Raw genomic sequence first — 72,089 nt, forward strand, 5'->3', positions numbered from 1 at the left:
CTGGAAGGGAAGGACTATATACAGACCCCATATCTCTCAAGGCATACCCCATTTTTTCTCAAGGCAGACCCCAAATACAGAAATATGCAACGTACTTAAGTCCTATTAACACTTGTATCAACATAGAATTTTTTTTCACAGATGTATCAATGTACTATGCCCGATTTAACAAAAATAGCAATCCGTTAAGTTCCGTCAGTTAAGTGATGATGTGTCATTATTTTTTCAATTTCGTTTTATTTGTATTTTCCACTTGGCATGCCACATCAGCATTTTCTACCAACTCAGCATTTCCACCTCAGCATTGCCAACTCAGCACTGCCAACTCAGCATTTTCATTTTTTTTAAGTGACTGAAAAATAAATTAAAATTTTTTGAATTAATAAATAAATATATATATATATATATATAAATAAATTAATAATTATATAATAATAATAAAATAATTATATAAAAAATAAAGAAATATATAAATAATATATTATTTTATTTATTATATATATTTGAAAATTATAAAAAAACTATAAATAATAAAAATATATTATAATATAAAATATATATTAATTTCTAATAAAATAATATATTATTTTATTTATTATATATATTTGAAAATTACAAAAAAAAAACTATAAATTATAAAAAAATGTTATAATATATAAAAAAGAAATAAAAAAATATAAATAAAGAAATATATAAATAATATTTTTATTATATATATTATATATATATAATATTTTTTTTATTCTTTATAGTTTTTTTAATTTTCAAATATATATAATAAATAAAATAATATATTATTTATATATTTCTTTACTTTTATATATATATATATATATATATATATATATATATATATATATATATATATATATTTTTTTATAATTTTTTTTTTTTATAGTTTTTTTATAATTTTCAAATATATATAATAAATAAAATAAAATAATATATTATTTATATATTTCTTTATTTTTTATATAATTATTTTATTATTATTATATAATTATTAATTTCTTTTTATATATATATTTATTAATTCAAAAAAAAATTAATTTATTTTTCAGTCACTTAAAAAAAAAAAAAAAACGAAAAATGCTGAGTTGGTAGTGCTAAGGTGGAAATGCTGAGTTGGTAGAAAATGCTGATGTGGCATGCCAAGTGGATAATACAAATAAAATGAAATTGAAAAAATAATGACACATCATCACTTAACTGACGGAACTTAACGAATTGATATTTTTGTTAAATCGGGCATAGTACATTGATACGTTTGTGAAAAAAAATTCTATGTTGATACAAGTGTTAATAGGACCTAAGTACGTTGCATATTTCTGTATTTAAGCCTAAAATTTTCTCAAGGCAGACCCCAAACAAAAAACATTGTTTCACTTTTCACTCTCTTCCGCCGTTGTTCTCACTTTTCACTCTCTCCGCTGTTCTCACTTTTCACTCTCTTCCGCCGCTGTTCTCTTTCTTCCGACTCCTCTAAAATAAAAAAAACCAAGTGTTTAAGGTAATAAGAACTTGTTTATCCTTTAATTCTTCTTCTCTAGTTAATATCATCGTTTCAACGCTCATTTTGTCGGTAAAAAAATGACTTTTTTATGAACTACTTTTTTCCCATTATTATTTTCATGTGTTTTATTCTGTTTTTGGTGTTGAATTGTTGTTTTTAGTGTTATTTATTGTTGTGTATTTTACACCACTCTTAATCTACACACAGTGGATTCCTCTTTTGGCAGTGTTCATCAATGCTTTATGTTAATCCTATATCAGTATGAAATCCTCATCTACTGGGTCAAGAGTTAGGAAAATGTATATATCATGAGTAAACTAAGGCGAGCAGGAATGTACACAAGTGGGAGATTTACACTTTTTGTGTGACAAAATCACGAATAGTTTCTAATTTCGTATTAAGAGAATTTTCCAAATATATGCAGGTAAATAATTGAAGCGTATACTTTTCAAATTTTGTGTAGTTATGTTTGATTAAGTTATGTTTTTAGGTACTAAGCTATTGTTCTCCGAGCATAAGACAATTCAACAAAATTATAGTTTTGTTTATATTCAGTAAGCTATATAAACAACAAGCACACTGTTGGGATTGTTGGTAAAGGTGTGTCGAAAGTATGGATGCACAACAACAAGCACACTGTTGGGAAAAGAGATGGTAATAATGGTATTAGTGCTAGTGATGCTAATCTGCTTCTTCATAATAACAACACTATTAGTAGCAACAACAGCATGATTAACAATCATAATGGTAATAGTGTTCATGTTGTTGGTACTAATTGTTCATCTTCTTCTTAATTAACGTAGAGGGTGATCTAGCTTCAGCTTGTTGTTGATGTTGGCTTATTGTAGTAGTATTAATTAGTTGTTTCTTATCTTCTGATCTTACTTATGTTTGATTAACTTTTATTTTAGAAGATGAGAAGTGGAGAAAAGAAAAGGAAGGGAATTCATTTTGTTGGCATTGTTTGAGTATTTTGATTTTTTTGTGTTTTATAAGTTTTAATCTTTTTAGCTCAATTATTGCATGCGGCATGTGGGTATCATGAATTCATGATCTTTGCTTTTGTGAGTTTGTTCACATTTTCCATTTTCCCCGCTTTGGACTCTTGAAGTAGCATATCTCCTTTCGCCTTTTTCAAAGATAAGAAAGAGAGCAGATTCAAAGGAATAGTTTTGAACCGATAAGTTGTATCTTGTGATGCCGCCCTGAAAAAAGAAAGGGAAAGTTGTCTCTAGTCGCCAGCCTTCAGTCAGGGTGCCCCAAATGGCATCTCATCGAATACGAAAAACCAAAAAAGCAATAGTTGTAGAAGACCATATTGAAGAAGACGAGAATGTTGAGTTGGAAGAAGAACATGATGAGGAGATAGAGGTTTTTAATGGGCAAGAAGAAAATTTGTAGCAAGTAGATAATGATGAGTTGGAAGAACAACATGATGAGGAGATAGCGGTTTCTAATGGGCAAGAAGAAAATTTGCAGCAAGTTGATGAGAATGAGAGCGATGGAGAGTCTAAATTGGGAATATATTCCGGAGGTCCTATAGATAACCAAGTTTTGGTCGATTATGAGGGACCATATTGCTTTCGCAAGATTTGGTTTGGAAAGTTTTTTTTTTTTTTTTTTTTTACATCTATGCTTAATTCATTTTATAGTCGTGCTTTTTATTTATTTATTTATTAAATTAAAATCTTGTTTAATTTTGTAGGAAAGAGGTATTCTAAAACTGCACCACCATACCGTCAAACTAGAGCAATGTGACATAAGTAAAGAACCACCTCTTTTCCAAAAGAAGCTAGAAGCTACCGGGTTATTAAACTTAGCCTTGTATTCGTGGAAGAACTTCAATGCAGTAGTGATTTCAGCATTTTGTGAGAGATGGCATCAAGAAACAACTACTTTCCATCTCCCATTTGGCGAGATGACCATTACTCTCTATGATGTCAGCCAAATTTTGGGGATTCCAATCAAAGGTCTTCCATTGGAGGGAATCTATTTGTTAGATAAAGGAAAAGCAGAAGAATTGCTTATACAAGGGCTTGGTTTGACGGCCGAAAATGTACCCAAAGTGAAAAAAGGGCATGTGACTCTAGAGTGGTTAAGGAAGACATTCTCTAACACGCCCGAAGATGCTACGGCTGAAATTATTGACTGTCATGTTCGAGCTTATTTGTTGTTTCTTTTGGGGTGTACAATCTTCAATGACAAGTCGGGAGTTGGTGTACACGTTGCCTACTTGCAGGTGTTGCTGGAGGTTGACAATGTTTCAAAATATGCTTGGGGTGCTGCTGCGTTGGCTTATTTATATAGGGAGTTGGCAAAAGCATCTCAACGAAATGGGAGACAAGTTGCCGGGTGTATGACATTGTTGGAAGTAAGTAGTATTTTATTATTGTAGGGAGTTATCTCATTTTTAAAATTTGATTTGTTCACAAAATACTTTTGTAGGCTTGGGTGTATGAACACTTTCGTCTTCAGAATTCTCCCATGATCAATATGGACTTTAAAAGGGATATGCCTCGTATGAGACGGTGGATGGTATATCCCTCACTTTCAATGGCCACAGTGTCTTCTTTGATCTACCTTCGGGAGGAGATAGACTTATTATCAGCTAGAGAAGTAAGGATATAAGTTTAATACTTTCTTATTATAATTTGTTAGTTTGTAAAATGATGGAAGAGAATAACAATTATGAATTTTTGTGTACTGTGTTAGGTTTATTGGGACCCTTACAAAGATGTTCGTGACATCCGACCATTAGACGACGTTACTTTTTTTAATGGCGTATTGTGTGTGCTTGATATAGCTGAAGGCTACAATATTAACCGAGTTCTACGTCAGGTTGGATATGTTCAAATGATTCCTGGTAGGCCGATTCAACCTAAATATGGTAGTAAAAAAGCAAATGTGCGATACAATGTGAGTCATTACACTTTTTCCCGATTGTGGACGTCGGGGGATAATCATGTTTTGTCTAAGTTTGAACGTGGTGAACGTGTTGTGGCTTCCTCGGATTGCGTTAATAGATACATAGATTGGTTCAACAATATTAGCCATCCTCGTATGCGGAATCCGAAGCACTTTTCACAAGTTCATAGACTTCCACCTGTAAATTGGGTAAGATGTATATATATTTTTTATTCCTACTCGTATTCGATTTCATTGTGTTCGAAAAATATAATATATCTAATGTTAGTCATATTTGTGATATATATACATTTGACTGTCAAATTACTATATATATAGGAACTTATTGTAACAGAAGCGACAAGGTTACTTAAAGAATCGTTGGATATAGGAGGAACCCAAGATGTTCATGGGATGTTAGCACGTGAGAAGATGATATACAACGTTCTCCAATTCAAACAAATCATTCAAGAAAGTTCACAAAGTGGAGGTGGGGGTGAAAATAGTGGAGATGTTGGTGAAAATAGTGGGGGTGGTCAAGATAATGGTGGTGAAAATAGTGGAGATAACATGGACATTGACACAACAAAGTTGACCAAACGACAACTTCCAATGAGGCAGAAGAGAAAGAAATGATGGTGTTAATGTTGGTGTTTCTATCTAATTGGGGTTTTTTTTTTTTTTTTTTTTTTTTTTTTTTTATCATGGAACATCTAATAGATGCTCTCATTTTGTCTCCTGTCTAAAACTTTTGTCTTTGATGACTTTATACTAGGGGTTTTGTAGTGGGTTGGGATGATTCTTGGGCTGTGGGATTTTATCTCTTATTATATTATCTAGCTAACTTAATCTGTTATTTAAGTGTTTTATCTCTTATTATCCGGATAACCGAAGCGCTATCGGTGGGGATTTTATCTCCTAATCCTCCGTTCTTTGCCGACATGTTCATTGAACTCAACCACCGCTAAGTTGGGGAAGTTGTCGGCTTTATGTTTTTGTAGGATTGCTTGGAGAACTACTGAGACGGTTTTGTATTTGTATATGTTGCAGTCAAAGCAGCCCTTACAAAGATTCGATAGAAACAGTTTTAAGCATACTTCGATTTGTTAGGTAAATCTGAAGAGGTATTATTATAAGGTAAGATATGATTAATTTCTAGTTTTGTTGCTTCATTTGTGTAATTTACTTAATTTCTAGTTTGATCAGTTGAGTGTTAGGTTTATAATGAGGAGGAAGAAGCAGATTATGAAGAGCATGATGGGGAGGAAGGAGGATTGGTTGATGAACTATGTGAAGGTATAAATAAGATTTTTTTTTGCAAAAGAAGACACTTCCTGATTTTGAAGGCAAACACATTCAATTTGTCTATAACAGGTGACGGTGAGCTCAAAGGAGAGGTAGACTGAAAACTGTTAGATCCATCGAGTCCGGGTAAAAGCTTACCCCTATCACTACGGAGAATTAGATCTTTATGTCGGGTTAACCCGATTGGTATATAAAGCGTCAAGATATTAGATCTTTAATGGTACTTGTTAACTACTAGTCGCCTAGCCGATCATAATTTCCAACCATAGAGTCTATGGATTTCCCAAACCTTACCTACCGCTTTTAATTTAACATTTTTTTAAACGCGTCGATTTCACATTTTCTTTTCTTGTCACAGATTCTTCCAGCTATCGGTTTCTTGATTTGGGACTTGTATCTCTAGTTTATCTATAAGGATCATGGACTGTCCTAGTAATTACAAAGATCTCTATAATGCTTTGTTGGCGGAGATGGCTAGACTGAAAGAAGTAAGGGACGATTCGACGAGTAAAGGTCGTGAATGGACCAGTGGATGAAGGATGTAGAAGAGAAAGAAATTGAGGTCGATAAATTACAAAAAGTTCAATGAACTACCAGGAGGTATTTTTCCAACTCACATTAGTGCAAGGGATAGGTTTAGTAAGGAAGTTTGGGGAAAGTCTAAAAGTAGCTAAAGCTTTAAAAGAAAGGGTGATGAAATCTCGAATCAATTGAGATGTTCATAAGTGAAGTAGCAACAAGAAAATCATTTATTTGATTTGTTATGTTTGTGCTTGAGATATGTTCGTGTACTTGGTGCCTTCTATCTGCGTTTAACTGGGACAGATCTTGATGTGTACCAATATCTTGAGCCACTTTACAATGACTATCTAAAACCGAGGCAAAAGTTAGTCTGATGGACGTAAGCATTTTTTATTATTTATTAATTGTCGGATAGGTAAATGTTTAACTTATATATCTCGTCTAGGTTTTGCTTTGACACATGTGGATGAGGTCATTGATGAACTTCGACCAAGGACTATTCTGTGACATTGCCATGCCTCGTATCAAGAAAAGGTACCTTTTATTAGTTAGTATAAGTTTCTTTGCAAGAACAGGAATTTAAAGATTACATGTAGCTTTTGAGTAATTATCCGAGTTTAGGCCATTTTGGAATTCAACGACTTTACTAATGTATTCTATACAAACAGATGGACCCTTGAGTCAATTGGGACGTTGGAACCAAGAAGAAGTGCTTTAGAGGATGATTTGGAGGAGGAAGAAGATAAAGAAGATGATGACCAAATTATGATTGATTCGAACCCGATACCGTGAAAAGGTTGGGATGCATTATTTTATTCAATCAAGTTATCCGCTTTTGTTTTGATGAGTAACATTTCGTTTTCATCGATCTGTTTTTCTTTTTGTAACAGGATCACTATCGTGGTGAAGTCCCCTGCAAGAGATCGAGATAGGGATAGAAAACGTGATTATCGACATCCACCGCCAACCAGATAGAAGTTTTTTTTTTCATATTAGACTTCCGTGTTTTGTTAGTCCGGTGGTTCATTTGCGAGTTCATACAACTCATTATTCTGGCGGGTTGTCTTAAAAGTGACTTTATAACTACATGGAAAAAGAAAAAGTCAATTTTTGTACGGGTGGATTCATTCTTCTTATGAATTTCTCATATTCATTTTCTAGATCCCATGAACAACCCGATGTCATACTCGAAAATTCAATAATCATGTTTACATTTAATTAGACCCGAGATTGGATATCACATACCAAAAAATAGTGAAAGAAGAAAAAACTGAAATAATTGTAGAAAACCCATCAACCAAAACAAGACCACCCCAGAAGTGACTAATTCAACAAGAAATGAACTAGAAAACCCTTTAAAAACAACCAATTAAAAAAAAATTGGAAATGAAAAGAAAAGAGGCATACCCATTATAAAATCAAATTCCTTGCTTCTCAAAAAAAAAAAAAAAAAAAAAAAAAAAAAGAATAAGAGTTGTGTTGCTAAGAGTATCAGTTTTAAGTCATCCCTTTCGGTGTAAGACAGTCCAGTCCAGTCCAACTAACTAAAGCAGAAACGCTAGTCAGTTGAGAACGTCTTTTCACTTTAAGTTAGTTTATTTAAACTGATCTTAATACAGGACTAGCAAAATCTAATCTAAGTGTAAGACAGTCCATTCCAACCAACTAAAGCAAAAAAGCTAGCCTGGTGCGAACGTCTTTTCGCTTTCAGTTAGTTTATTTAAACCGATCTTAATGTAGGACTAGCAAAATCTAATCTAAGTATAAGACAGTCCAGTCCAACCAACTAAATCAAACAAAGCTAGCCAGCAAAATCTAATCTAAGTGTAAGACAGTCCAGTCCAACCAACAGAGGCATAAAGGGATAGTCTAACTGGAACATCTTTGTTTATATAAGTTAGTTCAATTAAATCATTCCTAATGCAGGACCTACATATTTCGTCTATGTATAAGACGGTCCATTCCAACTAACAAAAGGGGGCATAGAGTAGCCCAATGTGAACATCTACTCTTTTTAAGTTAGTTAAATTGAACCATTCTGACCAACACGTCTCTCTTCATTTGAAATTTGAAATTTTGACAAAATATTTGGTACAACTTTATTGTAAGGTCGGATTTCAAAATTCAAATTCAAATTTTGGCGGGTTTGAGATTTCACGAAATTTAAAATCCAATTTGAAATTTTGGGCAAAAAATTTAAATTTAAATTTTGTGTTTTGAATTTCAAGTTGGTTTTGTGTTATCACTAACTCCAATTTCAATTCAATTCATGTTTTCATATTGTATTGAACATGAAATGAAGAATACAAACCAAATTACCAAAATATTGTGTTCGAAATTTTACTAAAATTTAAAATTCAAATTCAAATTTTAAAATTTGGGCGGGAAATTTCAATTTCAATTTCATCTTCAAGACTTCAAGACTTCATATGGAAAAAAAAAAAAAAAAAAAAAAAAAAAAACTACAAATCAATTGACCAAAAAAATTGAATCAAAGTTTTCCTTCACTATATATATGCTCTGAACCCAAAACCCAAAACCCAAAACCCTAAACTGAGTCGTGTATTTAAATTTCAAAAATAATTTTGTGAGCGAAAATTCAATAATAAATTTTGAATTAAAGAAAAAAAAATATTGTTCAAATTTAATTTCATTCACATTTCTGTAAAGTACAAAACCTTACCCATAAACCTTAAACCATGAACTCAGCTCATATAGTGTAGTGGGGAAGACCATAAAATGAATATGTAACATTTAGGTGTATAAACAATGGTTAGTAATGTTTATTTAATTATTATCTTAAAATAAAGATTTTGTCAGCCATTGTGAACCAAATTTGAGTGAATTACTAAAAATTGACCAATTTTGACCAATTAAACGGTTTATAAACCCAAAACCCTAAACTGAGTCGTGTATTTAAGGGAAATTTCAAAAATAATTTTGTGAGCCAAAATTCAATAATAAATTTTGAATTAAAGAAAAAAAAATATTGTTCAAATTTAATTTCATTCAAATCTCTGTAAAGTACAAAACCTTATTCATAAACCTTAAACCCTGAACTCAGCTCATATAGTGTAGTGGGGAAGACCATAAAATGAATATGTAACATTTAGGTGTATAAACAATGGTTAGTAATGTTTTTTTAATTATTGTCTTAAAATAAAGATTTTGTCAGCCATTGTGAACCAAATTTGAGTGAATTACTAAAAATTGACCAATTTTGACCAATTAAACAGTTTAGATCAGCTATCCAAAACGAGATAGGTTAGTCCAGTCCAACCATCCAATGTAGATGGAGTTAGCCTAATCTGAACGTCTTTTATTTTAAAGTCGGTTCTAATGAACCGTTCTTAAGACAGGTCTAACACAATTTCCAATCTTTCTAAGATGGTCCAGTCCAACCATCCAATGCAGATGGAGTTAGCCTAATGTGAACGTCTTTTATTTTAAAGTCGGTTCTAATGAACCGTTCTTAAGACAGGTCCAACACAATTTCCAATCTTTCTAAGACGGTCCAATCCAACCATCCAATGCAGATGGAGTTAGCCTGGTCTGAACGTCTTTTATTTTAAAGTCGGTTCTAATGAACCGTTCTTAAGACAGGTCCAACACAATTTCCAATCTTTCTAAGACGGTCCAGTCCAACCATCCAATGCAGATGGAGTTAGCCTAATCTGAACGTCTTTTATTTTAAAGTCGGTTCTAATGAACCGTTCTTAAGACAGGTCCAACACAATTTCCAATCTTTCTAAGACGGTCCAGTCCAACCATCTAATGCAGATGGAGTTAGCCTGATCTGAATGTCTTTTATTTTAAAGTTGGTTTCAATGAACCGTTCTTAATATAGGTCCAACACAATCTCCTATCTTTATAAGACAGTCCAGTCCAACCATCCAATGCACACAGAGTTAGCCTAATTTGAACGTCTTTTATTTTTAGGTTAGTTTTGATCAAAATTAAAACTCTAACTAATTTGAAATTTTGGCAAAATGTTTTAGACCAATACATGTAAACAATGAAAGTCGAAACATCAAAATTAAAATATGTAAAATGTTTGGTTCCAAAATATATAAGAAACTCAATTCCATTCTATCAAAGTCTTTACAAAAACTTTTCATCGCAAAAAATGTTTCTTCATGTATCCTCTGTAAAGTATAAAATATTTCAAACATCTATTTGCCCAACTACACTAATCGACAAAATTGGATCTCCTTCGAAAGCCCTCCGCTTAAGCAATCCCTTGAACATTCAACCCTTGGAATGCCTCAACACGGGTTTTCACTAGAATTTCCCAGTCTTTTGCTATTTCTAGACTACTCCTGCTCCAAAACAACACTACTTTTGGAATTGGGCAACCATCTTCCAAATCTAATTTAATGTAATGATTACTATTAACATAACCGATCCCAAGCACATTAGCATTATTTAGATCCACTGGGGATCTCATAGGAAGAAAGGTATAACAATATGATGTAGAGAACTGTACAAGGACAACGTCAAATCTCGACGCAAACAAATACCCAGTAATAGGCATATCCATTCATTTGTTCCTCTTGGCACGAGTTCTCTTCTTTTTCCTTATCATTTTATTTAATCCATCAACAGCTTCCTGGGAAAATATCCTCACATAATATTCCTCATTTGACATTAACTCACTCAATAACTCTTGTCTCATCCAAAACCAGTCGGTTTCTTTTCTTCCCAAAGCCAAGCAAAGAGCCCTGAAACCACAATTTCCATCGCCGACAGGGTCTTCAAAACTAACAATAAATTGTAGCAATTCACGCGGAAAACACATTTTATATCCAGATTGAGCAATGGAGCAACTGACATCAAAACTTAGTTTCTTCTTCCCCTTTAAAACATATGGTTTGGCCTTGGGCTTCGTTATAGATTGTGGAGTCACAGGTGGAGCATCTGGAAGATGCTCAATTTCATTAATGGAGCAACCAACATCAACATTTTGTTTCTTCCTCTTTGAAACATATGGTTTAGCCTTGGGCTTCGTTATAGATTGTGGAGTCACGGGTGGAGCATCTGGAGGATGTTCAATTTCATTAATGGAGCAACCAACATCAAAATTTGGTTTCTTCCTCTTTGGAACAAATGGTTTGGCCTTGGGCTTCGTTATGGATTGTGGAGTCACGGGTGGAGCATCCGGAGGGTACTCAAACCATGACGGATCTCGAGTAGTTGACCACTCTTCTTTTGCTGGCCTCTTCTTAGTACTGCCCTTTTAGGACGACCTTTTGGTGTAGCATCCTCCTTTGGTGGCTCCAATGATGAACTTTCAGCGTTGCAAGTTCCATGAGCATCTTTATCATAGATCTCTGGCGGTCTTCTAAGTCGATCCTAGTCATTGAATAAATAAATCCATAGCTGGTTTGTAATCAACACCAATGGGATCACTAGCTCTCGGTTCAATAGACAACTTTTTCCAAAATTCATCAATTTCAGAAAGAGGTATTCTCGCACCTTTTTGTTTGAGTATCACTAGCTCATGCGCACACGGCAACCCGTGTGAAGTACGCAAAGTGTGGTCGCAAACACTATCATCTACCCCAATGACATTTATACGTCTCATCTCTTCCAAAATCAAATCTAAAGCTCTCTTTGAAATAAATCCTCTGAGCTCACTAAAAAACTCGTCATTGTGCTCGTGCTGAAATCTAGTTAAACTCCTCTCAAAAGAGGCTCTAATTTCGCTCATCTCAATATTGATAACTGGATGGATCAATTTCCACATTCCAAGAAAATCATGTTTGCATGTCCCCTTCAAGCTCGACTTTAGTCGAGCATGCAATCCTTCCACCCTATTCGTCGTAGTGTTTCCATAGTGGTTTTGTTGGTCTATCCAGTAAGCAACAAATGCTTCTTTGTAAGACAACCATGTTCTACGCAAATATTGGATGAGCACAGGATAGTCTTTAAAAGCTAATTCTATAGAAGCAAACTTTCTCAAAAAACCCTCCTGTGTCTTTGACTTTACCACATTAGTCCACATGGCACAAAGTTTATTTATGTTTTGCTCGTCACTGAGAATATATTTTCCCATTTTCAAGACACATTGGGAAATGTGCCATCGACACAAGTGCTTCTTTGCATTTGGAAAGACTACATCGGCTGCATTCTGCAAAGCTAGCTCCCTATCAGTCACAATCAACACTGGAACTTCAGGCATGAGTATCTCTTGAAACCTTTCCAATGCCCAAGTGTAGTCATACTCTTTTTCCTTTTCCATCAACACATGACATGCAGTGAAAGTCATATTGGTCGATGTCACTCCTGCAATCTCTAACAACTTGAAATGATACTTGTTTGTCCTATACGTACAATCCATGAGAAAATTTTGGTTAAAAGTCTTAGCCATTTGGATCGAACCGGATGGGGCCCAAAACAATTCACAAACCTCATTGCTACCTTCTCGGCGTTTCTTTGTACTCCACATATCCATTTTCCCTTAACAATCTACCCAACTCTTGCAACTGTGTTCTATTTTCCATTTCATCAAGTCTAATTCTATGTCTTGCGTTATACATTTGTCTCATGGAGGACGAGTTTAATATATCTCTTGCTTTGACAGCATTCATGACCTCTTTTGGTTTGACTCCAACTCTACTCATCTCAGATACAAGAATCATTTCCATCTTATTAAACCTTCCCATATAAGAGTGACCTTCCATAGTTTTTGCCATCCCATGATTATGACGACCACAATCAACTCTTAGTGTCCATCTATCTAAACTACCACGTTCAAAACACGCTTTTAATTTAAAAGGACAATTCATCTTTTTTGTTCCAGTCTTTCTTACTGCCTTCTCAATTGCTTCTACCTTTTTATGAGATCGAAATTTACCACCACGCTCACATATCAAAATAAGTCTAGGAGCCTTCCCACCAATTGCATTTTGAGATTTCCCGGTGATCTATAATAGCTCCCACTTCCTTTATTTATGTTGTGTCCAATCAATCAAATCTTGGCGACTATCAAATACCTATAAATCAATTTAAGTATTCATTAATCCATGGGTAAGAAGGTATTAAATCAAAAATTAAGTTTCAAAACATATATTCATCCATGCATACCATGTTGGTGTTAAAATGTTCGGTTTGATCTATGTAGTGCTCTCCTCAAGATGCATTTGAATTTTGTGAAGTCCGAAATGCATCAATTGGTACCTCATTGTGACTGTATAGAGGGATCCTATAACATTTACTGATTGAATTATAATGTTAGCTAAAAATTTGTCACAAGAAAAATATGGGATGTCTATCAAAGTAACTAAGAGACGGCCAAATTAGACCGTCCTAATGCTTCATAAGTCGCTCCGGTTTGGAGCTTGAGTCTTAGAAAGTTAGTTGGCCTGGGATGTCTCGAACGTAAGACTATTCCCATTTCCCAACACTCACTATTCAAATCAACCATTAAACGGAAGAGATCGTCCTTATAGATTGAGTTTGCATAAATACTTTGTAATCACATTTTGTACAAGTCGTCCTCATAATGATTTCATAATAAATTGATATTGGAATCATTATGAACAATAGTTGTATATGGAGTTACCTCGTCTTGGTCGCCGTCTTGGTCACTTGATTGAAATTTCTCTTCATTAAATAGTTCATTTTTCACATTAAAAACATCATATGCCCATTCCATTTCACTCAATGTCAAAAAAAAAAATGAAAAACAAAAAAATGGGTTGTAAATAGAAATAAAACAAAAGAATTTGAAAAAGAAGATGAATATGTGTAGAGAAAGAAGAGATGTGTGGGTTAAGTTTATTTGGATTGGAAAATGAGAAGAGTGGAAAAAAAAGTGTGGGTTTAAGGAAGGTTTCTTGAGAGAGAGTAAAAAGACAAAAGTTGAAGAGACCCAAAGTTGAAATTTATGTGTTTTCACTTTTTAAGTGGAGTCTGCCCTAAGAGATTATTTCGGGACATATCTGGTATTAAATTTTTTTAAAATGGGGTCTGCCTTGAGATATATGGGGTCTGTATATAGCAATTCCCGACTGGAAAGGATACTCAAAATTAGAGGTTTTAATTGGTGAAATACTGAAATCAACAATGAGTTTATTTCTCTTCTTCACTTCTTCCCCACAACAAATCTCCGCCGCTTCAAATCCTTTTTCATTATTTAGGGGAAAAAAATAAAAAAATTACAACAAGCAAATAAAATAATTCTAGAGACAGCAAGTTTAACATAGCAAACCAAGGCGAACGAAAATGTAAGTTATTTCTATGCGCATTTATCTTTTTCCCATATTCCTTCAAAACTTTTTATCTTTGTATTTTCTCATTTGAATCTATTTTAATTTACTGAATTATAATTGTAAGTCAATAACTTTTTTCTTCTTCTTTTTTCGACACAGGAATTGGAAATTTTGTTTATATCTTTGCCAATTAAGAGATGGATTAGTGGAAGAAAATAAAACTATACATACTTCGCTTACTTAGCTCATCTGAGTCTGTTTTTGGGTACTGTTTGCTTTCTTTTTGACTTAGTTCGCCTATTTTGGAACCAAATATTTACCTTTAATGATTGTCTTATACGTTGGAATCAAGAAAATGTATAATATTCTACTAATTTTGAAACCAAGGCAAATGCAAAGTGCGAGCTTAGCTTTGCTCATTCTACTAATTTTCGTAGGTTAATTATTTTGCACCTTGTAATCGTTTTTTAAATTGAATCCAATCTAAATGATTTTTTTTTTCTACATCGATTTTTATTTTTATTGAGCTTTGTGTGCTATTTTAAATTGTCAATTTGGCACCATAAGCGTCATAGAATTATTTATCTGTATCTCTAGGGGTTAATATAAATTACTTGGGGTTTTTCATAGTTTCAACGCGTTCCAGTTATCTTTTAATGAAATTGTACTTTGCCGCTTGCCATCAAAATCAAAATATTTGGTTGCATACTTGTGTTAAAGAGTGTAATGAAGTTGGATATTCTCATTGTATATTTGCGTTAAACAGTTGCATAATGTTTCTTACAGAAATATATACAGTAGCAGATGAGGTTAGATAGACTAAAGTTTTATGTATATCTGGCCTTTTAGTGTTGCATGTTTTGTTTTACCCTTGTTTTTATTGTATTGCACAAAATCATTTTTATAATATTCTTCTTGATGTGCCGAACGCATGATTGTTTCCTCAAAAGTGATGAGCTCTTATAGTTAATTTCCTTTAGTCAATGAGGTTTTCATTTGCTACTGTACTTGGATAAGCATTATATAATTGAATGATATTAGAAAAACCTAACAGGTCTTAATCCTTTTCCTTCTCATTTTCATTTGAATGTAGTCTGGCATGAATGCAAGAGACGAAAGACAAACAACTTAAAGTTATACGGATCATATTCGAAATCTCATTATGTAAACTTATAGTCACATTTTGTTGTAAGGTGTATCCCTCTAGTTTTATTTTAATAGTTTTTTTCGGGACTTTTTTCGGTTTTAGACAAGCTTAAAACTTAATGATTACTTTCACTGTTTTTTGTAAGTACAGGCCATATAGTCAGTTGATTGCAATGGTGCAATTCTACAAGGAACTAATGAGTCAATTGTTAAGGTAACTACCACTACACCATAACAGGCTATTTGCAACGGCAAAAAAACGTTGCTAATAATGTTCGCAACGCTTTTTAAGCATTGCAAATATGGCATGGGTAAAGTATTGGAAAATTTTGCAACGGTTAATAAGCGTTGCAAACAGAAATTTTCAACGGTTATTAACCGTTGCAATAATGATTTGTAACGTTTTTTATAACTATTTTGTACACAAATTTAAAACATTTGCAACAGTTTTTTAATTTCACAAACGCTTTTTAAGCGTTGGTAATTTGTAACGGTTCTTCACAACATTTGCAACGCTTTTTAAGCGTTGCAAAGTTGTTAGTTAATTTTAAAAAAATTAATTTAAAAATCGTTTGTAACAGTTATGAACCGTTGCTGATGGGTTGCTGATAAAAAAAAAAAAAAAATCTCATATTTTGTAGCGACTAGCTAAACCTACAAAAAGATGCCCCCTCTTGCACCATATACATAAATCATAAATTCTTATTTAAGCTAAATTTATCCTGTACACAATACATTTTCATACTATTTTACAAAGAAACCATAATATACATGGGAAAAAAAACTGATAAAGTACAAAACTAATCCAACCATATACATTCACAACTTTGAGCGATTTTCTAAACCTCACAAACTTATTGTTGGACTATCACCATAAAAAAAGTTTTCATACTATGATCCTAAACAAGAGATAACAGCTTGCGTTGTTGAAAACCCTATGCCCATTTACTTCCACAAATGCTCCAAAAGAGATCCTAGCATTAAGATAAAAAAGTCGACCAAGAAAAGATCATGAAGCAAATAATAAGGGGATCAAGACCAATTCAAAAGCTAAATACTGATAATCTAAAGTATAGTGGATTGAGCTTAACAGTAAATGACTAGGGATTCTCACCTCTGCATCAAAACCCAAATGGAGATTCATGAAAGATTCACATTATCAAGCACGAACTTATCTCTCAGCAGCAATGTCTGGAACCGGTTAATACCCTACAATTGTAGATGATAGGGCTACAATATTTTGCTTCTTACCAGTGGATATGCCAAGATTAGAATTTCGGACTACAAACCCAAGCTTACAGTGTCAAAACTTGATCCTGGTGTGGCCAAAAGTGATTGCGTTTTAGAATCATCTAATTAGGCGACCAGAGCAAGAAAGGGTGAAATGCACGCTGTATTTGCAAGCAGCACAGTTTACAATGTGATAAGAAACCTAAGGGAAGGGGTAATGGTTTAGGTATCTATTACATGTGGCAATATGCCAGGCACTATCGAAAGTAAGCATTAGAAATCAAATCAGGTATCCAAAATATAAAACAAGGGAACCAGACGCCATCTACCAAAAGCATGACTGAAACTGAGCAAAACATAGGCCTATATCCTAGAATAAGATACTAGGTTTTCAGTGATCAAACAATAGAAAAATCATTACCTGGGGCAATAGGAAGATCCTTTTTCTAGAATCAACAATGAGCACATTGTAAGGAATGTTGTTTTCTTAAAGGCAAATGGACGAATCCGATACAACAATAGATAAATCTTCAATAGAATTCCCACTCTCAAAGACAAGACCTCTGACAGGATAATTTAGCAAATCAGAAATTTTCACCCCGCCACCATTTATGGTTATTTTTCAGGTAGGAGCCTTCTGAATAGGGAAGGGAACCGACAAGTAATAAGCCTGTTGTCATTGACTAGGTTAGTCTTCCCACTACAAACTGATTACAATTTTTTTTACAAATTAACCAGAGCAAGAAATACAAACCTGGAAATGGAGGTGATTGATTGTTGCAAATGCGCCCAAGATGTTGTAACCCAATCAGAAGTATGGGTTTCCTGCTTCTGCAGCCATGTTCAGAGCAAGTAAGAAGCTCTGACGGTCAATCCTTTGAGGAAAGTGCTAGAGAATTTTAGGGATCAGAAGTACATGTCCATATTCAATGGGACTCACCTGAGAAATTAAGTAAAACACGATCAAACACTTGTTGCAATCTTACATAAAGCTTAATAAGAATCCTCCAAGATAATCACAAGACATTACCAAAATGTAATATACATATCCAAAGAGTTCATCAGAAAAGAAAAGATGCATTGCATGCTTTTATATATAACATTTCAAGAACCTCAGAGAAGAGGTCGCTCCTTACCGTAGTTTGTAGTTCTTCAGAAAGCGAAATTTCTAGTTACCTACTTCTACAACTTGGGTTTATTTTTACTTTTATTTACGTCATTTTTTATTGAGTTCTAATTTAAGAACTCCACCCATACCTTGCATGAGCGAGTAACCATTTAACTTATTAACGTTAAATATAAAGTAAACTTCACTTATTTACTTTAAGGAAGCTTACATTAATAGCAACAACATTTGGGGAATCTTCAGTATCAATTGGAGCACTTGGGAAGAACTGAGTTTCATCAGTGTCACTCTCTTCAAACTGGAAGAGCACCTCCTCTTGACCAACCTTGGTAAAATTGAACTTGTTCTCGTCAAACGGTTGGAGGACCTTATCAACCTGAAACTCAGTAGGCCTCTTCTTAAGGTGACGACCTTCGTTCAACCGGGCAATGAAACCATATTCCCGGGGAATCACCCGCATTTAATGCAAAGTAGTTTTAGAACAATGGCATGGTCCACATTTTTATCTCTCGACACCCCGAGGTCATTTCTCATCCCTACAAAAAATGCCCATGAAGGATCTATGACAAAAACAAAAACGGGAAGGAATCTGATCAAACCTTAGTCTCACAAGCAGTGACATCATAGCGGAAGAGCCCTCTCTGCACACGATCTTCCCACTGCAATCAAGTACTACATGTTAGCTGGATTATAGTTAAAAGTTTATCTTGAATATTAATAGTGCAAATTTTATCAAGCCCCTTTACCTCTCCGAGAAGAAGTGAATCCAGAAAGGCAACTGGAGACTCTTTCATCTCGCCAACATATTCCTTTTCGTTCATTCTGTTCTTCATCCTCTTAAATGTATACAAAGGGAGTTTTGCCCTTGTTCAAGAGAAACATATATCAAAATGAGAAATACCTAAATTCCAAAAATCAAGAAAGCTAAAGTAGAGCAAAACAACAACACTTACATTAAAGATACTAGAATTACGAATCTATCGTGCCAAACTCACTTATATAACAGGTAAGTGACAAATACCCAAAGATCAAATAAGCTAAGGTTTACCGAATATAGTAAATTCACGACTACCAAAACATGAAAGATTCTTAAGGCATGTCAAATAGAGCAAGTTGACTAACACCCAACTAACACATGCTAATAATAAGTTTACGTGATAAATGTTAAAAGTCACTATTACGAAAACATGAAAGGATTCTCAAGGATGTCAACTATAGCAAATTGACTAATACCCAATCATCAAAAAAAAAAAAAAAAAGAAAGAAAGAAAAGACTAATTATGCCAAAATCAATGAATCGACTAATACCTAAACATCAAAGATGCTACAAGTAGATATTCTAAAGTGTCGAAACAAACAAACATATATCATGCCACAATCAATAATTGACTAGAACCTAAACATGAAATATGGCAAATTTAAGAATAATACCTTGAACACAACAATTGCGGAAACAATTAGGTCCACAGCCAGTAATAGGAGCTTCCTCCAAATCTTTCTAGTAATTAGAAACAACAGTAGGAACTCTCTTGATCCTCAACATCTTCTTTGATGATGGTTTTGATGAAAAGGGGATCTAAACTAAGCTAGTAAAGAAAAGAAAAGATGACCACCACCGGCAAGAAAGAGGAGATCAGAATGAGCCGCCTTCAGAAGGCAAAGCACCACGTCCACCGTGGGCAGAAGGACTAGTTAAATACATACAACCTTTGCATCGTACACTACGGACATGAATTATAACAGAAACTAAAACTTTGGTTATTGTCGTGATTTCTACAACTCTCCTAACACTGGGTTTCACCCCCTTCAATTCTACTTATTCAAACTTTAAACTAAAAAACGCCCCAGCACTAGCACAATCAAATATTAACTTCATGAGTTTTTATCTGATTATGCTATTAGTGTATTGAGCTTTACAGAGGGAGGGCCACCTATGTCTAGTCTTTTCAGTGCCTGTTTCACAACTCTTGCTTTCGAATACAAGTGGTTTATGGGTGTGTGGGATGATATGAACAATGAGCAAGATGCTTGGGTTACTAGGTACAAATTATTAATTGATTCTTATTAAAATTTTAACTATCAAGACAAAAAAAATAAAGTTGGGCAAACAAAGAAAGTCAATATGTTGCAATAACTGACAAAAAAAAGGAAAGAAAAGACATACTTGTTTTCCATTGATAACATGAGTTTCCTCAATGACAATATCAACAATAGATTGATCAGCATAAGTAATAAATCCAAAACCCCTTGGGTGTCCCGTGTATCGATCTTTCATTATAACCGAATCAGTAATTCCTCCATACTTTTCAAAGTAGTTTGTAAATGTAGCTGAAAATTAACCAATGATAAATGTAAAAAGATAAAGTTTACCTACGAAATGAACGATGAAACTCAAAACGTAAGTAAAATAAAAATTATTTTTACTAATTGCTATCAAGTTTTCTACTCTCAATTCTATCGAAATAGAGTGGAGTAACAAATTCGTTCCACTCCTATTTCTTTAGCATGGAATGATTTCTTACTTAACTAATCAGTCTTATGTCTACTGAGAGATTTATGAGGGGAATTCTATACTACGGGGTGGATTCAATTGACAAGTTACGAATAACGGAATGCTACGGAATACTGAAATGTGAATCTAGATAAAGAATTAGAGGGAAAGTGAATCCACCTCGAATCCAACTTAATCACCTAGCATAGACTGTTGTAATCTAATTCTTACGTTCTTACGATAAGAATTGCTCATTCTAATCCCTAATTAGCATGGCATTTCTGCCAATTATAACTAGCATGTGAGGTCGTCCATCCATTCTCATGGCAAAACACGACCTTCTAGAATGGAATAGACTCTACAACGACTCTACACTATACAACTAAGTTTTCATCAAGGCTTCATCAACCCCTCTAATGGAGGTTTTAGCCTTGATTCATCAAACCATTATTTCTCATTGAATTATAACTAAACATCATACCAAAATTCTAACTTGGCTAATTTAACTAACAATACTTCAATCTAATTTAACAACTCAGAAATAATACTCAACAAGAATTAAAATTAGATCTATAAATTGAAATGATAAAATCAAAATTGACAAACTAGCTATTTTATTTACCAAACTAATGAAGAACAATGATTCTAAAGATTAATCTAAAATAAGAATTGAAATGAACTAAACTTAATTTTATTTAATGAAAACTAGATCTAGAATTATCTATAGTTTTAGGTCTAACTAGCTACCATTAACAAAGAGCTAAGCTTTTGTTTTTATATGTTTCAGATCCAAAAATCGTGCATGGGATTGGAGCCATGTTTTGGGCCAGAGAATCAGGCCCAAAACCAAATTCTTTCAGTCCAAAAAGGCCTCTTCAGCTGCAGTTGGTTTCGACAGACTTTTCGTCCACTTTTGCTCCTCTGATTGGGCCAAGGCTTAGACCATTGAAAATCTCTTTCCGAGCCGGTCGTTTTGACATAAGGTAGACCCAATTCCGAGGTTTGAGTCGAAAGATACGACCTTCGGAAGTTCTGTTGACTTTGTGTGTTGTTTCTGCCCGCGTTGACTTTGACTTTTCAGCTTTAACCTGGCTTTAGAAAGGCTTTGTCTTTTTAAATCTTGGCCTTTAATCACATAACTCCTTAGCAACCAACCATTGCTCCTTTATCTCATCAAAGTGGCACATTTCTGCACATAATTGACTTTGAAGCTGAAACGCGATAAAAACACGTGAATCGGTATTAACTCTTAATTATTACTCACATAATTGGTCTAAAAGTATGATCATGTTATTAGGGTTAAAACTACAGTTTTGGGCTCTTATCAAACCACCCCCAAACAGCATTTTGCTTGTCCTCAAGCAAATATGAGAAATTAGAATAAGTGACCAAAAATGAAGTTCTAACTACTCTCGTTTCACTGAGTGCGATTGCATTGACCATATGCAACAAAGCCTTAAACCACTAGGAATTACCTAGTGGACGAGTTATAGCCTCGTGAGAGTTTTCCAGTGAAGGTACTCACAAACTTTATCTATACTACAACGACTAAGAAATAAAACTATTGTTTCCTCATTCATGTCTTAACTATCTATACATCTCACTAGCAAATGAATAAGAATAACCAAGTCAAAAACCTAAACTAATATATGCATAATAATCAATCATCTATGATACAAATATATATATACTATGAGTAATACTATGAAATGCCTAGCGGGTTCGTTTCTGAAAACTCGGAATAGCGTCCTTAAGTAGGTCCTCACATAAATGTCAAGACAAAAAACCACTCGATTTTTTAGCTCAAGTTTCATTTGCTCCGGTGTAATGCGGTGGGCACACTTTACCTTACAATCTCAATGACAAACAAGGAAGCCGGAGTCGATCAAACACATCTGCCACTTACTATCACACTAACCTATTCCTAATTGAGCTAGAGGTCTTTATTAGGTGTTGCGGGGATTAGGAGATGGTTTAAGAAGAAAGGAAATGGATATTCAAAAACACATCTGCCACTTACTATCACACTAACCTATTCCTAATTGAGCTAGAGGTCTTTATTAGGTGTTGCGGGGATTAGGAGATGGTTTAAGAAGAAAGGAAATGGATATTCAAAAGGACAAGTCTGAGATAATAGAGTCTTCACATTATGTAACTTAGAGAAAACCTTGTTATTTTCTTTTGCTTCTATACTTTGTTTTCATCCTTAGCCATATTTTTCTTTTTCTTTTCTTTAGCTTTTGACTCCCTTTTATTCTATTTTTGGAGTTTTTATTTATTTCTATTTTTCTTTTTCTTTTCCTTGGATGGAAACTTCTTTTCTTTTTTCTCGAACCAACTAACTAATTTTTTGTTTACATGTGTTTTTTCTTCTTCTTTTCTTCACTCATTCTATATTCCGGACTTATTCTAGATTGGGTAAGTTGAATTTTTTATTTTGTTTTGTTTTTGTAACAGGGTAAAGGAATTGTGGTTTATGGAAGGCTAAAGAAAGGCTCAGAGGGGCGACTAGCAGAAAATAATTCATAGGTTTGAATTTCTGGCTATATCGATCCAAAGAGGGCCTAACCAAAGAGGGCCTAAATTCTCACTTGGGATATGGCATAGTGATCAAGCAAGTGGACGTGTGATTTCTCTATCCGGATTTTACTTTTCCCTTGTGTCATTTCTCAAATGTTCCACTCATATAAGGCTTTAGGCTATATTCTTACAGGATTTGTAGAATAAGTACTCTAGCCTAGAGTTCAGAAACTTGCTGCTAACAATCATAGATAGTCATGTAATATATTTATAGATAGATGCAAAGATTATTACCTACATCTTAACCTAAGTTTCTAACAATTATTCTAATACAAAAGCTACGTGAGACTTCTAGATTATTTAGAGCATAGAGAAAGAAAACAATACCAATATTCCTAAGTGTATATCATAAACTTATTTATTTATATTTTTGAAATTTTTAACTTGAAAACAAATGCATATTATACATATCTATATCCTAACAGATGCCTTAATTACACGTGTTTCTATGCCCCCCCAAACAAGAAGCATGCTTTGTCCTCAAAGCATTTAAATAAAGAGGGTAGAAAAAATACCATGGAAACACGTGAAATTCTGGAACATCTGCAAAACAAGGTTAGAACATACTAATATAGGAAATAATAAAAAAACTGACGCAACTCTGTAAGAGTTCCACCCATTATGGGGTTAACAGAATTAAATTGCTTGGGACATAAGTAGACAATAACAAAACTAAAAACTTACCTTATTTCCCGCTTAAGCATCATCCTCCTCATCAAAGAGATGAGGTTCCTTCGCATCCTGCCAGGCCATTATAACTTGCCAAGCTTGCCGCCATTTATCATCTACTAATGCTAACCAGTAGATGGCGCCATGCTAACTGCACGATCCGCTCGCGGAACGATGCTCCATAGGTATCGGTTCCCATGAAGTCTTCGAACGACTGCTCAGGAATGACTATAGGAGATGTCATCTCAAAACTACTCTGGAACAGCTCTGAAAATCCTGGAAAAACCCTCGAAAAATTGGAAATTTCTTTGTTTACGGAGGTCAGGGCGCAGGTGCGCTCGGGTGTTTTTGGAGTTACAGGTTGTGGGCGCGAGTCGCGCTCAACTTGGGCGCAGGTGCGCTCGGGTGTTTTTGGAGTTACATTATAGTGGTGAGTATTCCCGCCTGTCACGCGGGTGATCCAGGTTCGATCCCTGGCAGCGGCGCCATTTGATAAACGTAAAAAGATAAAGTTTACCTACGAAATGAACGATGAAACTCAAAACGTAAGTAAACTAAAACTTATTTTTACTAATTGCTATCAAGTTTTCTACTCTCAATTCTATCGAAATAGAGTGGAGTAACAAATTCGTTCCACTCCTAGTTCTTTAGCATGGAATGATTTCTTACTTAACTAATCAGTCTTATGTCTAGTGAGAGATTTACGAGGGGAATTCTATACTACGGGGTGGATTCAATTGACAAGTTACTTAATAACGGAATGTTACGAATAATTGAAATGTGAATCTAGATAAAGAATTAGAGGGAAGTGAATCCACCTCGAATCCAACTTAATCACCTAGTATAGACTGTTGTAATCCAATTCTTACGTTCTTACGGTAAGAATTGCTCGTTCTAATCCCTAATTAGCATGGCATTTCTGCTAATTATAACTAGCATGTGAGGTCGTCCACCCATTCTCATGGCGAAACACGACTTTCTAGAATGGAATAGACTCTACAACGACTCTACACTACACAACTAAGTTTTCATCAAGGCTTCATCAACCCCTCTAATGGAGGTTTTAGCCTTGATTCATCAAACCATTATTTCTCATTGAATTATAACTAAACATCATACCGAAATTCTAACTTGGCTAATTTAACTAACAATACTTCAATCTAATTTAACAACTCAAAAATGATACTCAACAAGAATTAAAATTAGATCTATAAATTGAACTGACAAAATCGAAATTGACCTACTAGCTATTTTATTTATCAAACTAATGAAGAACAATGATTCTAAAGATTAATCTAAAACAAGAATTGAAATGAACTAAACTTAATTTTATTTAATGAAAATTAGATCTAGAATTATCTATAGTTTTAGGTCTAACTAGCTACCATTAACAAAGAGCTAAGCTTTTGTTTTTATATTTTTCAAATCCAAAAATCGTGCATGGGCTTGGAGCCATGTTTTGGGCCAGAGAATCAGGCCCAAAACCCAATTCTTTCAGTCCAAAAAGGCCTCTTCAGCTGCAGTTGGCTTTGACAGACTTTTCGTCCACTTCTGCTCCTCTGATTGGGCCAAGGCTTGGACCATTGGAAAGCTCTTTCCGAGCCGGTCATTTTGACATAAGGTAGACCCAATTCCGAGGTCTGAGTCCAAAGATACGGCCTTCGGAAATTCTGCTGACTTTGTGTGCTGTTTCTGCCCGCGTTGACTTTGACTTTTCAGCTTTGACCGGGCTTTAGAAAGGCTTTGTCTTCTTGAATCTTGGCCTTTAATCACAGAACTCCTTAGCAACCAACCATTGCTCCTTTATCTCATCAAAGTGGCACATTTCTGCACATAATTGACTTTGAAGCCTGAAACGCATAAAAACACGTAATCAGTATTAACTCTTAATTATTACTCACATAATTGGTCTAAAAGTATGACTGTTACAGGGTTAAAACTACAGTTTTGGGCTCTTATCAACCAACAACATCACAACTCAACCTCAAACACAACATAATAAAACTAAAATAATAAAAACAATAAATTAAAGAATATGTTTTACCTAAAGTGGTGTCCTTAGCTAGACCACCAATGAAAATTTTCCTGAAAAGAATAATACAAAGAGTTAGATTAGACACTAAATAAAAAAAGTGAGAATGTGGTGTAGAGAAACGAACCCAGGGCTAGCTTTCTCGTTGTCAAAGGACTTTGTTTTCGAACCCATTGTTATTGTGTCAAAGAATTAGGAATTGAGTAAAACTGTTGGAGGTACTTTGACTAGATATCTAGAATGAAAATAACTAACCCGGTAAGGTGATTCAATTGATGAGACAATTGATGATGTTTCAACGTTTTGGTTTGCCCTCTCCGTTGTTTTCAAATGAAACTCTTGAACAGAATATATTGACTTTATGACCTTAGCCATATATTTTCATTCCTATCCGAAAGATCTATAGAAAACTAGATTACCCAAACTCGGCGGTTGAGGGGTACTTCCTCGACAATGCGGGCAATGTTGAAGCTTCCAACATCCGTAAGCAACAAAGATCAATTTAACTGAAAAATATAAAGTAGACCACGAAGATAAAACACATGTCAAAGTTAACAAACCTTCTTGTTAATCGGGTGCGGTCTTAAACTTTGGAATATTGGCCATCATCTCTTCCTCAAGCTCGGACGACTTTTCACCATGACAGACCGCGGCACGGTGAGATGTTTCAAGTCGCTCCTTAGGTCTCCTCAATGTGAGTTTTGGCTTAGAAGTGGCGTTTACCTGTACAGAAATACCCACACAATTTACATTAGGTTGAACATGCTAGTGACCAGATGAAACAGTTAAGCGGGAAACACAAAATCAAAAGTCGATTATTACATGCAAGATCGAACTGTCCTTTGTACTGGACTCAAATTTCCTCAACATTTCGGCTGTAGAAATGAAGGGTGCTGGTGCTGCTCCTTCCCGAACATAAAGCTTAATAGTGAAAGAGAATTTCATACAAATTAGTAACCCCCACAAAAGTGGATATTTGACATATGTATAACCGCCCTTACAGTGCCACTGAAACCAGCGACATATATAAGCAAGATTACCATAACGAAAGAAAAAAAAGAAATGTCTTTGATTCTATTCACTAATAATATATCTCTGCCCTGCCCCCTTTAAATTAATTTATATTAATTAATTAGTGTAAAAACGAGTTTTTTCTTCAGAAATGAAGATAAACAAACAAACTCGCAAGTCAAAAACCGTTTCTTTATTTAAAATTGCTTACCGAAACAATGAGTTCGCTTTCTGGAACAAAACCAAACTCATTCTTTATAGAAGGACCATCAGAACAAGTTTTCAAGTCGTGTTCTTGAGAAGAAACAAAAGAATACCCTTCTTCTTCGTCATCATCTTCAACAACAGAGTCTTTCTCTTTCTCCTGAACATCTTCATTTGAAAAGTTTAGAAGACCATTAATTAGTTCCATTTCCACACCATAAATCTTCATTGAAAACTTGCTGGGTCGTTGTTGTTGTTTTCAAAGCAGACATCTCAAGCCAAAAACTGGTTTTCAAAGCTTTGGTTTCAACACAATCCATTTGTTGGGAATTAGAAAAGGAAGAAGAAGGTAGGAAGTGATTGTTCTGGGGAAGAGGAGGAGGGGTTGAAGGAGAGAAAGAGGAACAAGGGTCACCAGCAAAACCCTAACCTAGCGGCTGCTGTGAGAGAGAAAGAGAGGGTTTCTATTTTTACGTACAGAGCGCGATTTCTTTTTGTTTCCCTTTTTTCGAAATTTCGATGTTGTTTTGGTTTTTTGGATTTGTAACACTTCTCAAATGATTTTCAAGCGTTAGCAATTAATTCCGGAAATTCACGGAAATAAAGTAACGCTTTACAACATTACTAACGCTTATATAGTGTTGCCAACTTACTAACGGTAAATAAGTGTTGCAAAGCAAAAAAGGTGTGTGTTGCAAATATCCTATTATGGTGTAGTGTACGTGAAATTTATTTTTTCAAACACCATGATTAGCGTATTAGCTGAAATATATTAGATTATAAGGCCGCATTTGCATAGCATACTGAAGATTCTTAATCTCCGTATACCACTACCAATGTTTTTACTAAAGTTGGTAGTTTGTTCATTGGTTATTTGGTACAGGTTTCATATACAAATCTTACATGGAATTGAGCACCTTACATCATTGAATGTTTCGCTTCCTCTCAAAATTTGTTTTCTCTAATTGTTTCATTTGATAATGTTCTAAATTTTTTCTTTTCACTTTTAACTTCGTTCCCATCTTATGAAGTTGCAATAGATTGGTTTTAGGTGGCACTACCACATGATTACTTTTGTTGTGTGCATCATGACTAAACGTGTTTGGTTAGGTTTCCAAATATTCTTGGAACTAGATATATATTAGCACACGAACTGACAGCTTCGGGTGCTATAAGGTACTTATATTCCTTGATATAATCACTTTTGAGTTGGTAGTTTGTAATATTCATATAAACTATAATCATAGGTAATACGTTCCATAGAGTAAAGATGAAATAGGCAATGTAGAAGTTGACAGGTATGGAGAATGAAAACATATCAGCCTATCATCACTTGGCTCCACTGAACAAGTGGCTGGTTGCAAGACAACAATCTCATTGATTAATGCTTATTGGCATAATCTAAGGCAATACTTCTCTGATGCAACTGTAATTTGATTCATTGATTAAAAGGAATATTTGGAAACTGAAGTTAAATGAATAGGTTTGTATAGTCATAGTCCATGAACAGTTTGCAAATTCAGGTTTGATTTAGCGTAATGTGTTCTGACCCTTGATGACGTTTTGCTTGATTGGTTTAGTTAGTGTGAAGTGATGAGTGCCTTTTTTTAAAACAGTTGGTTGTTACTAACATTGAATTCATTAAACATTAGTCTTGAAGAGCCAAAATTTTATTGTATCGCCTCTCTAAATTACAAGTTAATGAACCTCAACTTCTACTATCTTTCTTTATTTACAAAATTATTTGATATACTGCATGTATATAAAATTATGGGAAAAGAGCATGTTGATGGAAAACCAAGTGATTCCCAATTTAATAATCCTATGGGTGTTCAACATTGATGATAAAGAGAACGATAGAGTTGCAAACACAACACTTGATTTAATATGTCATATACTGCACGAGACAGGTTATTGTTACCTTAGACAATTTGCAGGGATTGGGATTTTAGAATTTATAGTTTTTGATATGTTGCTTGCAGGTGTGACAACAAAACTGGAGGAAATCCTAAGGGTGTTACCGATCTGTTGGGGTTTGTATGATTTCTAAAAGAATTCATTGGAAGGAGGGGCTCTAAGCATTCCATTAACTAGGTGATGAATGTAATAAATTATGTTTTTTTCAATCATGGTTTATGTTATGCTCTATTTCGGTTAGGTTGTCTTTATTAAGATTTTATGCATTTTAATTAAGTGAATATATATGCTACGAGATGGGCATATTAGCTTAACCAGTCAGAATTTGTTTTTACCTATACACATAATAAATTTAATTTGAGTTCTACTGAAGTAGGAGTGAGTTACAAAAAAAAAATGTTTTAAACGTGTCAATTTCATTAGTTTCCTATGTCGGGTATCGTAAAATATTAGAGTTTCATATATTGGAATTTTATGGCATTGCTGACGTCAGTTATTTGGATAATCAGCCTACATAGTGTCTAACTCAACCTACAGTACTACACCGATATTAACTTGACCTATTCGAACATTGTTCAAACACTTTGATCCAAGCTCTATAGGTTTCTTGCTAAGCTAGCTAAGAATTTTGATAGACAAGGAATTTTGATCACACATTGTTCTTGATGGGACTTTCAATAAATTACACAAGGAATAACGTATTTTCCTAAAGGTATTTTTAGTTTCCAAGAGTTCTAAAACTTTTCAATTGAGGTAATTTTTTTTTTCTCTTTATTGAAGATTAGTAGTATTTATGTTGTTATGTCGATCGTCACATAAATTCTAATTTTCCATGCCATTTCCATCATAAAGGTAAATGATTCCAATAATTTAGTTTAGGCTTAAATACAGAAATATGCAATGTACTTAGGTCCTATTAACACTTGTATCAACATAGATTTTTTTTTCACAAACGTATCAATATACTATGCCCATTTTAACAAAAATAGCAATCCGTTAAGTTCCGTCAGTTAAGTGATGATGTGTCATTATTTTTTCAATTTCGTTTTATTTGTATTTTCCACTTGGCATGCCACATCAGCATTTTCTACCAACTCAGCATTTCTACCTCAAAGATTGCCAACTCGGCTTCGCAGAAACTCAAAGATTTTTTTTTTAAAGTGATTTGAAAAAATAAATTAATAATTTTTTTGAATTAATAAATATATAAAAAACAAGAATAAAATAATAATTATATAATAATAATAAAATAATAATATAAAAAATAAAGAAATAAAGAAATAATATATTATTTTATTTTATTTATTATATATATTTGAAAATTATAAAAAAACTATAAATAATAAAAAAAAAAAATTATAATATAAAATATATATTATTTTATAATATTATTATATATATTTGAAAATTAAAAAAAACTATAAATTATAAAAAAAAAAATTTATAATATAAAAAAGTAAAAAATATATATATAAATAAAGAAATATATAAATAATATATTACTTTATTTATTATATATATTTGAAAATTATAAAAAACTATAAATAATAAAAAAATTATAATATAAAAGTATATATATATATTATATATATATATACTTTTATATACTTTATATATATATAAAATATATATATATATATATATATATATATATATATATATATATATATATATATATATATATATATATATATATATATATATATTTCTTTATTATAAAATAATATATATTTTTATATTATAATTTTTTTATTATTATTTATAGTTTTTGATAATTTTCAAATATATATAATAAATAAAATAATATTATATATATATAATAATATATATTATTATTATAAAATAATATATATTTATTTATATTTATATTATAATTTTTTTTTTTTTTATAATTTATAGTTTTTTTTTAATTTTCAAATATATCTAATAAATAAAATAATATATTATTTATATATTATTTTATTATAAAATAATATATATTTTATATCATAATCTTTTTTTTTATTATTTATAGTTTTTATAATTTTCAAATATATATAATAAATAAAGTAATATATTATTTATATATTTCTTTATTTATATATATTTTTTTTTTTTTTTTTTTTTTTATATTATAATCTTTTTTTATAATTTATAGTTTTTTTTTTATAATTTTCAAATATATATATAATAAATAAAATAATATAAAATAATAAAATAATATATTATTAATTTATTATAAAATAATATATATTTTATATTATAATATATATTTTTATTATTTATAGTTTTTTATAATTTCCAAATATATATAATAAATAAAATAATATATTATTTATATATTTCTTTATTTTTTATATAATTATTTTATTATTATTATATAATTATTAATTTATTCTTTTTTATATATTTATTAATTCAAAAAATTTATTAATTTTATTTTAGATCACTTAAAAAACGAAAATCTTTGAGTTGGCAGTCTTTGAGGTGGAAATCTTGAGTTGGTAGAAAATGATGATGTGGCATGCCAAGTAGAAAATACAAATAAAACGAAATTGAAAAAATAATGACACATCATCACTTAACTGACGGAACTTAACGGATTGTTATTTTTGTTAAATCGGGCATAGTACATTGATACGTTTGTGAAAAAAAATTATATGTTGATACAAGTGTTAATAGGACCTAAGTATGTTGCATATTTCTGTATTTAAGCCTTTAGTTTATTCTCTAATTTTCTTTAACTTACTAAATGCATTTTGTTTCTCGAAGTAATTGTTCAAAAATAAGCTACATATAGAATTTTGTACATAGACAATATAATAGACCATGCATGCCCTATGATGAAGGAAAGTCCATGGTAATTAAGTTCACTAGCTACAAGACTGCACTGTTGAGATCTCCTTTGGGTGAAAACTTCAAAAGTGTTCCAGAAGTAAACTCCTAGGCAACCTAAGGATTCAGGGCTAAGACAACTTCAAGGGACGTGGTAATTTATGTATAGTGAATCACTAGATATGAAAGATACAATAGTCGACTTTGGAAAGTAATAAGAAGACTTGGTCTCATTTCATTTCATTCCTTATCCTTAGCTCATTATACAAGTTTGGATTGTAAACGTGATTGAAACTCATAGGTCATGGGCAGATAGACTTCCAAGATGAGGCTTTTCATAACTATTTGATAGGGTTATATACTAAAAGTATTACTTTTGTATTAACTCTAATTCTTTATATTTTGAATGAGAATCATATGAGCAAATGTTATGTATATTATATATGTTATTAGTTATATGCATGCGTCTAATACTTTATGTTGTAGATGATATGGTGTGTGGTGATACACAGAAGATCATATCATCAGTACCTTATAAAGTATAAGTAAACATTCACAACCTAGATGGATTTGGACAAACTATTGTTGTGGTTATAGTATAATTTGGTATTAGTCTATCTTGACTACAGGATTACACTAGTACACTTTGTGTGTATTGAACAGGACCAAGTGAGATTGTTTCTCTTTATACTGACTATATAAGTGGACAAACACCTCTGTTATTATAGATGTTTGTCCTCTTAATCCAGATATAATAACGGGCACTTACGTGCATTGTACATTACTTTAAATCATCAATGAGTTAGATTCATTTGTGAATCAACAAACTCGATAGATTGGGTAATGACATTGTATGTAAGGTGTGCTATTGATTTTAGAAGGAATCCGTGACCCGCAAGAAGTCGGGTTGATGATGTCCCCTTGAGGAGCTCATAAGGATTGTCTTGTAAACCCTACAGGTGGATTTAATCCGACATGACAATGAGGTTAAGTGGTACTACTCAAGGACATAAGAAGTTGATTAATATAGTTGTCAATAACTTGACTTAATCAACGGGCATTCGATATCTTAACACGGGGAGATCAACGAGCATATAATATGGAGCCCATAACCGTAATACACGTAATTTGGGATTATGGCAGTAGTGCAATAATGGCCTTTAGTATAATAAGCCATTTGTTGACGGACTTGGGCCGTGTGTTTTGGGCGAACATGGGAAGCCCAAGCCCGTCAAGAGACTTAACCCTAATTTCTCCTCATGGTCCTTGTTGTAGCCTATATAAAGAAACCCTTTTCTCTTGGCCGAATTATTCAGTGAAAGCTTAAGCAAGATTAGTTCAAAATTCAGTTCTGACCTTGTGAGTGAGGAAGGCAGAGAGAGAAAGAAGGGGCTGGTAGATCGTTGCCCACACAACGTCCATTCCAAGGATAGGAATACAACAGAAGATCAAGAGGTTGCTGATTCGTATTCTCTGAGATATCACAGCTGATCTAAAGGTATGATTTCTAAACAAAATCGTGAACACCCTTATTCCGCTGCGCATGGGTTTTCACGGTTTGTAGCCGATGACATGTAACCATAACGGTTCCTACACTATTTGTCTTTATGAGTTTTTTGTTTCTTTCTTCGTTCTAAATATTCAATCACTTGATTTTGCTTTCATTCTCATTAGATTCCTCACTACATTGGTTCTGTTGTATCTACTACATGCTTCCATTAGCCATGTACTCCTCTCTCTGGTCATTCACTTAGTTATTTAACATTAATTTTCAGATGAAGGAGGCTTCATTTTACATATTTGAGGAGATTATTATAGTGCCAACCTAAACGTTGTCTTGGCCGCGACACTTTCTACTAATTTATTGAGGTATTTTTTTTAATCTTTCATTAAACTTATTCTCTCTCTCTCTCTCTCTGCGTGCCTTTGTTTAGTAAGATGTGATAGTTAATGATTTGGACTAATGGTAGCAGTTAATACTAACTCAAACTATAGTTTAAACTATTCCTCTTGCAACATCAAACATGTGTGGCCAATATATCCAATTCAAGTGATTTCAGAATTTTGGACAATTTTTGTTTTTGTTCTATTGGCCATGTCATGCCCATATTACAAAATATGTATTCGTTCATTCGGGCTTTTGGTTTCTCTTTGACTCAAAAACCAAAAACTCTTCTTCTCTAATTCAGACAACAGATTACCCGACCATATCAGGTATGACTCCTTTACTTTATTTATACTCTTCTTCTTTTGTTCATTTTTTCCAATTCTAATAGTGTTATGAACTTTTATCCGTATGAATAATTTTAGAGTTTTGTTAAATTTTTAAATTTTGTAAAAATGGATAGCTTTCATAAAAACTCTTTTACTGAAACTTCCAAGTTTCAAGTTGATTACCCTGAACACTACCCTATGGAGCACTGCATGTCCCCCCCCCCCCCCAAAAAAAATAAAATATACAACTTTTGTGTTTCATTTTTGACTTTTTTCCCCCTTTTTTAGCTATGGGTTATGGTTTTCCTAATGATATTTTTGCCTGAAAACAGGCTTCAATCCCACCTGTTGCTCCGCATCCATTCATTATGGCAATGACCATATGTGTTTTGAACTTTTGGTAAGCTTTTATAGTTTGTGCACTAATAATTTCATGCTATTTAATTTTCTCCTAACAACCAAATGCAATGTATTCAGCATTCTATAAAAATTTAGGAAGTTTTCAGTTTAATTTTCAAGTGTTGATTAAGCTAATTGGAAATGAAGTTGTGTAGAATTGTGGTTATATTGATTTAGCAGGTAATGTCACACGCCGAATTTCGACAGAATTCGGAAAAAATATTATTTGTTCCCGACTCTTCGATCTCCGAGGTGTGACACACTCTCCACTTCCAAAAACCCATAAACAGTTTAAATATGCGGATAATTAAAAACCAATAAAATTTTTAACTTAAACAAAAGTCCTCTTCATTACAAAAATTAACAAATGAAAATGCAAATAACCTTATCTCAACTGAAAATCTATATCACCTCAAAAGGAAACAAAGCCTATCTTGAAATGCGACGCTAACGCAAACCACAAGCAGCAACCAATCTTCTTCAACACTAAACCTGTCAAGACTTATCAACTATGTTCATTTAATGAACACACCCGATAAGCAAACATGCAAATCGGGTCAGCATTATAAAAATGCTGGTGTGAGTAGCTTTAAAATAAAACATATACTTATACATATATATACACAATCCATAAGGCAGTTAGTTCCTCCACCGAGGCACCTTAACTTCCAACAACTAATATAGTATCCTTAAGTACAATAATTAAGGCAGGTAGTTCCTCCACTGAGGTGCCTTAACTTCCCGCTAACCACACAACAAACCATACGCATAATAAAAAGGCATTTAGTTTCTCCATGAGGCGCCTTAGGTTCTAACTAAACTATAACCAGCCAAGCATATACAATCATCTATCTAAAGATATATCATTAACCAATATATTACCATAATTATATTAATTAAGGCTTTCTTTGTGTGTCCCTAAAATTCACGTCGTATCTATGTCTTACCTAGTTTTCCTGGCTACCACAATCGCTTCCCAACGCCGAATATGTACATCCACATGCCTCCCTTTACATAATGAACCACTCCGTGCGTAATAACTACCTCGAGCGGGATGCCGCGACACACGAGGTAACCCACACACGAAAGCCATTATGTAAGTACTTCCACTATTCGCATAAAATATCAAGCGTTTTCGTTTCTAATTTTGCTTAACGGAATAATCAAGCCACCATTCGGCTACGATTGCCCAACACATGGGTCAATCAACATCTTATATATACACCCTACACAAGGGCCAATCATATCACATATGCCCACACAGGGCAAATCACATGAGTTGTGGTAGTCAGGTTCTAGGATTTTTGTTACGTAATTTATTCAGGTGTCATACATTTATGACTTATAATAATTCCACTATATCACGTGCAGGTCAAATACCTTATTGCACTAAGCCACAATAGTTAGAAATATCTCAATTATATCTCATAACCACTTGCATTCTTTCACATGCCAATATATTATTGCACTACGCCACACTCCCGTGGGAAATATCTACAAATACTCTACTAGCATCTCACAGATAAAATAATGGAGGGTTTATACATTTATTTCTCCAAAACTATTGCCTTTAATATATATATCCCAACATATTATATAATGTCACAATATCAACGTCAAATCTTAATTAGATAATGACAACCAAATTTATACAAGCTTCCATAGCATTTTAGCATTTGATTTGTCCATATAATTTAATATATAAAAACGTAACACAATTAAACAATCAACAGTCCACAATCAAAGTCCATGAATCTAAGTCCGTATATAATTGAATACTCATAAAAATATATATATCTAAGTCTTGTTATCAGAATTCCCCTCTGGTTACGTGTCAATATTTATATGCTTTACGCACTACTTACGTCAAATCTTAATTAGATAATGACAAACAAGGTTATACAATGTTCGACAATATTTTATTACTACATTTGTCCATATTCTTAAACATGTGAAAAAAAAACTGGAAAAAGTCAACATTCCACAGTCAACGGTCAAAGTCAAAGATCAATGGTCAAAGTCAACACATCATGGTCGAAGTCAAACTGTCATTTCCATGTTCAATAGGTTCAGAGTCATAGTCATGGTTCATGGCTAAGGGCAAAGGTGCATGGTTCATGGGCTCATGACTAAGGTAATGGTTAAGGTCATGGTTCGGACCCACTAGCCAAGCCTATGACTCAACCAAAGATTCAAATAATGTTAGCCGGATCCAACATAAAAGCCAAACAAGAAACCGGCCCAACAATAGATTTAGTCCAACTAGAAATATCTAAAAAGGACAGATCCACTTCAAAACTAAAAAATGACCCATACAAACAAAAAAAAAAAACCGACCCGATGATTACAAAAATTAGAACTGGCCCCATAACAACTAATTAGTTTGGCCCAAAACCGAAATAGAACTCGGCCCACAACTAACACTAAAAATGGTCCCAAAACTTAATTAAATCGGGCCCAAACAAAACAATCTAATTGGAAAAGGCCCAACCAAAATTAAAAGAAAATAATCCGGCCCAACCAACAAATGTTTAGGCCCAATCCCCAAGCCCAAACACAGCAACAGTGTCATCTTCTTCCTCCAAAGCAGCCTCCACCACCAGCTCGTGCGCCGGTCACCACCCCTCATCTCCTCCTTCCAGCGGTTTCACTCCTCCTTAAAACCCAAACAACTTTAATTAACACAAACACCTCAAATCATTTTATCCATATATTTCTTCAAAACTAGATCTAGAATCGCATCGCCATTAACATCTTGTTTCAAGCTTCTACCACCACCATTTGCTGCCCTCACCCACACTACACTAGCCACCAAACCTAACCTAACCCACAACCACCACATCATAACATTTTAAAGATTCAAAATCGTTAACAGTATCGATTTCTATGGGTTGGCGCCTCCATTAACGCCGGTTCGAAGCTTCCCCAATACTGAAACAACCCACTCGACATCAAATACTTCATCCCCAACATCAACCAACAAAAACAACACAAACTAACAGTTCAAAATAAAATCATAACGCCCCCACAGTATCACAATAACGCATACAGAGAAGGATTCATTGCTTTGAGGCTTTAGCCGCCATTAACAGCCTCCGAGCTTCGACAGTTCAAAGGCACAGTATCACAGTATTACAGTTCGACAGTTCTATATCAAATTTTAGAGTTTTAAGTTTTAACAACACGACAGATTTCAACCAAAAAGAAATCGACAGTAACGAGGATTTAATAAAATAAATCCATAAAATATCTACTCACCTATATTAAAACCCGACGAATCCCTCATCGTCCGAATCGTCGCGCTACACCCTCCAGCAAATGAGTTTCTATCTCTGCCTCCATTTTTATTATTTTTTTATTCTCCAAGAACCCTATTCTCTAGAACAATGTGATTATATACTTGGGTTTGAAACCCAAGCCCAACACAGACTCGGGGCCAGAAACCAGGCCCACATATCCAATTCCAATCTAGCGAATTTTTAAATAAATAATTTAATTAATAAATTAATAACTAAATACGCATTTTAAATACGGGCGTTACAGGTAACTTCCCATTACGGAAAACTTGCAACAAGTTACTTAGTGTTTAGTGTTCATTGCAGTTTGAGTTACTGTTATGAATATATGTATCTGTATTGCTTATGTTAAGAAGACAACACGTGTCAAGAAATTGAGTGAATGACTCAATCTATAAAACAGGTGTGTTGTGTGATCCATATTACCGGGGAAGGTATCAGAAAGGGAGTTGGAAACCACCGCGCCAGTCGTGTACCAGAACCACAGTGAGAGATGCTCAACAAATGGTTAGTTGAATTAGACATTGCTGATACTTAAGTGACATAAGGTAAGATTTGTTCCAACTACGCTGATTTATTTATGTTTGGGAAACCTTGAGATGCTTCTTTTCAAACTTCATTTTATGACTCTGAATTGCGTTGCATCTCAAATATTAGACTCTCCAATTGTTCTTCTTTGAAGAAATCTTAAATAGTTATTTATACAAATATGACTCTAAAGGCAACCAGGTTTTGCATATATGTACCACATTCACATCCACTATTCTCTGAATTGCCAACAGGATACATACACCGAAAGAATAGAACCAATACACCATAATACAATGTTGCCTCAAACCCAAAAGATGGGAGACTTACCTACCTAGACTTCTTTAGGTAGAATCCACTATTTTGCTTCTTGCCTATGCGTTATGACACTTAATTATTGTGTTGTCTGAATAATGCATCTCTCTAAGAGAATAACATACGTACAATTTTTTATATGACTACACATTTGGACAAGATAAATGGTATTAGAGCATGGTGAGCGGTACTTTAATTTACAATTGATTAGCTTGCATGATGACTTTATTCATATACATTCCATGCAAATAATATAATGCGTGTCTTGGAAATTTTAGTATGCAAACTTGATTCTGGACTATATTCTTCAATTGTGTGTGTATGCAAAATTGGGAAAGAGTTTAATTGGAAGTTGACATCTAGGTATGCAAATATTGTTGCATTTCTTTTGCAAGTGTAAAAAATTATTTTTGAGTAGTATAGTAAAATTGTGAAAATATAAAGTGAAATAATCTGGCCTGGTAATTAGATGCATCATCCATGTGTGGAAGCTTTTGTTAATATTTCCCACTATTTCTTAGGCACACCATGTTGTTACTTTCTGATCACCTCACCTCAAATTTTATACAATCCAGTGTAGTGGAAAGAAGCAAACAAGTAGTTCTAAACTTCTTCGAATCGTGGTTTCTTTTTTCAGGTCCCCGCCTCAAATGTTGAAGCCCAAGATAGAGTGCTTGAGCTGGATGGAGATAGGTCTTACGTAGTTGATCGTACCCAAGTCATGGAAAATAGGAAGGATGACTTTAAAGTTTGAACGATCTTATTTCTTTACAGGTTTGTTAGCTCTCAATTGTGTCCATAAGTTTGTCTTATAGTTTATTCAGTTACATCCAGTATTAGTTTCGCTACTGCACCATAACATAAGTATGGAGTTGCCTCACCATGTTGGAATTTGGGAAGTTACTCATATGATTGAAACTCTTTTGATTTCCTCTCAAATCAATACTAGCAAACTGCTTTAAGAACACTTTTGAAATTTGTAAACATGATTTGACTTCATTTAATGAGCCTTTGGGAAGATGATCTCCAAAGTGTTGTTCAAATGGGTTTCTTTCTCTTTTTTTTTAATAGAAATTTTAGTGGTTGGAAACAATAATCGAGGCAGGTTTTATAATGAAGTTGCTTGCCTACCAAATCATTGTGAAAACTACAGTGATTTAATTGGTAAGCAATGTTTCACCTTTACCACATCGATAATTTCTAATTCTTAGCATTAACTAAGATCAATTACTGTAGCGTTAAAAGTTCAATCTTGAGTTCTTTGATAACATCTTCTATGGACATGATACGTTTTTAGTAGGCTATGTGGTGGCCCAATAATGGGAAGGAGACCAGGTCAGCGAGACAAAGAGTGGAATGCAGCATAATAAGATAACCCAAAGAGTAGGGAAACATAGCCGCGAAACCCTAGACCGCAGACGTGGCACAGGTATGGCACAAAGGGGAGCCACTAGATGGGAGGACAGATGGACGATCCAGATACTGAGGGGAAGGGGTATAAAAAGAAGAGGATGGAGATAGAAAAAGGGGGTGCACAATAGAGAGAAAGAGGAGAGAGAGAGAGAGAGAGAGAGAGAGAGAGAGAGAGAGAGAGAGAGAGAGAGAAGGAAAAGGAAGAAGAAAAAGAAGAATGAGTAGGTCTAGGTTTTGAGTCTTGTATTCTTCAATTTGGGCTTATAGATTTTAGGTTCATACATTTGGCACGGTCTGTGGGAACTGAAGAGAGTGTAGAAGGTAGAAATGGCACCGAAAGTGAAAAAAGGGGTAGGCAGACCGAAGAGGGCAGTAGTGCAAGATCCAACACCGGAGGCGGTGATTGATGAGGTGGGAGGTCAAGAAGCGGAGCATGAAACAAAATAGACCCAACTTATGCGAGAGGAGATCAGGAGACTGAGAGAGGAGAACGATGAACTGAGGAGGGAAAAAGAAAGAGCAGAGGAGGAGGAAAGAGAAGAAGCAAGTGAGGAATCTGACGATGAGGAGGGCGGACCGAACCTCGTCGAAAATCCGGTGGCTGGCTTGACCATGGAACAAGTTCAGTAGATGATAGATAATGATAGAGAGGCAAATCGGCAGCAGGCAAAGGGCCGTGGGGGAGCGGCTAGCCAAGTGGTAGCCGGACTGAACTGCAACCCGTTAGCGGACGACATCTGGGCCTTAGAGGTGCCAAAGCATTTTAACTAACCTAGGTTCGAGAGATACGGTGGCGAAGGAGACCCGGCCAACCACATCCACCATTTCTGACAACAAATGCCTCTCTGGCAAGAGGCTCGGTATGATGGACTACGGTGCATGATGTTCCCAACTAGCCTAAAGGGAGGGGCATCGGACTGGTATTACTGGTTGCCAGCAGGAAGCATAAGTAATTTCCAAGAGCTGGAATAGGCGTTTATAGGTCATTTCATACACCAGAAGAAGCGAGTGGTGGATATCGCGGCATTGTTCAATGTCCGACAAAGATCCGCGGAGTCAGTGAGGGAGTATCTGTGCTGGTTCAAAGCCAAGACATTGAAAGTTGAAAATCTAAATGAGAGAACCGCAGTGATCGCATTTGAAAGGGGGTTACGGCCAGGAACTGGAGTACACCAATCTATGGCGAAGAACGAGATTGCAACCTTGCATGAGTTATATCCCCAGGTAGAAAAATATATCAGGTATGAGGGCTCAGTACAGAAGGAGTATAAGAGATCAGGGAAAGCAGTGTTATCATTAGAGAAGGACAGAGAACACCGAAGGGTGGAGACGTCCGAAAAGGAAAGCGGTAGGTATCGCAGATACCCCCCAAGGGCAGAAAGAAGTCGAGAGGGGATCCGAAGAGAGAACAGAGAAAGGAAGCCATACCGCGAGATAGAAGTGACGCCGCTGAATAGACCCCTAAGCGAAATATTGTCGTTGATTAAGAACCTGCAAGGATATGAAGGGCCACCGAATACCCCAATAGAACTGGTGGATAAACCTTCCTGCGCCTATCATCAGATACGAAATCATGAGATCGACGACTGCTATGCACTGAAGTGGTTGGTGGAAAAAAGGAGGATGAGGGAGTTGTGAGAGATGCACAGAATGAGGAACGCTTGCCGCACCAGGACCGAATATTGGGAACTATCAATGTGATTTTTAGTGGGGTGGTACTAAGTCATAATGCGCATAGAGACAGGGTGAGGAGAACCGCGAGCATCCAGCATATCAATGATTGGTCAGATAGGCCGCGACCAAGGGTAGGGTCAGCAGAAGACAGAGACAAGATTGTTTTTAGCAGTGCGGATCTACGGGTAGTGGATTCCCCCCATGAAGACGTGTTGGTCATCACAGTAGCAGTGTGCAATTATATGGTGAATAGCGTGTTGATCGATTATGGTAGTGCAGTGGATTTGCTGTTTAAAGGAGCTTTGGAAGAAATGGGGATTGATCCTAGGCAATTGAGGCCTCCGCGAACCAATTTATATGGGTTCAATGGGAGTATGACGGAGCCATAGGAGAACTCTTATTGTCGGTAACCATGGGTCCAGTGATGGTTTTCGCGCGGTTTATGGTGGTAGATTCTTCTTCTCAGTACAACGCGTTTTAGGGAGACGGTGGATTCACGAGATGAAGGTTGTCCCATCGACGTACTACCAAGTGATACGGTTTCCCACCCCGACAGGCATGTCTAAAGTTCGTGGAGATCAGGTTACGGCCAAGAACAGTCATCGGGGTACAGTGAAACGGTTAATCCGCGAACCAGAAGAGGAGAACTCAAACCCTAGGAAGAGGCAAGCATAGCAATTACAGTGCGCCGCTGGGGAGAGGGAAGAGGAGTCAATGGTGGGGCCGAAGACGCTTGATGAGATTGAAATAGTAAATATTGGGGAGGGGGAGAAAGAGAAGTTCACATCGGTAGGGTCCAGTTTGCCGGAGGAGTGGAAAAGTAAGTTAATACAATTCTTGTCAGAAAACAAAGATGTGTTTGCATGGGTAATAGAGGATGTTACAGGATTAGATCCAAAGTTTGCGTGTCATCGGTTACACATGAAGGAAGATGCCAAGCCAGTGAGGCAGCGAATGCGGAGCATTAGACCAAAATATACGGAGGGCATTCGTGAGGAGGTTGCGCGGTTGAAAGGAGCTGGAATAATACGAGAAGTGGAATTTACAGATTGGCTATCCAATGTGGTTGCGGTACCAAAGAAGAATGGCAAGGTCCGGATGTGCGTCGACTTTACAGATGTGAATGTGGAATGCCCGAAGGATAGTTATCCTATGCCGCGGGTGGATGAATTGGTGGATAGGACCGCAGGATTCAAGATATTTTCTTTCATGGATGCATCTATGGGGTACAATCAGGTCGTAATGTATGGGCCAAATCAGGAGAACACAGCATTTGTCGTAGAAGGCGGCACATATTGCTATACAAGGATGCCATTTGGATTGAAGAATGCAGGAGCCACTTTTCAGCAGTTGGGGGAGAAAATGTTCGAAAGCAAGATTCGGAAGGGGATAGAAATATACATAGATGACATGGTGGAAAAAAACATGTCTGAGGTGGAACACTTATAGGGATTAAGGGAAACGTTCGGGATACTGCAGAAGTACAATTTGAAGTTGAATCCAGAAAAATGCACATTCGGAGTGACCACGGGGAAGTTCTTGGACTATATTGTTACTCATCGGGGAATAGAGGATAATCCAGAACAGATACGAGCATTGGTGGAGATGTCGTCACCGCAAAATGTCACAGAGGTGCAGCGGCTTGCTGGAAGGGTCGCGGCATTAAGTAGATTCATTTCCAAGTCATCTGACAAATGTAAACCGCTGTATCGGTTATTGTGAAGCACCCCTGATTTCTTGTGGACATCAGAATGTGAGGAGGCGTTTCAAGAGTTGAAGAGGCATTTAGACAAGGCTCCCTTGCTGTCACTACCAGAGCAGGGGGATAAGTTATACCTGTATTTGGGGGCCACCGAGTATGCGGTTAGTTAAGTTCTTGTCCGGCTAGTCAATCAAGTGGAGAAGTCGGTGTATTTTTAAAGCAAAACATTGTTGGATGCCGAGACGCGGTATAACAGAATGAAGAAGTATGCCCTTTCTTTAATCTTCTCAGCCCTGAAACTAAAACCTTACTTTGAGTCACACTTAGTGGTGGTGGTGACGAACCTGCCTCTCAAACAAGCATTAAGGACAGAGAAGTTAGGCAGAATGTTGAAATGGGCAGTGATGCTTAGCTCGTACGAGATACAGTATCAGATAAGAACAACGGAGAAGGCACAGGTAGTAGCAGAGTTCCCTGCTGAGGATCCCACGTGGGGAGAGGAGATGGTCATGGAATCAGAGAAGGATGTATTGGGATAAGAAGAATGGGGAGAGTATTCACAGATGGATCTGCCATGGACGCATGCAGCGGCATAGGGGTTGTGTTGGTTACACCTGACAATAACATAATAGAACTGACCATGAAACTAGGATTTGCGGCATCTAGTAACGAAGCAGAGTACGACGCAGTTATAGCAGGATTAAGAATGGCTGAGGACTTGGGAGTGAAACAATTGACCGTGTATTCCGACTCAAACCTAGTGGTATGTCAGGCAAATGGTGGGTTCGTTACTCGATGTCCGCGAATGGTGAAGTACTTAAAGGTAGTACACCAAAGGGCCAACAATTTTGCGAAGCTCCGGTTTGTAAACTTGGGGCGCAGTAAGAATAGACACGCAGACGTTCTGGCGTACGTGGCTGCAGCCATGCCTAGGTCAGAGGAAAGAACAATACGGGTAGAAAGATTGGAGAAGCCAAGCACGAAGGAATTGATAGAGGTGTCAGATTACTGAAGAAGAAGGGGGATGGATGGACCACATTAAATATTTATTGGAGGGAAAGGAGGTGGTGACGGACCAGAAAGAAAGAAAAAGGTTGGAACAAGCCTCTCAGAGATATGTTCTGTTGGAAGGTGAGTTGTACCGAAAGAACTTTAATAGACCATTGTTGAAATGTCTAGGACCGCGGTGGATAGCCTTGGAGGTGCTGGCAGAATTGCATGAGGGGGACTGTGGGAACCACTCCGCCGGGAGGACTACGACACACCGACTGTTGACACAGGGTTACTTCTGGCCCCACATGAAAAAGGATGCGGTGAAATTCGCTAAGATGTGTGACAAGTGTTAGAGATTTTCACAGTTGATATTCGCCCCGGGGAACCCCTGCATAATGTCTCAAGTCCATGGCCTTTTGCTATGTGGGCGATGGATATCGTAGGACCATTTCTCCTTTTGCCAGCATATATCATTTCTCCAGAACCTGGGCTATGCTGGCAAAAGGAGAAATCGCCCCACAACCTTAAGAAAAAGTTGGAAGACAAGAAGGGCGTGTGGGCAGACAAGTTGAACCATGTTCTTTGGACTTATCGAACTACACCTTGGACCACCACCAAGGAGACACCATTTGCCTTGGCCTGCGGTGTCGAGGCCATAATTCCTTTGGAGATGGTGGCAGCCACCATGCGAACTAAGGCCGTGGAGGAGGGGTCGAACTGGCGTATCTTGGTAGGGGATTTGAATCTGGCAGAAGAGAAAAGAGACTAAGCACGCATCCAGTTAGAAGAGTATCATAGGCGGCTACAAAGGTAATATAACAAGCGGGTCAGGCTACAGCAATTCAAGATAGGAGACTTGGTGCTCCGCCGAGTGACTCCAAGTACAAAGAATGAAAAGGATGGGAAGTTGGGTCCAAACTGGAAAGGGCCATACACCGTGGTGGATGTAGGAGGGTCTGGTACTTATAAGCTACGAACAATGGAGGGAAAACTGATAGAGAAGCCTTGGAATATAAGAATGTTGAATTTTTTTTGCAATTGAATGTAATGAAGTTACCAAGCAATGTAAGGAAAGTCCAAAGCTAAGGACTAGAGTTGTTTGTAAATATAAGACCACAGCACTTTTGTGAAACGAAATTTGTTTGCTATGTGTGATGTCTAAATAGTAATGCGGATAGAGAACCAGATATATGAGAGACACATGGGGGCAATGAGAGTGACCCCATCAGGCTTCTACGCCCATCAGAGGGAGAAGCAGCGGAGGGGATGAGCCCTTCACTGACACTAAAGCTAGAAGGAGCCTGGAACAAGATGATTTGTTCCAGCGGGTCACGGCATGATCGAGCCCGTGGAGCGGGATGAGCCCTCCGCGGATCAGAGATGCAAGAGACACAGGGGCAATGAGAGTGACCCCATCGAGCTTCTACGCACATCAGAAGGAGAAGCAGCGGAGGGGATGAGCCCTTCGCTGATACTAGAGCTGGAGCGAGCCTAGAACAAGATGAGTTGTTCCAACAGATTATGGCATGATCGAGCCCGCAGAGCGGGATGAGCCCTCCGCGGATCAGAGATGCAAGAGACACATAGGGCAATGAGAGTGACCCCATCGGGCTTCTACGCCCATCAGAGGGAGAAACAGCGGAGGGGATGAGCCCTTCGCTGACACTAGAGCTGGAGGGAGCCTGGAACAAGAGGAGGTGTTCCAGAAGGTCATGGCATGATCGAGCCCGCAGAGCGGGATGAGCCCTCCGCGGATCAGAGATACAAAAGACACATGGGGCAATGAGAGTGGCCCTAGCGGGCTTTTACGCCCATCAGAAAGAGAAGCAGCAGAGGGGATGAGCCCTTTGTTGGCACTAGTATGGGAGGGAGCCTGGAACAAGATGAGTTGTTCCAGCAGGTCATGGCATGATTGAGCCCTCCGTTGATCAGAGATGCAAGAGACACATGGGGGAATGATAGTGACCCCATCGGGATTCTACGCCCATCAAAGGGAGAAGCAGCAGAGGGGATGAGCCCTTCGCTGATACTAGAGCTGGAGGGAGCCTGGAACAAGATAAGTTGTTCTAGCAAGTCATTGCATGATCGAGCCCGTGGAGCGGGATGAGCCCTCCACGGACTAGAGACGCAGAGACATATGGGGCAAGGAGAGTGACCCCATCAGGGTCCACACCTATCAAAGAGAGAGGTAGGGGAGGGGGTGAGCCCTTCGCTGACGCTAGAGCTGGAATGAGCCTGGAACAAGGTGAGTTCTTCCAACAGGCTTCATGGCCTCTGCAGATCAGAGACACAAGAGACACATGCAGAAGAAGTAGAGACATGGAAATCTACTTAGGGAGATATGTTGCAAGTTAAACAAATAGCTAGAAGCAAGAGATAAAGAGGCAACAACATACTGGGCTAAATCAAGCATCACATTAAAGGAAATAGTAGCAAAATAAAGAGTGTAGCAAACCACATGTCAAGAAATTGTAAAAGTATCTTATTACATAGAGATGCTCTCTAAAGCATTTCAATGGTGGACTCATTAACGAGCATCACATCTGTAGTGTCTTGGATGGTAGCAGCGATGATCCCTTCAGTAGATTCCTCGACGACAGTGGTCTCATGGGTGACCGGCGTCTGGGTGAACGGTTCGGCTGTCATAGGATGTTCATGAAGGACCTCTTGGGCCGGCACTTCTTCCCTCCTGGCATCTGGGGATTCGATCACCGAGATGGTAGGCCCTTCAGGGAGAAGACGACCTTCCCGTGTGAGTCTCTCATGCTCCTCCTTAATTTTCTTGTCCACTCTCTTGTCGCCCATGAGCTTGAAACGGTCGCGGAGTACAGTCATGTCTGCCTGGTGATGTTGTAGTAATTCGGCGGATGCCTCTTGGTGCTTCTGGTTGAGGGCGTCCATGGCTTCCTTGTGTTGTTGAGTGAGGGCATCCAGGTTGAGCTGGTGTTGATGGAGGAGTACTTCCCGTTGATGGCTCAGACGTTCGTTGACCTTATCCATGTACTATTCGTGAGCTCTCTCCATGGACTGGAGCTCATCTTGGGCCTTGACTTAGGCCAAATTAGTAGCTTCTAGATCCAATTGAAGGCCGGCATAGGCAGATCTTAGGTCACCAGGGCCGTTAAGCTCTTTCTCCAGGGATGCCACCTTGGTATTGGCACTGTATAGGCTACGAATCATGAAGGAGACATCCAAGCTTATCTAGGATCAAAGAGAAAGAGGGATTAAAATTTAAAAAAAAAAAAGAGAGAGAGAAAAAAAATAGTACCCTCTCTCAGTTGGTGTACAGGGAAGTACGGTGTTGATTGAATGAACCCCCATCTGCATACGCTATGTCTTTAGGCAAGTGGGCATTGTAAAAAAGAGAGGAGGCTACAGCCGCATTATCCAGTGCGGAGTCCACAGTATTCACCCTACAATTGTGCACATTGAAGATAGGACAAAAGTCCTCTACAGGTGCGAGCTCAGAGGCCGGGGCAATAGGAGGAATTGGTTCTTTGCCAGACCGGCGTGGGCGGGGGGAAGAGATAGCAGGGCGAAAGGGTGAAGTGGTAGCGGCAAGTTCTTCGGATGTGGAGGTACGCTGAGTGGTAGGGTTAGGTTCAACAGATGCTGAGGTCCGCTGTTTCTTGGATGGAGGTTGGTCAACAGATGCCCACACTTCGGTGGAGGGAACCTCCATCACCTGAAAACACCAACCGTCGATTGGAGATGCGAGGTATAAAAGATTAATGGAGGCATTACTTAAGGCGATTCTATGAGTGACGTATTGGAAGGGCAAAATCGTAATCAGGTAAACTTTTTACTTTTTTTAGCATATTCCATCCTGTCCAACAGTTAAAGAGTACAAATAAGAAGCAGAAACTTCCCCTTTTGGGGGGGGGGTTTCCTTCCCGTCTGTTTTGAATTATCTTCATCACTACCGATGGATCTCTCAGAATTTGAGAAGACACCGCTCACAAGGGTAAGAATAGCTGAAGAAAGAGTCTTAGCAGCAAAGAACTCTTTTGGCTCCAAACCAAGTTGAGAATCAAGCTCAACGAAGTATGGGTTCTTTTGCTGACAAGGTTAGAGGTGACCAACCTCAGCACCTGGATGTAGAGGACCTACCTATACCGGAAATCAAAGGAAACATGCCGTCTATCAAGCTCCCCAAGAAAGCAGTAGAAAGGGGTCAACTTTATTGCAAGTATTGTTTGGTGGGTCGGTTAGATTTGCGAGAAAATCAAAATTTGGAAGGCGACGCGTTCTATGGCGGCAGAAAAATGGAAGCCTCAAGGTGACTGGAAGATTATTCCTTTGGGAAAAGGCTTCTTTATCATTCGGCTAACCAGTGAAACTGATTGGAGGAGAATTTGGGGAGGGGGTCCGTGGAGATTTGGGGAACAAACTCTAAGGCTATCAAAATGGACACCAGACTTTGATACTGATGTTCATATCAAAACCAAAGCTCTTATATGGATAAAATTCCCTAAGTTGGGCCAATAGTACTGGGATTACAAAATCCTGATGACAATGGGTAAAACTATCGGTTACCCAATTGGTGTGGACAAACACACACTAGAAAGAGACTATGGTTTCTATGCCAGTGTTCTTGTTGATGTCGACATCTCTAAACCTATACCAACTCAGATATGGGTGGAAGAGGAGGAAGGAATTTCTTTTGTGCAGGATATTGAAGTAGTCAAAATGCCAAAGTACTGTGGACACTGCAAGTCAGTGGGTCATCTGGTAACAGAATGTAGGGTGCTCCGGAGGAACACAAGAACAGAGGCAACAGAAAAGGAAGCTATTATTCCAGGACCAGTTCCTGATGCAAGGAAACTGAACAAGAAGAGAAGGAGAAACAAGGATAAGCAAAATGCAGGAACAAGTGGTACTAAGGACTCAACTGGAGACTACATCTCTACTCCTCCAATAGCAACACCAACTGCTATTGATGTAGAGACTGTTATAGTAAACGATGATAATAATGTTGGGGAACAAGTCTTGCAAGAGGCTCAAGCAACTCAAATGATGGCAGAGGCTACATGAGGCACTGAACAGAATGTGGTTGAGGTTGAGACTGGGACTGGTATGGCTGAGCAAGAGGCCCAGACAACTCACATGGATGGTGAGTCTGCTAGAGGTACGGACCAGAATGAGGCAGATACGGAGACTGGGACTGGCTTGGATGGGAATCGGTCTCAGGAAAGAAATGAGACACTCGTAGAGGGTGAAACTAGGGTGGTATCTCCTGTCATGATGGCCCCAGTAGCTTTAGTTGTTGAGACACCCATCCCATTTGCTGGAGATGGAAACAAGCTAAAATTAGTAAATGAGTGTAATGATCTACTGAGATCGGTCAATTGGGCTGATTTAGTGGATGATGAGTCTGACGAAGTCTGGCGAGGGCGGTGAAAAGCCATGGCGGAACAATAACAACAAAAAAAAGTCTAAGCCGGAATGGATGTTGCAGAAGTACTCTCCTCCATCTACGAGGGCAAGGAAAGCAACTCAGTATAATCAACGATGAATGTCGATCCTAACATCAGGACCTTATTTTGTAATCAAAATCGACAGTACAATCAAGTCGTACTTTAGAGTTCTCTAGAGTACGCTCATTAAATTTGCTTTATGGTGGGAACTTATCCTGTAACTTGAAGACTTTGTCTCCTCGTGTACCCTTCTACTTATATTAATAATATATTCACATTTTGCCTGCAAAAAAAAACCTCCATCACCTCATCATCATCAGTATCACTGTCGAACAGCTTTTGTTTGTGAACATCCATGTCTTCAGGAGGGGAGTGGGGGGATGTGTACTGATCATCCCAGTTGGAGATGGAGCGGTATGAAAGGACGTCCTCGGGAGCAGAGGAGGCAGGAGGATAGTGAGATTCAAGGGAGGCGGAGGATTGTGTGGAGGTTCGAGGACGTTTGCGGTGGGATGTGTGGGCGTGAGACCTTTTCTTTGGAGGAAGGGATGCTTGGGGTTTACGCTCCTTGGGAGGCGGAGGGCGATAAAAGGGAGCTGAGAAACCGCCTATATCGTGTATGTCGGGGACTGTTAACAGGGGTGTAGTGGTAGTAGGGTGGATACCCAGGTGGGCGGCTTGGGCAGGGCCTAGGTCGCAAAGCCTTTGAAAGATAGGACTCGAGATGCCGGAGCAGATTTGGGACTTGGAATCTGGCCGCCAACCTGCAAAATAAAGAGAAACCACGATTTAGAGATAACAGGGGCAATACATCAAGAGAGAAGGGAAGAACAGAGATGCGCACCGCGGGTTATGAAGGCGAGATGGTTAAGAGTTAAATCAGAAGGAAGGTTTGTGGACAGAAATTGCCCTGATACATACAACGGGTAGTAATGCCACACTTTATTTGAGGTGGTGACATGAAGTAGGAAGGATTGCTTCCGAGGGCGTACACAAAAGGACTAGTACCACACACCAACATCTTTGGTACTTTTCTTGATATAATGGTGAGAAAAGATATCGCGGCTTGTGATCTTAGGGTCGCCGATCTTATTGTACGAGTTCGCGACATACATAACTCTCCAAAAATTCCCTATGCCTTGGCAAGGGGGAATGTTGAAATGATTACATACCTCGACGTCTAGTAGAGTGAGAGGCAACGTAAACTAGCGACAATTTGACCCACCGTGATTACAAGGTGCCCCGAACGTCGGGGAACCAGGTGGGGGTAGTGGGTGATAGATGGCACGTGTTCTAAAACTATGTTGGCCGAAATGCCATAAGCAGCCCTAATTGTGACCAAATTAGGTCTACGACACCGAGAAGGGGGAGGCAATAATGAGGCCGGGCGTCCAGAGGTGGAGGGGACCGCAGCAGGGGCCGAAGGGGGTGGAGATGTTATTCTACCGGACCGGGAAGAGGAAAAGTCACTAGATTCAGAACCCAACATCGGAAAAGGGGATGAACAGACGCGAGAATTTGAATAAATTCAAATAACAATGTAAACTAAAGAAAGAAAAGCTTAGAAAACGTACCAAGGGAAGCAAGTAGAGAAGTGAGGAGCGGAAGAGAATGCCTGAAGGGAAAGAAAGTCATCGATGGAAGAGAGGACGTGCACACAAGACGGAGGTTGGTCGGAGAAGAGAAAAGTGGCAGAGCAGTAGAGGAGCAAAGGAAGAGTGCAAAAGGTAAAATGGGAAAGGAAGGAGAAGGGGAAGAGATTATATAGAGGAGGGGTAAAAAGGTAATTTTGGAGAGTTGGGAAAATTGAATGGACGAGATGGGGATCCAACCAAAAGGAAACGCGTGTCATCACAAAGTACGGGGGGCGGCAGAAAATGTGCATGATGATTACAATCAACATCACATGCAAACCGATGAGTGGATATTAAGTTGCATAGAGAACGAAGTGGTGAGGGTTCTCGACCCAGGTCCATTAATAGGACTGCGGAGTCGAGAAGGGGCATTTGTGGTGGCCCAATAATGGGAAGGAGACCAGGTCAGCGAGACAAAGAGTGAAATGCAGCATAATAAGATAACCCGGAGAGTTGGGAAACATAGCCGCGGAACCCTAGACCGCGGACGTGGCACAGGTATGACACAAAGGGGAGCTACCATATGTGAGGAGAGATGGACGATCCAGATACTGAGCGGAAGGGGTATAAAAAGAAGAGGATGGAGCTAGAAAAAAAAAGAGAGAGAGAGAGAGAGAGAGAGAGAGAGAGAGAGAGAAAAGGAAAAGGAAGAAGAAAAATAAGAGTGAGTAGGTCTAGGTTTTGAGTCTTGTATTTTTCGGTTCGGGCTTATAGATTTTAGGTTCATACAGGCTACCTTGGCGCATAAATGGAAAAATTCCTTAACATTCTGAAGCTATAGCTACATGCTTCAAAGCTGTAACCAATCTTACATATAGGTTTAATTTAATGTACATAGCCATTGACGAATTGAAACGTCATTATATCATATCCTCTTATGCCATGGCTGGCAAACCTTTCGAAGCATGTTCTATTTTACCTTTTGTTTTAAGGAATTGTTCTTTTCTATTTTTTAAAGCATCATTTTTCTTGATAATCTTTTCAACAAGTTTGAAAAATACTCAAACTGTGCTCAATCTGCTAACCAAAAGGCTGAATAGAGGCTTGGAGGTTGTAATCATATGCCTCTAACAAGTATGATGACTAACTTCATACTTATCATTGTGTGACAGAGCTCAGTAGAAGTTTCAACACAATTACGGAAGCTGACAAGCATCATTGATCCTTCATAGTATAGGCATTGGTCTCTTACAAGTCTTTACAAGAATCCTTCACAATACTACAATATATCTTTGGTGTTGTACTTTTGGTTTTTGGTATTTGTTTGTTTCAATTACTAATTCCTACACTCTTAGAAGTAGGAGATCTACTAATATTCATTGGATTTCTTTCTTTTTTTACTTTTTTTTTTCGTGTAGCGAAATGTTTGTTGAATCCACCTGTATATTACCTAAATAAAATCCATACAAACATTCCATATGAGTATGATCATGAGGGAAGGGATGCATACTAAGACCAGAAAATCAACAGCTTCATGTATAACACAAAAACTATTCATTTATAAAAAATTTAAAATCTTTTACTGCCTAATTTATTTTCAATTTTCTAAACTGCATAAACGTCACCTATTTAGTGAACCAATTAAGCTACTAAGGTATAAAGCTCAAAGAAAGTTCAATATATGGAGCAGTAATGCTAAAAAGAATGCACAAACCAATTAAGCTACTGAGGTATAAAGCTCAGAGGAGGTTCAATATATGGAGCAGTAATGCTAAAATGAATGTGCAACTCTAGATCGTAATGACCAAAAAGAAAACTAAGCAAGGTGACTAGGTATATGTTTGTGTAACACTTTTCACTTGCAGTAAGCATGAAACCGAAACTAATGTTGGTAGCAAACGAGAGCAGCATTTATTGAGTCACACTATAAGTTGTCATTGTTCGTTTTTTTTACTTTCAAGTTTTGGTTGCAAGTCTTTCAAGCAAACATCACAACAAATAAAAACAACACATGATGTTGGTTAGCTTAGACGTCTCAATTAGTCAGCGCATCAATGTTTTCATAACTAACTTAGCACTATCAAAAAAAAAAAAAAAAAATTGATTAGATGGTATTATTATTAAGCAAAAATTTAACATAAATCAAATATTTTATTAAGCTGAATAATGATCAAACGGGCTATCTTCGTTTATATATACACTTTTTAAAATTATTTACAAATTTTGATTTATATTTCAAATAACATATTGTTCATCCTAGAGAAGGTGATTTAACTGCTTAGGTAATATTAGAAGGCACCTATATAAATGTTAGCTATACACGGAATTTTGATTAGTTATTACTACCAATATTCACCCTTCCATGTATGAGGATGAGTGTACATAATTCACAATACTATTCCTTTTTTTGCAGGTTACATGATAAATTCTCCAAGTTGTGTATAAAAAAAACATACTCATTCAATTGGCTTCTCATACTTAGAACCAAACTTTTTAGTTTCACTATTATATATCGATTATTTCCACCACGATGTCTACAACACCACTTCTATTTAACTTTTTTAATCAGTTATTCAAAAAAATCAAACACAGAAAGTCTTTCTCCGTTATCAAAAGCATACTCATTTGCCAACCAGATATCATTTGAAGAATTAAAAAACATCATAAATTTACAAGCACAATGCCTACAAAACAAAAAAAATTGAGACAAAAACATTAGTAAAAAATAAAACTTGACTTCAGTATAAACTTTGATCAAAATAAACATATAAAACAACGAAAAAAAATCAACTTACTCTTCCATTGAGAAAAATATTCCAAGAGAACCAATAAAACAATAAAAAAAAATACATATAAGACATGGGAAAAAAACTTTACTAAAATTTGACAAGAAGACCTTCAAACAAAGCATTCTTCAAACGTAAAGAAATCTCTAATAACTAGAAACAATCAGTATATCAAAAGCAATAATAATATGATATGATTTAAAAATCCAAGTACAACTATAACCATATGGTACAGAAACTTTCACTCAATGAAGAAAGCATAGAAAGCTTAAGTAGTTGTTTACTGTATAGAAAGCATAACATGCTTAAGTATGCTTAAGTAACAATAGCAAATTAGGAAACTACAAATAATGAGAGTGAGATCAACGGATATTAGGGAAATTAAAAGTTACCTTTGAGAGCGACTGAATTCACTTGTCACTTAAGTCAACTGAAGATAGATACTCAAGAGTCAAGAGATAGGTTGCTTGGATAAGAATGAGAAAACACGTCGGTAAATTAGAGATACAAGTGGTGAAAATGACACCACGTGTTAAGTAAAGTATTGGGCCCAAAATTTGAACATCTTAATGCAGCCCATTCATACAAAAAAAAACAGTATTTTACTCCACAGCCAAAAAGTTGGACATCTTAATACACTATAAGGCCCATTGATACAAAAAAAAAACAGTCTAGCAAATTATTGGCGCTGGGAACTTTGATAAATTAATTTAATGTGTGAGTTTCAATATAGTTTGGAGGTTAGATTTTTTATACATAATAATAAAATAAGAAAAAGTATATAATTTCGGTGAATAGGTTCTGTTTAAATGAGTAATTTACATAATTATTGTTGTCATTAATTGAATGCCCATTGATTTTGTTAAATAAACGGGTTCTGTTACATATATGAATTTACATAATTATTCTTTTTGGCACTATAATTATGATAAGATTCACTGTTTGTGTGGGCTAATATGGAGGCTGGATTAGAAAATTTAAATTTTTGAATGTTGTATTGTTATTGTCTTGAGAGGGCAACTGGTCTGTTAACGTATCATCATGTTGGTAGAACCTACAATGTGGCTACTCCTGCTCTATTTTAGGCATTTTTTGGTGGGTTCTTTAGTCTACTCACAGACTCACTGAGTATTGAGTGGGAAAATACGATATTTGAATCATTACAATATTTTAGAGCTAAAACTTTTTGGTACATAATAATTCAATCAAAAAGAATTTTAAAAAAAATCAATTATATGAAAACGGTCCCCGTTTTGTGAAGGGTGCCAATTTATGTAATTTAAGTAAATAATTTAAAAATAAAAATAATTCTTTTTTCACAAAATGTGAACTAAACATGTTCCGCCTATGAATTAAAGTGTAAATTATGGGAAAAAATGACTGGTTGTCAAAATATAATCAATTAAAAAGTGTCGTCGACAGTTAAATTTTAAGAGTTCAATGACTTTTCCAATTTGAATTTGTGCATGAAAGAAAGATAGAACCTACTTTTAAATTTTAAGATTTGTCAGCGGTTTGGTCATAAATCAAATTAATTATGTTTGTTGAGCTATTTTTTCCTTTTATTAATAATATATTATTATTCCTCACCGCCCTTTCTACAAATCTTTACAGTATTCTATAATTAAAAAAATTTGATACATAATAATTCAAAAAATATTAAAAATAATCAAATTAATTTTATGAAAACGGTCCCCGTTCGTTGAAAGGGCTCAAAAACTAGTAATTAGCATAAATGTAATACTATTAAGGGGTTTAAACTACACTTTTAGGTACTTATCAACTATCATTGGTTAACTTAGATAGGTGGTCATCCATGATCAGCTCCCAAATATGCATTTTATTATCCTTATATTACTATATTACAACCCTTCTTAAAGCTCGTCCACTAGGGAATTCCTAGTGGTTTAAGGCCTTATTGCATATGGTCAATGCAATCGCACTCAGCAAAATGAGATTAATATAACTTATAATAAATCACTCATTTGTGATCTTAATTTTTCTCTCATCCTTGCTTGAGGACAAGCAAGATGCTATTTGGGGGTGGTGATCAGCTCCCAAATGTGCATTTTATTACTCTTATATTACTGCATTACAGCCTTTCTTACGCAAAATTAAAAGACAACTTATAGCTTTTATTGTCTTTTTCAGGTTACAGAGAAAAAATTATCGAAAAAAAAAGTTTACAGAGAAATTCATACCACATATCATAAAAGATGCATCTTAGCACAAAAAGGAGCCTTAATTACGCTTATTATGAAGACTCGAAGCTGCTATGAAAAAGTCAAAGTCAAAAGTCAAAGGTCAAAGACTCATAACCAATGAGCTAAAAGTCAAGTCCTCAACTCAGAAAACCAAAGATAGATGTCCTTAACACAAAATATGGTTTTCTCTAAAACCTATCTTGATCAAGAAGAAATCAAAAAGCAAAAGCATAAAGCAAAGGGTGAGGTATCTCAAATGTAATGGAGAAGGGCAAATCAGTCATTTGCATAAAGTAGGGGTATAGGAACTAAAAGTTAGGAAGAGAGAATGCACCTAGATTTATTCTAGTGTCATGTAGGATTTAATTTCTAGTTTTTTTTCATTCAAGTCATTTATTTTATTGTTCTTCATTTCAATCTTTTTATTTGCTTTTGTTATTCAATCAATCAATCATCTTTCTTTGTTTTCTTATTTAAATCAATCATTTCATTTCTTGTCTTTCAAGTTTATGTTCTTTCAATCATTAAATAACTCATAAAATTAGGTTCAAAACCCTGATTCCGGTCTTTATTAGCCTAAAAACCGTTAACTTTTTGAATTATGTCTAAAGCCCACCCGGTCTGTAAAAGTGCGAAATAAAGGTTTCTTTTTCGGTGAATTTGCGGGAAAAAACCAACCGCACCTTTATTGTTTTTTCAAAATACCTTACATACCCTTTTATAAGAAAGTTGCTACTTAATTTATTTCTTCCTCAATTTAGGTTTTTATTATCTGTATTTGGAAACAGAGATTGACAATGGTGCTTTCTCATTCATGATTTTGGACTGAAACTGAGACCGTCTTTTCTCTTTTCTTCTTTGTTCTCCTTTTGTTGGACTTTCTGGAACCGTCACCACTAAGGTACATTTATTTACACCTACACTTCTATTATTATGTTATTTAGGGCCAGCAAAAGATGGAAATTGACTGCTGATAATTTAACTTATCATCATCTCTGTATTTGATCATTTTTTTCATTGAATAATATAACCTGGACTCTTTTGAGATAATGGAATTGTTGTAATTTTTAGTTTCATTTCAATTTTGTGTTGTAGGATGGATTTTACTGTTCTTGGAGTTATATCTTACTAAAATTTGACTCTCGCGAGTCGTATTGGTCCGTCTTCTTCAATTATCGATGTCAAAAATGAGATTTCGACGAATTAGCCCGAGTTAAATCAATCATGTTGTGATATTTCTTTCACTCGCGATGGGAAGGCATTTGTTATAGAAAATGATCAGAGCTTCAATCTTTAGCGTCTTCTGACTTTGCAAAGGGCTTATCTACGGTTAACATTGATGTCTCTTTGAAACTTGCTAGTATGTTGTGTTCTTATGGAGTAGGTCGAGTAGTACATCTGGTGATAATTCTTCTAATTCTTATGGTAGTTCTTGTGCTTCGGTAGTGGAATTTGGTAGTGAAATAGTGCCTATTAAAGAATTGAGGAGTAGATTATGGGCTTTTAATCTCAAACATGTTGGTCAAACATTTGTTGATGTTAATGATTTCGTCTTAAAGTATTGCGATGATGTTGAGGCTGGGTACAAATATCAATTTTCAAAGAATGATCCGGGGAGAGTTACGGTTTATTGTGCTAAGAAGGAGAGTACTGGTTGTTTGTGGCGTATACATGCAGTTTCTGAGTTTGACTCTTTTGTGATAAAAACTATGCATTCTGAGTACTCTTGTGGATTCGTCTACAAAGATGTTAATAGTTGTTTGATGTCGAGCAAGCTAGTGGAAAATCTTATTTTAGAGATTGTGCGCAGTATGCCTTTGGTAAAGCCAAGAGATTTTATGACTACGTTGAAGACTGACTACGGGCTTGACATTACATATTACTATGCATACACGGCTAAAAAGATGGCTTTGGAGGAGATTCATGGTATAGATGGACTGTGTTTTCACCAGTTGAAATGGTTGAAGAATGCAATCATAGAAAGTAATCCTGGAAGTCGCGTTATTTTGGATATTGACTCTACGAAAAAGTTTGAAAGAATGTTCATATGCTTTGAGGCTTCCAGCTATGGTTTTAACCATTGTCGTCCTATAGTGTACTTAGATGGTACTTTTTTGAAGAATAAGCATAAGGGATGTTTGTTAGCTGCAACCGACAAAAATGGAAATTAAGGTAACGTAGTATATCATTTAGAATGCATTGATTATTTGTTATCTATATAAACATGAAATAGTATTATATTGTTATTGAGAAGCTTACTAGCTAGCAATAATGTTTGTTAATGCATATGAGACTAACCATTTTTATTTTTATTTTCTATTTTGAAGGGATTTTTCCGTTGGCCATTGCTATAGTGGTTAGTGAAACTGATGCAAATTGGTTTTGGTTCCTAGAACAATTGAAACTTGTTATTTTAAGTGATAGAATTTTGACATTTTTGAGTGATCGGCATGTTGGACTGGTTAAAAATATTCCAATTGTGTTTCCGGGTCATTTCACTCGTATTGTTTTTGGCACTTGAAGAACAATGTTGGTTCTGCTATACGGAAAGATAGTAAGTTGAGGAAATATGTTGTGAAACTATTTTCTGATTGTGCTTATGCCATCATGAATTTTTTACTTGTGCTGAAAAGTTGAAGAAATATGGCGGTCTTCCTGTGCAAAGGTTTTTAACAGATAATAGATTAGAAAATTGGGCAAATGCATACTTCTGCGGTGCTACATACGGTGAGATGTGCTCGACACTAGCTGAATGTTTCAATGCATGGATCACTAAGGAGCGCTTCCTGCCTATTACTCCTATGCTTTTTGGAATCATGGAAAAGATGATGGAAATGAGTTGGAACAGATTGGAGGAGTCTATGAAATGGAATTCTGTTTTATGTCCAAAAATGGAGATAGTACTGGCTAGCAAGGTTGAAGCTGCAAGGACTTTGAGGGTGGTTAGATCCAATGAAAATCAGTTTCTAGTTCATAGCGACGTTATTCATTCAATTGATTTGATGAATAGAACATGTACTTGTAACTATTAGCGTATCGATAATTTCCCTTACATACATGATATCACTTGTATTGGTAGTAAGGGTGATTCCTTTTATGGCTACATTGATGAAGGATATACGGTGATCGTGTTTAGGCAATGCTACTCACATTCTATCAAGCCAGTTCCGAATGGTTCTATGCCAAGACGCATGCTTGATTCTCCTGTGGTTTATCCGTATAGTCCGAAGATTGGTCCTGGTAGACCAAAGAAGAAAAGAATTGGAAGCACTGGTGTGATTCGTTAGTCTATGATCAGTTTTGATGTTCTCGGCAAACCATATGTTTTTAGTTGTCTTAATTAAGATTTTTAAGTTTGGTCTTTTGACATTTATTAATGAGAAATTTATATTCATTGTATACTTTTATGGAATGTTGATACTCATTTGAGATTATTCGCTAGTCGGTTTGTTTTATTTTTCATTTGTTATAATGAAATTTATAGTCTGTAAAATTATTCATGTTGCAGGCGTAATTGACAGTGCAACATTCATGTTGCAGTCTGTTGCAGTCGTAAGTGAGAGTGCAACATTCATGTTGCAGTTGTAATTGATAGTGCAACATTCATGTTGCAATCTGTTGCAGTCGTAATTGAGAGTGAAACATTCATGTTGCAGTTGTAATTGAGAGTGCAACATTCATGTTGTAGTCTATTGTAGTCGTAATTGAGAGTGCAACATTCATGTGGCAGTTGTAATTGAGAGTGAAAGTAACTGGCTGATGAGGTATTCAACGTCTACTAATACAAATTTAGGCATAAAAAAGTAACCAAACTTTACAATTAGGCTAACATTTTCTTAACTGCCATCATTCCAATTCAAGATCCACAACCATCATCATTTATAACTGGTTACAGAAATTTACGCCAATAACACCAGATTGGCATTGTAATCAAACTATCTCAGATCTGAACTAGGTAAAATGAACAAAGAAATCAACCAAAATAGAGAACACCAGAAACTCTAATTTCATTCACAAAAGATCTAACTCTGATTCATAGGTTCCAAATCAACTATACATTACATCGACACCACTAACATTGAAACATTTAATACTAAATACTAAAGATAGAAACATTGAAACATTGAAACAAACCCTAAACAAACATCTTCAATTTTTCATAAAATGTGTAGACAGAGGACACTTCGGCCACGACCCGAATAACTACGATGCTAGCTAGCTAACAACAAGACCAAAATAATTACGAGTTAACAGTGCAACATTCATGTTGCATTAAGGTTTCGACACCCAACAATATGGTTTGTCAGACAAAATTTTGTATGCCTTGGACGCCCGGTTGCGATGCATAGTTTCCTTTCCTACTGCATGTGGCATTTGTTCCTTGGCTACCAAAGTTTCCACGAAGAGACACACGTAGAGTGCGTAGTCAACCCTGCCACATAAAAAATTAAGAACAGTTAGTGCAATATTCATACTACTGCAGGGCACAAGTAGCCTTTCTCTTAAGACTCTACATCAAAATTTAACAACAAAAGTAAGCCGAGAAGATTATAACAATAAATTCTAGCAAGCATCAACCACCCCACACATTTTCAGAGAAACCATCGAAGGATGCGCAAAGAAAATCACATTTTAATATGCAGATTCCATGCCACCAAACTAAGCTTTGGTATACCGTATACAAAGGGACAAGTAGCATTTCTCTTACGACTCTACATCAAAATTTAACAACAAAAGTGAGCTGAGTAATTCATAAGTCACTTACGACTCTAGATCTTGTTGTGTGCAAACTGATGACTTTATCGTTGCCTTAGGGTTTATTAATTTTAAGCATTCCATACGCCTTTTGTCATTGATCACTCGCGAGACGCGGATTTGCTGCAATATAAGTGAAATCAATCATTTAGATTCTAGAAAACACAATTCAACTTTACATTTCAAAATTTAAGTTCAACTCACCAATTCTTCCGCATCTTTGAAGCAAATGTCTTCTTTGCTATTTCTTGGAACCATTGAATAGTAGTGAGTCCATTTGTCTGAGATTCTATTATAAACAAGTAGAGTCCAATGATTTCCCACTTTGTCATTCTTGTACTTTCCATGAATCATGGGGAAAAAGTATAAGGTGACGTCGTCGCCCAAAGATTCTATCTCGGAAGTCAAGTGTGTTCCCACACTTGCAATGAGATTGTCCCTTACATAGGTCTTGAATACAAATGAAAGTATAAAGTTAGACGTATTCCTTGTAAAATAATATTTGCAGAGAATAAAGGATGGTACAAGTTCAAACTTTACCCAAATACAAGAATCGAAGAAAAATGTCTCTTTTTCAGCTCCCTTGACATTTCTTTGCAAATATCGACCATACCAATTAATGATCTGTAGTGAAAAACTAAGAATTATTAACATCTAATTATCATATTAATCTCATTTATTTGATATCATTGTAACAATGCAACATCCATGTTGCCATGCGAGGTAACAGAGCAACATTCATGTTGCATTGGGATATCCAGTGCAAAACAAAACTCATCTATATGTTTGCTACTGAGCTTAATCAAATTCAAGCTATAATTGTTATCATTACCTGACTATCTATGAATCTTCCCAACATGAGGTCCATAACCATCGATGCACTGAGTGTTAACTCTTTCCACTCATCTTCCCATGCTATAGTACTGCGAAATAAACAAAAAGGAAAGAAAAATAGTTTATTAAGTGTCGCACGCACTAGGATAGCACATCAACAAAAGCAGTAATTTTTAAGCTTTGTTACTTACTCTGGTTTTGCATTCTTGAAAAATTACTCAACTATCTTTTTCTCATTTTTCTCCAAATAAGGCCATGCCATGCTTGTAGTGACACCAAACATTTTTAATGACATTGGGTCCACTATTGGAGTAGGCCACTCATCCACAGTTATAGGTATGGCATCTACTTCTTTCTTCTCGGCCTTTCTCCTCTTTTTGGGGCTCTTGTTATCACCGTCCTTGGGTTTTTTCTCCTTTCTTGTTTCCAATATTGTTATCTTCTTCACCCTTTTGACCAATGAACCTATTTCTTCATTCTTTTTAGTTTCCGGCCCTCTCTTGCCAATCTGATTTTCTTTTTCAGTTTGCACAGCACTATCATCGTGATGCACAATCTCTAATTGCTTCTCCTCCTTCAACCTCTTATTCTCCTCATCCAAAATTTGGACTTCCTTCTTGAGATTTTCGATCTCTTCCTTGTCCTTCTTCTGATTATCTCTCAATTCATCAATTAACCTTTTCATATTTTCATTTTCAATTCTCATGTCTTCTTCATTTGAAATAACTTCTCTTTCAACTTTGAAGTTGAGATCTAACAACTTTTCCTCTTTGCTTGATTTAGTACCCAATTCAACTAACACCTGAAAATGATGCACAAAAAACACAATTAAGTTTCAAAACTAACATGCAATCTCATTTATTTGATGTCAATGTAATACTGCAACATGTGTTGTTGCAGTGTGAGTTTACAGTGCAACATCCATGTTGTAGTGGCATTTGACACTGCAACATAGACTACAACATGATGTTGCAGCAGTATGAGTTTATAGTGCAACATCTATGTTACAGTGGTATTTGACCATGTTGCAGTGGATAACCTTGACACTTACATTTTCTGGATCCATCTCTTTTAGAGGAGGACACTTCTCCATGGCTTCTCTGAGTTAGTCCAAGCTCCACCTACAAACTCTAGGCTCAGCATATTCAAATTCATTTATTGGTGTGATTATCTTTGTATGCTCACACAACCAATACTGCAATTTGAAACAAAAGTATTAGCAAAAGGGATTGTATTAGAAACAAAATTCATTTGCAAAATAAAACTAAACCTACCAAAAGTGCAACAACACAACCGAAACCGCCGAGGAGAGCTTGTCGCTTTTTACGTCTTATCACGGTCCATCAACTCCATGGATTACTTTTGGCCATGAGATTCTTCTCATCCCATTCAAATCTTCAATATGAGGAACAAAAGACCAATTGATTCTTGTTGGGTTCGGAAAGAAGATTGTCGTAGTCAAGTATAGGGACATCAACCTCACAAAATCATCTTCCATCCCAATCTTCTTCACAACACTTGTAATCTCACTCTTTACTCCTAACAATTTGATTTCGTCCTCTCCTCCAAAGTAGGTCTTCATAAACTCTAACAAGTTACTCTTTCCTACATTTTTTGGATACAACACCACAGCTTCCCCTACCAAAGGTAACCTAAAAATCAATGCAACATCTTCCGGAGTAAATCTAACAATCTTACCCCCAACACTAAACCCATCATCTACTCCCGAGTATGTCTTCAAAACTGACCAAACATCAATATTTGCTTTTATTGTGGTCTTAACATTCACCCTATTTTCAATAAAGACACTAAAAAGATTTTCAAACGGTGTATCCATCATTTTTTCTTTATGCACTTCCGTTATATCAGCTCTAATCAAATCCATAATCTCAATCATTGACTTTAAACTGGACCTATAACTCAACAACTCGCTTTTCACCAAATTTTCTTTACCTTTCTCCTCTATCTTTTCTTTGCCTTTCGTTTTTGGATTTTTGCTTGTTGAGGTAGTTTCATCTTTAGTTTGTTTCGGAAGGCTCAATTTAGATTTAGCGGCCTTCCCTTGCTGCGTAACCTGAAAGAAAACTAATGAATTAGTAGCTTGTTTCAACCAATTACGACTGCAACATGAATGTTTCAGTGTGCTTTTTTTACTGCAACATGGATGTTTCAGTAGAAAACATGCCTCAAAACTCAAACAAACATCACCAATTTAAACCTCAAACAACACTCATGTTGCATTCGACCCAAAATACTCATGTTAAAGTGGGATTTGACACTACAACATCCATGTTGCATTGGGATTTGACAATGCAACATCCATATTGTAGTGGTAAGTGACAGTGCAAATGAAAATCCAAGTATATTCGATGCAACACTCATGTTGCAGTGAATATATTCAACACACTTTAACCAATTTTGCATAAAATGAAAATCCTAATATATCAAAATTGTGAAACTATCAATGAAATTTGGTATCTAACCTTTTTGCCCTCTTGTTCTCTTTTTTTTTGTAGTAGATCTTGTGTTTGCTTGCACATTATCGTTTGAATCTTTTCTTTTTTCTTCATTAGGGTTCTTCATTTCGAAATTTGGGTTTAATTTGGGAAACTAAGGTTTTGAAATTTGGGTTTAATTTGGGGAACTAGGGTTTCAAAATTTGGGTTTAATTTGGGAAACTAGGGTTTCGAAATTTGTATATTTTGTTGACTGCAACATGAATGTTGCATATTTGTCTAGTTTTGATTTCTGTTTAAAGGACAATTGTGTAATATTGCCAACAAATGGACCGGATGGGCTTTTGATATAATTAGAAAAAGCTGTGTCTTTTTTACGTAATTAAATTGGAACACTGGGCTTCAAGCCCATTCTCTGTAAATAACTTAAACTTTTCAATGTTCTTCATCAACTAATTAACCAATATAAGTCCTAAACTAAAGATCCAACCTTCATTTCTTCTAAATCTCTCAACCATTCAAACTTTAAACAATATATGGTGAACCTCACTTCAAAACACTTTAAATATACTCCCACAACAACAACTTCAAATGGCGCCGCTACCAGGGATTAAAGGAGCAAGAATTCTTGGTTGAGCATCTAAGGACGGAATTGATCATCACTCTCACCTTTTCACTTTTTATTTTTCTAATTTTTGTTGTTTTCATTACTGACTTATTTTTTCGCAAATCTAGGTTCGAGATCAACATGTTGGAGAGGAGCTGAAGCTGTAGCTGAAAAATGACCGGACTTGGCCGACATCCACCGTGTGGGCAACTGCCCCCTAGCCGGAGCGCAACCACGAGTCCACCTCCACACAGTGCTATATGATTTTTTCATAGGTCAGTTATTTTTCGTGCGTGGTTGTATTGTGAAACCCGGATTTTGGAATAAAGTAGTATAAATCAGTGGAACTTGGTATATATATATATATATATATATATAATTTTGATTGATTATGTGGATGAACATGAGTTGAAACTTGGTTGAAGTTCTAAACTTACCAAGAGATTAGAGTTTTCATTACCTTGGGAAGTTCAAGTGTGCGAGGCAAGTCGTGAATCATCGCTCGCATACTTTGAATCAACTTGGTAATCAACACTCTAACTAAGTTTAGCTCTAGTTAATCTATATAATCTATCTAAACTAGTTAATCTATTAGATTAGTATTAGTGTTAGTTTACTTTTATGTTTTGGCCCCTTGAAGGCAAAGTTGTTTAATTAACAAAAACCCGAACTGTGGGCTTTTTATGTGGACCTTTTTTGTAACTTAAAACAGGGAAAAGCTCAAACGGTTGGGCCAGATTCTCAGATCATGCACCAACTAACGTCACCTTCTCCTCAAGCAGCGTGTAAGCATGGCTTGAGAGGTAAATTCTAAACCTCCTTGAAACCCATATAAGAGGATACCTTGTATGTTCAAGCATGCTTACGTGATTGTTTGAAATTTAATTTCCTCACTGCAATTTACATTCACGCATAAGGCTGAACCCGAGCCACATAACAACCATTTGGAAGTCCCCAATGTAGATAAATCGGGCGTTGCTTGATTCTTGAAGCCCTAGACCAAAAAATGAATTAAAATCAACTAATTAGAGCCCAAAGTAGTCACGCTCCTCTAGAAAAGGAAAAAAATATAGCCACAAGGATTTAGAGTAATCAGTTACCAGATTTCGGTGGACCAACTACCTTCTTCACTCCCCTCCCCTAGATTCATTATGAATGAGATTCTTGGTAGCACACCACTTGGTGGAGTGACTACCTACTCTTCTGAGCCGTGTAGTAGAGCTATCCTAATCTTGCGCCCAATTGTTTCCTTGAACAAGGCATAGTAAATTATAGACCAAGTAAAGTTTTCAAAACTCCATACTTGCAAAAACGAATTTTGATTGCTTGAGCATACTTTGCATCATTTGCGCATGTTAGGATAGTTTTGTTGTCTTGCTAAAATTGCATGATACTGCGTTCAGGCACTACAGGTATTAGCAAGAATAAAACTCACTCACAAAGGAGAGCACGTCGTCCTAGACAATCTCCTTTTTCTAGTCATCCATCTACTAAGCAAGATGGCCGACGAAGTAGTGCAAGCTGAACAACCTTTCTCCAACTTCTACATACCGTTGCAAGATGGACCTCCATCTTGTATACGACTCACACCGCTCACGAGCGACTTTCGCATTCCACCGAACATGTTCAATCTTCTACCCATCTTTCACGGGTTTGAACACGAGTTACCGTACGAGCATCTACGCTGGATACATGAAGTACGCAATATTTTTCACTATCCGGGTGTCACCGATGATCAAGTGAAGCTACCAGTGTTTCCTTTCACTCTAGCTGGTAAGAGTCACATTTGGCTTCTCTCTCAAAAGCCTTATTCATTCGATACATGGGAAAAGGTTGTGTTCTCCTTCATGAAGAAGTACTTTCCGCTGAAGAAAACAGAAGAGATAAGAAGTAAGATACAGTTCTTCAGACATAGTCCAAGTGAGACATTTTTCGAAGCATGGGATAGATTCTCTAGCCTACTCCATTCATGTCCTCACCATAAACTAGAAAAATCCACTCTTGTCCAATGTTTCTTCAAAGGTCTTCTTGATAAGAGCCCAAAACTATAGTTTTAACCCCTTAATAATCATACTGTTAGACCAATTATGTGAATAATAAGTAAGAGTTAATACTGATTAAGTGTTTTTAGGTATTTCAGGCTTCAAAGTCCATTATGTGCAGAAATGTGCCATTTTAGCGAGATAAAGGAGCAAAAGTAAGCAGAACTTCCGAATGCCATATCTTTGGACTCAGACCTCGGAATGAGGCCTACCTTATGTCAAAACGACCGGCTCGGAAAGAGCTTTGCAATGGTCCAAGCCTTGACCCAATCAGAGGAGCAGAAGTGGACGAAAAGTCTGTGGAAGCCAACTGCAGCTGAAGAGGCCTTTTTGGACTGAAAGAATTGGGTTTTGGGCCTGATTCTCTGGCCCAAAACATGGCTCCAAGCCCATGCACGATTTTTGGATCTGAATGTATAAGAACAAAAGCTTAACTCTTTGTTAATGGTAGATTAATTAGTAGAGAATTAGGGTAGATAGCTTAGAATAGAAAGTAGCCATTAAAATAGCTTCTAGATCTAGATTTAATTGTTTTCTTTAATTAGTTTCAAATCCCTTATTAGATTAAACCTTTGGATCTTGTTCTTCAAATTGATGAGATCAATAAAGTAGTATTCTTTATCAATTTCGATTTTTGTCAAATCCAATTCTAGATCTAATTTCAATTCATGTCCTTATTTCAATTTAGTCATTAAATTAGATTTCATTATTGTTAAATTAAGTAAATTTCAATGCTTTATATTATGTTTAGTTTTAATCTAAATGGAAATGATTATGGAATGATTCAAGGCTAAACCTCCATTAGAGGGGTTGTGAAGCCTTGATGAAAGCTTGAGTCCGATTATCGTAGAAGTCGCCGTATTTTCTATTCCACTCTAGAAATGATTAGTTCACCATGAGAATGGGTTTAATTGTTCACATGCTAGTTATGAATTGGTAGAAATGCCATGTATAATTAGGGATTAGGAATAACCAATTGTTACGGGAAGCGTTCAATTCGGATTACTGACGATTAAATCGTTAGTGGATTAAGTTGAGTTAAGGTGGACTCAATCCCCCTCTAACTCCTTATCATAGAATCAACGTAGCATTCCCTTAGTATTCTGATAACCGACTTAGTTGCATCTTGTGGGTAGTTGCATCGTAGTATAATTCCCTTCGTAAAACTCTCATAGACTTAAAAACGACTAGTTAGATTAGAAAACATCAATGCTAGAGCACTAGGAGTGGAACGAACTTATCTACTCCACTATATCTCATAGGATTGAGAGTAGAAAATCTTTGATAAACTTATAGCATCATTAAGTTTAGTTTACTTACGTTTTGAATTTATCGTTCATTTCGTATGTAGACTATTCATTTTATGTTTATCAAATGGCGCCGCTGCCATCTTAGTTGCACTTTAGCATTGTTTTCTTTGTAGAAGTAGTTATTTTTAAGTCCCATTAAACCCACCCACCCTTGTTTGATTCATACTGTGGTTGCCGTTTCAGTTTTGGAAAAATTCCGCGAGAAAATACACGAAGGCGCGCCAGCAAAAGAGCGACCCGCTATCTTCTTGAAATTCGTTTACAACGAAAGCCAGCGCTACAAAGAGAGCGACCAGCGCATCATTAAGTTCTTGGACTTTCGAATTTACAAAAGCGCCCAAGATACAAGATAGCGTTATTAGCGCTCTTAGTTTGAAATTTCGATTTCCCGGTTTGTTTGAACCCGAGTTGTCAAGTTTTTCAGTGTTCTATTCTCTTATATACATCGAACAGCGTACACAAGACGCTATTCATAAAGCGAAGCAAGGGCCAATCAGGTATTCCTTTCTTCCACACCTCGCATCTCCTGTTAGAGGTTTATACTAGTACATCAGAATTGTTTGGAGTGTTGCATGTTTAGTTAAGCTCGACTTAGCCTTGCATGAGATTAAGGTCTGGCCGAACAAAAACACCTAACGTAAATACACAACAACATCAACAAACAAGTCTATCTAGTATACCACAAACTACACCTCTAGCTACTATATCACACACACCACCTGATATAATGGGGGAAGAAAGAGAGACTCCTCTCTCGGACTTCTACAAAGCCTTGAGCGATAGCCCCAAATCTTGCATCGTTCTAGCAGACCCACCGGGGGATTTCAGAATCCCTCCAAATATTTTTAATTTGTTACCCGTTTTTCATGGTTTAGACCATGAAAAACCTTACCAGCACATGCGTAGGATTGAACAAGTCCTAACAACATTCCACCATCCTACGGTTGGTTCGGAACAAATTAAATTAAGGGTATTCCCTTTCACCTAGCCCGATAAAGCGGCGTCTTGGTTAAGCGCCCAAAGCCTAATTCACGTGGACTCGTGGGCTAAACTTGTTCATTTGTTTATGGAACATTTTTACTCACCCCTAAAGACGGATGAGATGCTTTCCAAGATTCATTTCTTTTCGACAAAATCCTCATGAATCATTTTGAGGCTTGGAATCGTTTCACCGATCTGCTTATAGAGTGTCCACACCATAACCTAGCAAAAGACACGTTAGTTCTGCCTTTTCAAAGGACTTCAACATCACCATAAAGAAGTCCTTGACATTATGAATGGGGGTAGTTTCTTAAGTAAAGGAGCCTCGGAGGCTTATAAATTTTAGAAGACCAAACTAAGCTTAAATAATAATTGGGGGGGTAGTGATGATATCCCCGTTCGCCTAGTTCTTCTTCAACAATGATTAAAGGCCGCGGTATGTTTGAAATTAAACACGATTCGAGCTTAAAACTCTAATCGAATCACTCACTAAAAGGTAGAGGCCATTTACGTACAACAAAAGCCTATCCCCGTCATGAATGTAAATTCAAACCCCATGTAGTTTCATTTGGAGCCCCGAGCATCCCGATTCCCATCTGTCCTATATAGCCTATGAACGGGCTTGTTCCATTAATAGTGAACCTAAGCCCTTGGAGACAAAATCCCAACCGGTTGGCGGAATAACCAAAAGCGCCACACCTCAAGGGTACAATCATCAATATGTTAATAACGCAGAGCTTTTAACCAAGCTCCACTACGACAAGGGCGTGGTCGGGGTAATTTTAATAATTATAACAACCAAGTGCAACCTCGACAAGGTCAAGCACAAGGTCAAGCACAAGGTCAAGCACAAGGTCAAGCACAAGGTCAAGGTAATTATAATAATTATAATGCTAATAGAGGCATCGTTCCGGTAAATAATAACTATCAAAATCCACCAATAAATAATTCACGGGAAATAGTTCCAGTAACAACACCCGTGAACACTACACCCACCCAACCGGATCGTCTTGACACCTTTATACAAGTGAGCCAAAAACTTTTCCAAACCATGGCTCAATCCAACCAACAGCTTCTACAATCCGTAAATAATTTAACCCAACAATTGGCTCAAGATAAAGCCCAACCCAAAGGTGTGTTTCCAGGTAACGCAATACCTAATCCTAAAACAACAAACACAGCCTTTGAGGTCACCGATAATACTAGTAATGAATATGAAAATGTAGGTGAGATAAATGCCATCACCACTCTCCGTTCTGGCAGAGTGGTTGATAACAAAGTAACTATGCCTATAGTTACCCCAACAGTAGCCCCTACACCTGCTATATTACTAGATACCGAAATAGAAACTGAAGAGCCTACCACTGTAGAGGTACCAGTTACAACACAACCTAAGAAACAGAAAGCCACGGTTAAACATCCAGGTGATACCATTGCTAAATATCGGCCGAAACCACCGTTTCCACAAAAAAAATTAGCCATGTTAACTAGAGATACAAATTACGAGGAGATTAGGGACGTTTTCAAGAATCTAACTATAAACCTTCCCTTCCTCGAAGCTATTAAAAGCTACCACACCATGCTAAGTTTCTAAAGGAATTGTGTACTACTAGGGCGAAGACAAATATACCAAAAGGCGCTTTTTAATGCAGAACAATTCCCAACCTTATCTCGAACATAATGGAATTGTTAAGTACAAGGACCACGGTAGATCCCCATTGCACAATGCACCTTAGGAGATTCCTATATGACCACCGTTATTAGACACGGGGGCTAGTGTTAACTTACTCCCATTTTATTTGTATAGACAAATAGGTCTAGACAAAATGCAACCCACTAAAATGGCGTTGCAATTAGCTTATCGGTCTATTAAGTACCCTAAGGGTGTAGTCAAAAATGTCTTTGGTAAAAGTGCGCGGGATTTCTACTATCCGGCTGATTTTGTAGTCCTCGATACAGAAGTCGCTAACGACTCTGTCCCGATCATTTTAGGGCGTCCTTTCCTGGCAACTGCCAATGCGCTCATTAATTGCCGTGATGGTTCAATGTCCATGTCTTTTGGCCATCTTGCTGTTGAAGTCAATGTTTTTAAAACAAGGACACAGTTACCCGATTCGTCTATGGATGGAGAGGTTAGCATGATCGAGAGCTTTGCTCGACATTATTTCAACAACACGTTCCATGATGATCATATGCCCAAAATTCTTTCCTTTGGAAAGTCAGACTCCAACATTTTCATTCCTACACTAGTCGATACACATATTATTGATGAGGGGCCGGGATAGATGACTTTCTCAAAGATGTAGAGGACTACCATAGTAATGTGGATATAACCAATCTAGATGAGGAATTTGATGAGTTTCTTGAGTAGGTGACAATTCACCCTATCAAGAACTAACTTGCACAACATCCACCTCGATTCCCCTCCTTCCACCCTTTCAAAGAAATCTCGAAGTTTGCACTTTCGATCCTTTTGTTTCTCCCCACATTGCTTCATAATTTTTTAAATCCTCCTAGCAAACAGATACTTGAGGAAGGACAACCTATTTGACACCTTCATTTTCAGAATTGAGGCGGTCCCTACACACACAATGAATGAGTTGATTGCTAAAACCACATCCTCATTAGGTATGCAGGCTGTCTTTCTAAAAACTTATCCATATCCACCATATCCTTCAAAACCATTCACTTTTCCACACTTATTTACTAGAACACCCACTCATTCAAAAATGAAAAAGAAGGTGCATGATAGGTTACACAATAGGGTTATTCGACTTCGTTTGGATTCCACTCGACTGTGTCGTAGGAAATCTTGGTGCTTCATTGTGTTTGGATATGTTTTCTGTGATATTTATTTATGGAATGATCCACAACTATTTCGGTTGTTAATATATGATCAACTGCATGTTCAT

General features: G+C 36.4%; 3 protein-coding genes, 2 long non-coding RNA genes and 2 pseudogenes across 6 annotated transcripts; 3 read left to right on the forward strand and 4 right to left on the reverse strand.

The window, feature by feature from the left end:
* The first annotated feature begins 6,141 nt into the window (after positions 1-6,141).
* LOC147510723 (pre-mRNA-splicing factor 38-like) lies at positions 6,142-7,219 on the forward strand (annotated as a pseudogene).
* A 3,565-nt stretch (positions 7,220-10,784) lies between these two features.
* On the reverse strand, positions 10,785-12,891 carry LOC147510724 (uncharacterized). Its single transcript, XM_086598228.1, has 4 exons — positions 12,665-12,891; positions 11,739-12,567; positions 11,419-11,596; positions 10,785-11,281 (listed from the first exon to the last, which is right to left on the reverse strand). Exons 1-4 carry the CDS (start codon positions 12,889-12,891, stop codon positions 10,785-10,787), a joined length of 1,731 nt encoding a protein of 576 aa, XP_086454354.1.
* A 2,658-nt stretch (positions 12,892-15,549) lies between these two features.
* Positions 15,550-29,061, forward strand: LOC147510725 (uncharacterized). Its single transcript, XR_015216861.1, has 3 exons — positions 15,550-15,650; positions 15,755-15,817; positions 28,929-29,061. It is a non-coding gene; the product is annotated as an uncharacterized LOC147510725 (long non-coding RNA).
* On the reverse strand, positions 16,329-16,869 carry LOC147510726 (uncharacterized). The gene is made up of 2 exons (XR_015216857.1): positions 16,718-16,869; positions 16,329-16,577 (listed from the first exon to the last, which is right to left on the reverse strand). It is a non-coding gene; the product is annotated as an uncharacterized LOC147510726 (long non-coding RNA).
* Positions 17,067-18,419, reverse strand: LOC147510727 (GDP-L-galactose phosphorylase 2-like; annotated as a pseudogene). The gene is made up of 4 exons (XR_015217473.1): positions 18,171-18,419; positions 17,588-17,773; positions 17,255-17,503; positions 17,067-17,090 (listed from the first exon to the last, which is right to left on the reverse strand). The product of XR_015217473.1 is annotated as a GDP-L-galactose phosphorylase 2-like (transcript).
* Positions 19,327-26,054, reverse strand: LOC147510728 (uncharacterized). Its single transcript, XM_086599620.1, has 4 exons — positions 25,859-26,054; positions 25,744-25,784; positions 20,099-20,287; positions 19,327-19,355 (listed from the first exon to the last, which is right to left on the reverse strand). The coding sequence occupies exons 1-4, from the start codon at positions 25,903-25,905 to the stop codon at positions 19,327-19,329; spliced, it is 306 nt and encodes a 101-aa protein (XP_086455746.1). The 5' UTR covers positions 25,906-26,054.
* Positions 29,062-51,239: 22,178 nt separating the features above from the next.
* On the forward strand, positions 51,240-59,479 carry LOC147510729 (uncharacterized). The gene is made up of 5 exons (XM_086598229.1): positions 51,240-51,355; positions 57,577-58,298; positions 58,520-58,653; positions 58,826-59,134; positions 59,225-59,479. The coding sequence occupies exons 1-5, from the start codon at positions 51,240-51,242 to the stop codon at positions 59,477-59,479; spliced, it is 1,536 nt and encodes a 511-aa protein (XP_086454355.1).
* Positions 59,480-72,089: the final 12,610 nt, after the last annotated feature.

The sequence above is a fragment of the Coptis chinensis genome, chromosome 3 (assembly GCF_015680905.1).
Source record: "Coptis chinensis isolate HL-2020 chromosome 3, ASM1568090v1, whole genome shotgun sequence".
Taxonomy (NCBI): domain Eukaryota; kingdom Viridiplantae; phylum Streptophyta; class Magnoliopsida; order Ranunculales; family Ranunculaceae; genus Coptis; species Coptis chinensis.

What these genes read in the sequence shown, in the direction of transcription:
- LOC147510724 (XM_086598228.1), bottom strand. Translation starts at nt 12,891, where the DNA reads ATGGAAATGATTCTTGTATCTGAGATGAGTAGAGTTGGAGTCAAACCA. An exon ending in TGCCGTGTGCGCATGAGCTA is followed by an intron (nt 11,597 to 11,738) that starts GTGATACTCAAA and finishes TTCAATGACTAG; the next exon opens with GATCGACTTAGAAGACCGCC. An exon ending in ACTACTCGAGATCCGTCATG is followed by an intron (nt 11,282 to 11,418) that starts GTTTGAGTACCC and finishes AACATCCTCCAG; the next exon opens with ATGCTCCACCCGTGACTCCA.
- LOC147510728 (XM_086599620.1), bottom strand. Translation starts at nt 25,905, where the DNA reads ATGGGTTCGAAAACAAAGTCCTTTGACAACGAGAAAGCTAGCCCTGG. An exon ending in AACGAGAAAGCTAGCCCTGG is followed by an intron (nt 25,785 to 25,858) that starts GTTCGTTTCTCT and finishes TATTCTTTTCAG; the next exon opens with GAAAATTTTCATTGGTGGTC. An exon ending in AGCTAAGGACACCACTTTAG is followed by an intron (nt 20,288 to 25,743) that starts GTAAAACATATT and finishes GTTAATTTTCAG; the next exon opens with CTACATTTACAAACTACTTT.
- LOC147510729 (XM_086598229.1), top strand. Translation starts at nt 51,240, where the DNA reads ATGCCTGAAGGGAAAGAAAGTCATCGATGGAAGAGAGGACGTGCACAC. An exon ending in GCAAAGGAAGAGTGCAAAAG is followed by an intron (nt 51,356 to 57,576) that starts GTAAAATGGGAA and finishes CTTATGGAGTAG; the next exon opens with GTCGAGTAGTACATCTGGTG. An exon ending in GTGATCGGCATGTTGGACTG is followed by an intron (nt 58,654 to 58,825) that starts GTTAAAAATATT and finishes TGTGCTGAAAAG; the next exon opens with TTGAAGAAATATGGCGGTCT.